A 72,089-nucleotide genomic window follows, 5' to 3' on the forward strand; every position below is an offset into this window, starting at 1 on the left:
CCTGTTAATAAGATGAACTGTTGTTAAGATGCAGTCACCCCAAAAACACAAAGGAAGTTTAGACTGAAACTGCAAAGCCCTTGCAACATTTAGGATGTGTTGATGCTTCCTCTCAGCAATACCATTTTGCTGAGGAGTATCAACACATGATAGTTGGTGCAAAATACCATTAGAATGAAAAAAAATCTTTTAAGAAAAATTATGTGTCGTTGTCACTTCTAATGGTTTTAATCTTGCAATCAAATTGAGTAGAAATCATAGTTGCAAATTTAGGAAATAGAGTTTGAGTTTCAGATTTATGTTTAAGCAAATAGACCCATGTGCATCTGGTAAAATCATCCACAATAGTCAGGAAAAAATTGTAACCATCAATAGTAGAAGTAGAAAAAGGACCCCATAAGTCACAATATATCAATTCAAAAGGTTTAGTGGTTACATGAATGCTAGAGGGAAAAGAGAGCCTTTTCTATTTTGCAAAATGGCAAACATCACAGCAAGAAGCCTTATTAGAAACATCAATATTTACAAATGACTTCAACAATTGAAGTTTGGCTAAAGAAGGGTGACCTAATCTAGAATGCCATAAATCTGAAGAAATATGACTGACAATGGTGGCAAGAGCAGCTGAATTTGAAGGAGGAACAGTAGCTTGAAGCAGGTATAAACCATTGCTTTCCTTACCCAGACCAATCATGCTCCATTGAGCAAGGTCTTGGATGAAACACCAATCACCAAGAAAAATAAGGCAACAATGTTTGATCTGAGTAAGTTTGCTAACAGAAATAAGATTGAAACTGAAGGAAGGGACACATAAAACATTTGTGAGTGTAAGTGTAGAAGAAATTTGCACAGTGCCTATGTGTGTTACAACAGCCTTTTCCCCATTTGGCAAATAGACACAAGAATGAACTATAGAAGTGATTGTGGTCAATTGAGAAACTGAGTGCACCATGTGATCAGTGACCCCAGTGTCAATGATCCAAGAATTAGACTTAAAACATTGCCTATCAATGACTTGAGCAGAAAAAATAGCATGAGTGAAATTAGGAGGTATCCAAAAGGGATTACCTGAGAAATTGGAAGAAGATGATGAAGTAGAAGTAGCTGTGGAAGATGGAAGAGCAGGTGCCATCACTGATGCAACCTGTGATGCAGTTTGAGCACTAAGTCCATTTGGAGTACCAAAACCTGAACCTGATGCATTGTGAGCTTTTAGAAAATTGAGAAGTTGTTCACATTGAACCTGTGAGATTGGACATTAAGGTTGAGTGGTTTGTTGGCAAGTCTAAAAACTAAAACCACTAGGGAAACCTCCAAAACCTAACTGTGAAACACCAAAAGGAGTCTGCAAGCCAATGTTGGGCTGAGTAACATCACCATACTGAGCATTAGAATGACCATCAAAACCAAAACCTCCTGTGATTTGATTAGCCATAGCCTTAGTCCCACCTTTTGGCTTATACCCTGGGGGATATCCATGAAGCTTGTAGCATTTGTCAGCAATATGACCAGTGAAACCACAGTAAGTACAGACTGGTCTTTCCTTCTTAGAGTTACCTCCTTTTCCTCCATTGTTTCGAACATGACCTTGATTGCCTTGAAAAGGTCTAGTGCCATTCACATACATAGCAACAGGATCCAATTACTGAACTTGTTGAACCACATTGACAGTGTTGCCTATGCTTCTCCTTTTCTCTTCTTGCAAAATCAATGAACATACCTTGCTAAGAGAAGGAAAAGGCTCAATTAGCAAGATTTGCCCAATCAGAGTGCCATAACTGTCGTTCAACCCCATTAAAAACCTAAAAACATGCTCTTTATGCTGTGCATTTAGCTGAGAAGACTTAGAACCACAAACACAAGGACAATTACAGAATGTGAAAGGCTGATTATTCACAAATTCATCCCATAAAGTCTTGAATTTCGTAAAATAGGAACTCACTGACATTGATCCTTGAACCAAATTTGAAATTTCATTTTGAAGCTCAAACAGCCTTGGAGTGTTGTCCTGAGATAACCTGTTCTTGAGATCAATCCACAAATCTTTTGTAGAATTGATGTAAATCACACTAGCCTTAAGATCAGGACTGAGTGAATTAGTCAGCCATGAAAGGATCGTAGTATTACACCTGTTCCAAGAATTGAACAAAGGTGAAGTTGGAGCCGGTTCTGAAATTGAACCATTGACAAATCCAAATTTATTTCTCGAACTCAAAGCAAGAAACACTGATCTCGCCCAAGTCATGTAATTCTCAGGACCAGTGAGAGGCTGGGATATGAGAATTAAACCAGGATTTTCATTTGCTGGTAGGAAAAAGGGATTATTGGCAGAGTCATCTGCCATAGCTGCACTTGCAGTTGGTGCAGATGAAGAAGATGGTGCACTTGACGAATCTGAAGCCACGAGCAACCAAGAAAATGAAGAAAACCAAAGAAAATCAGAAGAAAATTTCTGTTTGGCAAGAAAGAAAATGAGGGAAAATATGCTCTGATACCATGCAAAATGACAGAGAGTTGAAAGAATCTGGAACTTTCTTTTAACTGAACTAATCTTATAAAACTGAATAATGAAACTGTACAAGTCAAAATAGAGACTAAATACAAAAATAGAGTAAGGCCCAAAATATCCCAAACTACACGGGATTAGTTACAGAACATATGCCAACTAGTTAACTCACATGTGAACACATTCTAGTGTGAACACATTCTAGTTCACGTGTGAACACATTCTAGTTCACGTATACATTACTGAACACTACAATTCTACAACTACCACACTACACTACTTATCTCAGACTTCATTTCTTCTCCTCTTTCTTCTTTTTCTTCGTTCCTTTTCTTCCTTTCTGATCTGATTCACAACTTTCTTCAACATATGATTTTAGTTTACATACCAAAGGTAGTACTCTTTCATATGTTTCATGATTTTTTTTGAAGTTGTGATAAAGGCATTATAAATTTTGTAAATGACATTACTAATTTTTATTATTGTAATTTGTGTTGTAGGTAAGAAACATTAGTAGTAGTTTGGTGCAACAATCATTAGGTGTGAAACAAAAATCATTATTTTGTAACAAATGTAAATTTTATTGTTAAATTTCACAACATTGATATTTGTACTTATAGAGTATTGGTGAAACTTGGTGGTGTAATCACATTATTTGAATAAATGACAATTTATTTTCATGTGTACTCTTTAATATTTGGAGCATTGTGCATTTGCAATTTAAATATATGCTAGTATTTTGCAACCAAATTACTAAAATAAATGCTAATTTGTTAAAAATCAATTATTGGGAAAAATGCTTTTATAATTTTTTTTAAAAAAAAATTAGAAACTTTTAGTAGCATTTTGAAAAATGCTGCAATACATACTTTATTGTAGTGTTTGTCAAAAACCATTGCAAATTTGTTATTTGTTGCAACATTTCATAAACATTGCAAAGAAAACGCTACAAAGCAAAAACTTTACTGCAGCCCTTTCGAAAAGCATTGCAATGTGGAAATTGTTATGCATCTCTTGCAGTGGTTGGAAAAGTGCTATAAAAAAACACTGCAAAACATTTTGTAGCGTTTTGTGGCCACTATAATAGAATCAATTTTGTGTAGGTCGGTAACAACTACTTTTCTCCTTACATGCAAATTTTGTTTTGTTTTAAGCTGCTTCTCACATGTCCCATTACCAATTGCCCAATCAAACATCATTGGGAAAGTTTCTTCTGGAATATTTTTGAGATAATTAGAGGAGAAATTGAATTGACCTTGTTCCACAACAAAAGCATAGCCATAGGGATTGAAGCCCTATACATCTGTGTGATTTTTAAAGCTGTATAGTTCCACCCACGTATATTTTAATCCATCGGGAATCGCTATCTCGCAACACTTAATGCTAGAGTATGACCCATTGACTACATTGTTAGAGCATTAGCATTGAAGAATGCTAATGCTATATCTAAGGTCTTTTTGGCATTTCATAGCTCAAAAACCTTTGCATCAAAAAATAGTATACCTCACTATTGCAAAATTTTTTGCAATAGTGCTACAGTACAATTCTAAACTTAGAATTGTACTGTAGCACTATGGTAAAAAAAATATATATATATATATATTTTTTATTCCACCCCTTTTCCGTTGGAATCAGATCCTTAGCTGAAAAAAAGTGATGATGTGAAAGAAATAATAAAGAAAGATTAAAAAATAATATTTTAATGAAAAAGTAAAATAATAGAGTTTTTGGATGTAGGGTGTATTGTAAAATGGTATGGTATAATTGATAAAGTAGATTTTTGGGATGGTAAAATAGGATAGAGTAGCATTCCTCAATGCTGATGCTCTAAGACTTCTTCAATCAACCATGCACCCACTAAAGTACACTCCGTTTAGGAACCCAAGGTTTGCAAAAGTGTCATAGCCAACAGTAAACTTATTTTTGGTCTTGGAAATGGTGTTCATGGTTGCATAAAACACCATTTTGTTGCCTTTCACATATTTACTAGTTTGATTGTAATAGTCTCAAGTTACAAGATGCAAGACACGCCTCTTACAATCCTTAATGGATATGTTTTTAACAATAACATTATTTGATATTGCTACTTTATTGTTGTTACAAGTGATGAGAAATGTCTCATCTAGGTAACAGCCTTTCATTCAAGCCAAATGAATATGGAATTTCTAAATCGCCACACTTGTTAGGGCAGCCAAGCTTGACTATAGATGCTTTGGTCACTACTGGTACTATTGTTATTAGCCTTATCATCAGTGGTATCAAAACGAGCATCCCAAGTAAACCCATGTCAGCAAATTTGTTTCTTATCATCAAATATAGATTTTTGTTCTTTTTTATGTTTGGATGTTTGAACTTTTTGGCAATCCTAAACAGTACCTTTTGTAGGCATGGGAAAATTATCTACAAAAAAAAAGTGGATTTTTGCAGTGTTTGGCTTGCAGCTTTTTTTGTGACAAACACTTCAATAGATAGTGATACTATAACGTTTTCATAAAACACTACTAAAAGAAGAATAATGCAACAGTAGATGGGGTGAACGCTGCTAATTTATTTAGATTTTGAAGCGATTTTATATACACTCCTATTAAAATGCTACAACAAGGAAATTTTTTAGGCGTAAGAATTCTAAACCCTTCAAAACTCCCACCAAAATATTCCAAACCCTCCAAAACCATAAAACACTCCTACGTTCATAATTAAAATAATAATAATAAAAGACACCCACCAAAAAATATTCCCAAAATCTCACAATTAGGATTTTTTTTTTTTTAAAGGAAATGCCACCAAAAAACACTCTCACAGTCCCACGTTTAGATTTTTTTTTATTTTTTATTTTAAAGCCTAATCCCTAATTTCACTTTCTCCAGTATTCAACCCCAATCATATCTCCCACCAAAGATTTTCTCACACTCTGACATATCCCTAAGAAGTAGGGACGGACCCAGTAGGGGGCACAAGGGGGCCCGGGCCCCCCTTGGCCCAAAAAATAATAAAAAAATTTAGTTATATATAATACTTTAAGCCCAGCCAACCCTTACCAAGCCCCCCCCAACCCAACCTTAACCGGCACCCCTAAGCCCAATCCAAATTTGTTTTTTTAAACCCATTAACACTTTAACCTTAGAAACCAATTCAGATAAAAATTTAAAAAAAAAAAAAAAAAAAAAGTGAGAGAGAGAGAGAGAGAGAGAAAGTCGAGAGAGACAAAGAGTCAGAGATCGAGAGAGAGTGATTGGAGTGGAGAGATTGAGAGAGATTACTGAGTACTGACTGGAGTCAGCGGTCAGCCACAGCACCGCACAGACCGTCAGCCTCGCACGACGTCACCACAGGCCACCATCATGCCGTCTAGCCTCAGTTGCCATAGACCCACGTCACTGCCACTGCCCTTAGCGCCTCCGGCAGCTTGATCTGCCCAACCCACCATTGTCTCCAGTAGCTGCAACCTCTAGCCTCCATCCCAAAATTTCAGTTTGCCCTTTCAAGTAATTTTTCTCTCTTTAAACTTCAAAACCTAACATAACATTGATATAATGTTTGTGTTGTGAATCTGTGATTGACTAATTGTGTGGTTTTTTTTTTTTTTTTTTTTTTTTTTGCAACTAATGAGTGGGAGAGTCTAAGTTGAGAAAGTGAGATATGAGTTGTGATTTATATATAGTTTTTGCTAAAGTATTTGACTATGAGTTGTAATTTATAAAGTGATAATATATAAAGCATTTGATTGTTTGACACTTTGACTGTTTGTTGGTAATGGGGCAATATTGGGAATAGGCAACAGAGATAAAAGACATATAATGCATTATAAATTAGTAGTGGGGGTATTGGTGTGTTTGGGGCAATGGGTGACAAAGATAAAAAAGCAAAGACAAAGAAACAAAATGAAATAAATAATATAATATAATATATATGTGACACAAATTTTATCAAAATAAAATTGTCAATGTTTGATTAGTCCTTTTTCTGAGAGAATAAATATAATTTTTATTTTATTTGTAGATCATGAGAAAATCAACTACAATATTTGATTTTTTTTTTTCAAAAGAAAAGATTTAAATTCAACATATATGGATGTAGTTGTGAATTTTTTTGATTTTTTTTTTTTTTCGCTTATCTCCGGCCCCCCCTAACTTTAAATCCTGGGTCCATCCCTACTAAGAAGAGAGATTGCATCTACCCTAACCTCTCTCTCTCTCTCTCTCTCTCTCTCTCCTATTAGCTAATTATGAATTTTATTTTATTTAAAATAATTATTTGTATTTTCTTAAATACGATTCATATAAGAGAGACAATAACAAGTAGTGCTATGATGATCTATCACCCTTTGTTTCCCTATTTATTGTGGAATTAATTTTTTTGAATGATTTCTTTTTATGAGTAGTTGAGGAATTTTGTTTTTGCTTTTGGAAGTGATTTTGTGGGAGATTTGGGTTTGTTGATTTCATTTTGTAGTTTATGCTTTGTAAATTGGTATTCAAATTTTTTTTTTTTTTAATTATGTACTATTTAAAGTAAATAGCTAGTAGTGGCCTTTTGGTCATTGAGATTTAGAACTAAAAGTGATTGGTTTGAAGTAGGTATGTTTAAAGTTTAGTGTTTATGATTATGTTAGTGTGACATATGGTTTGTTTAGAAGCAAATTTAGTGTATATGAGATCTTAATTGAGTAAAGTTATAGTTTTTTCTTTTATATGCTTCATAATTTATGCTGGGTTTGTTGTGACATAGCAATTATAAATTTTGTAAATAACATTATTAATTTTTGTTATTGTAATTTGTGTTGTAGTAAAAAGCATAAATAGCAGTTTAATGCAATAATCATTTGGCGTGAGACAAAAATCATTATTTTGTAATTAACAATTGATAAATTGAATAAAGTGTAAATTTTATTGTTGAATTTTTCAACATTGATATTTGTACTTGTAAAGTTGTAATTTACAACTATGTGTTTTGTTGGCTTTAATTCTGTGCCAAATTTGATTATAATTTTATTCAATCTTTTATACCCTGTATTTATTGTGGGATTTAATTGTAAGGGTTGTGTGATAGAGAGAGAGAGTGTGAAGACTCAAGCAATTGATGACATAAGAATTTTCGCGGGTAGCTCGCGACTAAGCATCCCGCGAAATGATGCATGTGCCCTGCACATGACTAGAATGCGAAGAGTCAGGACAGATGGAGACAACTGTGTTTCGCGAGTAGCTTGCGGGTAAGGCCTTCCCGCGAGACACTCACGAAACATTCTGTTTTGCTAGACTGTCATTTCTAATACACACTTTCTGTGCCTACACTTTCTGTGCCTACACTATTTATACCCACATTACCCACAGATGTTAAGGAGTGCTTCAGAGAGAAAACCCTAGCCACAAACCTTGAGAGTTAGAGATTGTTATACCCACATATCTCTACATATTTGCTTGTGGATTTTCCTCAACTCCTACCTCTCCATTTCCATACCATTGAGAGGTTGATAGCCCAAACACTTACCACACCCTTTCAGAGTGTCAAGTGAGGTTTTGGTGCTGCTGGGAAGCATTGGAAGAAGCCAAGGATGGCAGATGCAACATGGAGCTTGTTGCAGAATCCGGAGAGCTAGACAAAACACGGTTCCGAGAAGCTTTGTTGGAGTAGGAGCTTGGAGGGCTTAGGTACATCGAGTAGATTAGGCTTGGAGGGTCTCTTGCTAACCCATGTATCCCAACTGATTGTCTAGTGGATTGATTACCACTTGGAGGGCGGCGGAGAGGTTTTTCGCCGAGTTCTTCGATTTCCTCTTCGATAACACATCGGCGTGTTATCCTGTGTTTGCATTCTTCTTCCCTACTCTTTTAGCTTTCATATTACTGCTGTGTTATATTGAGTATGGCTTAGAGTAGTTTATTTGTTCATCCACTCGCTTTTACTCTATTCCGCACTTAGTATAAGTTAAAGTAAAATCTATCGAGCCGTAATTTTTAACTTGGGGTCTAAACAGCTCTTGTGTTTTCACACATTTTAGAGCATTCAGTACTTATAATGTATTGGTGAAACTCTGTGGAGTAATCATGTTATTTGAATAGATAACATCCTTTTTTTACATGTGTACTCTTTAATATTTGGAGCATTTTGAATTTGCAATTTAAATATGAGATAGTACTTGAAATCAAGATACTAAAATAAATGTTAATTTTAAAAAAATCGATTATATATAATTAAAAAAAAAATTGAAACTTTTATTAGTGTATTGAAAAACGTTGCAATACATACTTTATTGCAATGTTTGTCAAACCGTTGCAAAACAAAAAACTTTATTGCATCACTTTCAAAAGTGTTGCAATAGGGAAATTACTGCACAAATCTTGCAACAGTAAAAAAAAATTTTGCAAAACATTTTGCAGTGTTTTTTTTTTTTTTTTTTTTTGGGCTTTTAGAAATTTCTTGTATGTTCTAGTCATTTCAATAAAAAATGTTGTGTGAAAATAGTTTTCCATGTTTTTTTTTTTTTACAGTGCCCACAAATAAGCAACTTACCATACTAAGTTACCAAAATATCACATGTAACAATTTAATCATCACATTAGACAATACCAATGTCACATGTGATGGTACTTTTGTCACATTCAATAGTTTTTTTTTTTTTTTTTCCCCTCACATTTGATAGTTCCATAGTCACATTAGGTAGTATCAACATTACATCTGACCGTCATTTTGTCATATTCAGTGGTTCTCTTATTTTTTATTCACATTTGAAGGTTTCATCGTCACATTAAGCAATATCAATATTAACATCACATTTAATCGTACTTTTGTCACATTTGGTGGTTCCCTATTATTTACTCACATTTGATTATTTCATCGTCACATTATGTAGTACCAACATCACATATGACTGTACTTTTGTCACATTCAGTAGTTCCATTATTTTTTTACTTACATTTGACAATTTCATGGTCACATTGAGCGATACCAATATCATATATGATTGCACTTTTGTCACATTTGGTAGTTCCTTTATTTTTTTACTCATATTTGATAGTTTCATCTTCATATTGGACAATACCAACATCACATATGACCATACTTTTGTCACATTTCGTGATTCCTTTATTTTTTACTTACATCAAATGGTTCTATCGTCACATTGGGTAGTATAAACATTACATATGACTGTACTTTTATTACACTTGGTGATTCCCTTATTTTTTACTCATGTCGGATAGTTCCAAGTTCCAACATCACATTAGACAGTACCAACATCACATATGACCATACTATTATCACATTCGATGGTTCTCTTTTTTTTTTTCTTTTTTTTTTTAACTTACATTGGATAGTGTCAATGTCCGATTAGGTAGAAGTAACATCACATATGACCGTATTATTATCACATTTAGCGATTCCCTTAATTTCAAATTGGTTAGTACCAATGTCACATTTGGCGGCTCCTATATTTTTTTTAGTCTCATTGGATGATAGCTACAGAACATTGGGCAATACCGTCCAATGCGACTAGAAACTGACGTAGCTAACAATACGGTAAAAACATTTGTTGGGGAGCAACTTAGAATGCCACATGACCTAAATAAATTTATTTTAAAAAAACTAATTTGATCTTTCTCACTGGTAAGCTTCTTTCCATTCTCTCTCTCTCTCAGGTTTGTTCTTTGTTCTTGTTCTTTTCTACTTTTATATCTTAATTTATGATTTGTGTTAGCTTCTTAATTTTAGATTTTGAATAAGTTTGATTGTATTCTTAATGTTAAATTTCATAATATTGTTTATGGGTTTTAAGTTGTGTTATATTCTTCTAAAAAAAAGAGTTGTCTATCTTTGCCTCCAATTAGAACTAATGCATTTTTACATACCATAGGAACCTAACAATGGAGTTGCATTCACATGGAGACCACTAATAAAGACTTTGATCCACAAATGAACAAGACCTTGGGGCCTTTTCTAATCAAGGATTCTCCGTCTAAGACATTGCATTTTGCCAAGAATGGATTCACTATTCACCAACAAGAAAAATAACACTCTTAAGCAATGAAAAATGTAGTAGAGACAAGTAGTAGTTTTAAGAGATGATTGTAGCCATCATCAGATATGCTCAATTGCTCACATTGAGAGCTAATCATAGAGTTTACTCCATGTAGATTTGAGATTCATGGTGTGGATTTTTTTTTTTTTTTTTTTAATTCTACTCTAGAACAAATTGAGTGTCATGTTATAAATGGATTTTTATCTTATAATAATAAATCTCTTTTGTATTCTATCATAACGTTTTTTGTATTTCTAATCTCTGGATAGTGGAAAAATGTTATTTCAATATTGTGCATGTGCATTTCGCGCAAGTTAGAGGCTAGTTTTTAATAAAGTTTGCCCTTTCCCTGAGAGTCAAATCAACTCCACCACATTTGCTCTTGTCTTGGTTGAGAAAAAAAAAAAAAATTGATAATAGTGCTTTTTAATATAAATTTTTTTTGCATGGAACTATGTTCTTGTTCTTGTTTTTCAAATTGTTGTGGGATATGTTGTTTATCAAATTTGATATAGAGTTCCTCAAGATAAGAATAGAACCCTTTGTTTTGCTCCTCTCCTTTCAATTGCCTTGGAACTTGTAAGGAAAAGTTGAATAAACTAAGCCTGAAGTTACTTAACAGTTACAAAACAGATTTTCCCACGTTAAAGCTTGTTATTAATTGTTAATATACAGCATGCTATACGTTTTTACTAGTTCAAACTTCAAACTTTAATAACAAAAGGAACAATATTTTCGCCTTTGATAGTTGGACTTTGGAATTACTCTTGATTTTAAATGCAGAGGATTTCCAAGCATTAGGAAAGAAATTCCTTTGGATATTAATTAAAGTATAATGTTGGAGTGTTTTAGGGAGTGATTTCTGGCAACTGTTTGCATGGAACATCAAAACCATTCCAACTCATGAAAGCATTGAAATAAGTTATAACGTCATGTAACAATACACCAACTACCACTTTTTTTAACTAGTAGCAATCTAAGCCACTAATTCTCCATTTCTTATGTTTCTACTTCCATTTATAGTATACACAAATGATCTCTTAGCTGTTATTTTCTTATAGATGGTGAAAGAAAATGTATATAATATGATCATAGAAACCGTAGCACAAGTAGCAAAATTTGCTAGATTTCTATATTAATTGTGAATCGGTGGTGTCTGATGTGGTGGTTCATAGTCTGTCACTTCTACAGCTTGTACTTTGTTACCATTGAAAACGATATCTTCTTTGACTTTAGATCCTATTATTGATAATGCTCGCCTTCTTGATCCCTACATAGGCAACAGTAACATGTTACACTCATTGTAATATAATCTACCGAGTAAGGTTTTTCTTACCCACCCGGTCATGCACGTCAATTCCTAGTTCTTTTATATCTTTTCATTACCTGACTTTTTGTCATATAATCCAAATTCATCACTTACTAAAAGATAAAAAGTAATGTGATTTAATAAATATCAACTATCACATTGGTTTTCAAAAGTTTTGGTAAACTTAAAATATTGTTGTGAATCATGTTTATTATAACTCAATACATTGCTAAGTGTTCTTTATAGGAAGAAAACCTGGGTTCAAATTGTAAGAAGAAGAAAACAATGTTTTCACTTATCATATAAGGGGCTTTAAAACTTATCTAATAGCTTCTCAACAAAGGTAACATTGATTTTGCAGACACTATATATAGCATCACATACAAGCTGTTTTGCTCCACTTCTCACAATGGCTTCGGTGCACTTCCTAATATATTGAGTTTTGGGGCCAGACATATATCACATAGACATGAAAATTCATAAATTTATGCATAGAGACCATTTGCACTTGTCGCCCTCACAATGGACATGATGAAAAAAATGGGATCAATAGGTTCCCTTTTGCCATATTTAAACCCAAACTTACCCTCTATATAACTATAAAAGCATTGGACAATTTACCTTATTAATACGTGTTTCCCTTAGCAAGCCCATGTGACAAGATGACTTAGAATTCTCACATCCTGCATATTCCATTCCTATCAATAATAATGCTGATAATAATATAATGAAGATGAAGATAGAGCATAATGAATTATAGATTCATATATAACCTTGGTGTACAAAACTGAAGAATAAGGAATTTTGTTTGATAAGTAGTAAATACACATAGTCCTTACATTCTAAGGCTCTATCTATGTGGTTGTGACGGCTTAAGGATTTAAGGTATGATAGAAAATGAAAGAAAGCCGCTAAGCAATTCAAAAGAGGAAGTTAATGAGTGATTAATAGTAAAGCAAGAGTGAACGACTTCAGTTATGGGAGGGAGGGCGAGTTCTAGGCCGAGAATAGTCCGAGTTAAAGCCGGGATGTTCATCGTGGTTCTTGTGGGGCATGCGCCTAGAAACTGAAACAAAAGGCTTGATTGGGACTAGACCTGGAATTTGTGTAGTTGCACCACCTTGAGACTTGTCATCAATGTTGTTTCCATCTGTTCCTCCTTGAATTGTTTCCATGTTATGCTTAACCTTCTCTTCTACCTTCAACATACCCCAAAAGATAAACAAAACTATTAGCAATTAAGACTGATGCAAGGGATATTACCAATTTTACATCATAACTCTTATAAACCAATCTGTCATCAATCTTTAAAAAACAATTTAAACAATCATTTACCATGTTGTTGAAATGTCATCAATCACATTCACTTACACGCAAGTTTAAATCTGATAATAAAAATTTTCCATAAAGAAAATACCAAAATTTAAACTTCCAGAAAATTACATAAAGAAATTAGTGAGAAAAAAAAAATGGGGAGCATAGAAGTACAAGACCAACCTTTTCAGAAACAATGAATTGTAAGCTGGAAGCTTTATCAATTACTCCAAGGCCACGAGCATTGCAATATTCATGCATGGAAAGGAACAAGAGGAGGATAAAAAAAGAAGATATGATAGACATGATCGAGGAGAGCTCTTTCAACAGTTATAAAGTTGAAAAGAGAAGTGATTACTGTATATGTTTATGTTGTGTATATACAAGGGAGTAGTGCAGTAAGTGCAGAATGTTGCTACCAAAAGAAACAATTATTTAAGACAAGGTTTTGTAAGAGACAGAAGAGGCTGTCCAAGAGAACAAACTGGTATTTATAAGACTTATGAAGAAGAAAACTGTAGGGAATGCATGGTGGTGGCCTCACTTGTGCCCTTTAATCACTTCTAAGTGACTTAGAATCCCCAAAACATAGGCGTTTTACCCGAACAAAGGAGAGAGAGGGTGCAACTTTGAACTCAAGAATGAAATATATATATAGAAGGGAAATTCAAGCTTTACAACTTTCAAAGTTATTTTTTAATCGATGTTATGAATGCTATAAATTTTACCATTTAAATTGATGTGTCAATATGTATATACACAATAAATAATTATGAAATTTTTTGATTATGTTTTTGATGTGGTAGTGGTACAAATCACATTCGGACCTAGATGAGTTTTTATAGTAAAATGGATACTAGTTTTCACATTTTCATAGAAAGTTTAAGAGTCCGTTTAGAAACCACTTATTATTGAAAACTAAAAACATTGTAGCAAAATAATTTTTAAATGTGTGAACAGTACCGTGGGACCTAATTTTAAAGAAAAATTTGTTGAAATCCGTACTTGCGAATCCCATGAACAGTGCATGGGACCCACAAAAAAAACACAAACGGAGCATTTTTTTCCTTTTTAGTGCAATCCAAACCCATCCTAAGACTTAATTCCTTTGGTTGCGGAGGAGATTTTGGACCACTCCTTCAATTAACTTCGCATGAACCAGGAATAGCAGCTAGCATAGTAATTTGTGCAAGAAAGATAAACTAAAAGAATTAGGTATTTTAATTAATCCTAGGAAGCTAGGGTTAAACTAAGCAAGCTGAATAGTAAATGTAAACTATAAGTTTAATATTTAAGATGGTGCCACAGACAAAAATGCAATACAAAGTAGTACAAGACAAATTAATATGGTTAAAACAAAAACTCACCTCAGTTAACAAAAAAATTATGGCTTTGTAAAATAAAAAAATTAAAAAAAAAAAAAAGAATAAAACTCATCTTTTTTACTCTCTCTGAGAGTTTGCCAAATCATTTTCTTACCTTAAGATTTGAATCAGAGCATTCCTAAAAATATATATATAGCAGTTTGAATTTCTGAGTTTTGTGATGTATTTGTATACTTGAGAAGACTTTTTCTTTTCTTTTCAAAACAATATATAACATGTTTGAACTCACAATATACACAACATGATAGCTTTACATTACTACCAAGATAGAGAAGATGAGTATAAATTCTTCTTTAAGAATATGGAATGTATTCTTAGGCTCATATTATATCCCAAAGATATAAGGAGAATGAATAATTATTAATCATTTGGGATAGAAAAGAAAACCCTTAAAAAAAATAGCATCATGTTTGTAAATAAACAATTTTTTTTTTTTTTTTAATTTCACCGGCTCGCCGCTAATTATGGCAACTAGGGTATTGACCATTTACATGGTAACATATTCATACGTAAACAAAATTTGATAAGAATTTCTCGTTTTCAAAATATTAAGATTTAAATAAATAATAATAATAAATGTACAGAAATTATAAAACATCCTTATTGATAGGGTAAAACTCATGAAATATACTACTATAAAAAAAAAAAAAATTTAAAAAGGTATAAAATTGTTAATGATGAGGAAAAATATGCCCTTAAAAAGTGAATGGGAGTCAAAGAAAAACAAAAGGTAGGAATAGGATGAGCAAGCTAGAGAGTCCAAGTCCAACCCAGTTAATTTGTTTCCATCGAAAATCTCCAAATATTTGTCGTTCTACTTGTAGCTACTTCATGCTTGTGATTTGTGGGTTGTGGCTCCGTGTTTGTTGCTCTTTCGCACCTTTTCACCTCGACAAAATTCTCACCATTCCATTTTTTTAATCCTCTACTAGAAGACCCCAACTATAGATTAATAAATTTAATAAATAACTTTTAGTTCGTATTGTTTTTTATACCACAGTTCTTACTGTCACATGTTCTTTACACTTTTTCTTCACGTTAGACATTGTGATCCGAGCAAGAGATAAACAATAAGCTCAAAAAGATGAATCCTTAATATTGCTCCCCCTTGTACTTGGTATTACGGAAACTTTAACCCTAGTTTATCACATATTAAAAATAAAAAATAAAAATTGTTTAATCCAAGAACAATCCAGAAAAGTGATATATTAATCTCTGAGCAAGGCTAAGGAAACAATTTTTTCGCAACTTGTTGAGTTGATTGTAAGTTATAATCGAATCAACATTAATTCGATACGGGTCTATTAATACACCACTTTTATTATGCGTGAATCACAACATGTCATGTGAGTGATTCCGAAAAATACTATGTACATAGACTTGTATTTAAACTTGGGAAGACCTTGTGTCCTGTTCATAAGTTGTACTAGACACATTATGATGCGGACATGTGTCCAATTTTGGACACATCTCCGTATCCCAAATGCACTAGACACACAAGCCGTTTCCTTTAAACTTTTCAGCTTTTTCTCCTCTTGGTTAGTTTTTTTTTTTTTTTAATGTTTTTTAAGAAAATGATTGGCTATAATTGAGGTGATAGTTATGAATTATGATCTCAAACAATATACAGCAAATCAAATTAGGTCTAAATCATGGCTTAAGATTAGGGCCATCCTGCCATGCATGGGGGCCCAGCCAAAATGTGACAAATTAAATGGTTAGAAAGTATAGATATACAAAAACTTTCACAATTATTGTCTTGACGATTTATGATTGATACATAATAAAAGTAATGTTTATTATGGAATCATGTGAAAATGATATTAGTTCAATCACAATAAAAAAATGTTATCTACATACTTGTTTTCCTATCATGGTATTAAATGGTAGGCCATTATTGTAAAAAGTAGAAGAAAATAATGTATATGTATAATGCTTATATGTATGTATGTATGTATAAGTATGTGTTATATTTATATATATACCAAGCGAGGACACAAGTGGTAAATTGTGGAGGAGCACTTACAGTTGCCTCTAAGCCTCTTGAGTCTTGACTGTAAAAGAAAATGGTTTCACTCTGTGGGTTTCAGTTAGTTCAACTGGTAAAGTCTTTGATAGTTGAATAAGAAATCTGCAGTTCAATTCCTGCCTATACTAAAAAACGATTGGTATCTTGGTCTATAACTATCATAAAAAACGGACGCCATAGGTTGAAACTCTCTAAAAAAAATAGTTTCACTCTGATTCACATGTGTCGGCAATTATTGTAGACTTGAAGTAAGAAAAAATAAAATAAAAACAATTTTAAAGGAGCATTAACTAATCGGGATTTGAGAAACAGTTAGAAAAGAGAAAAATCATGTTGAGCTTTGACTAAATTTGGACATTGAGAATTTTGTAACTTTGAGCATGTTAGGTTAAAAGGATGCAGACATATATTTATATGTTACTTCTAGCTCTGGTTTGAAACAAGACACAACCCCTAATTTCACACTTAGAAGTTAGAACAAGAATGAAGTAGTACCGAGATTAAAGAATTAATGTTTGTTGATATGGTCGGCAAGGCAAAGACCTTGGACTTTGAGCTTGAAATACTCAAACGTACGTGTGTTTCTTAAAAGCACAGCATTCTTGGTCTGCTCAGTGCCCTTGTCTTCATAGTTGGACTTGCATTTTTTTGGCACATTCAGTTTGGAACCTTACATTGGTATGAATAATTAATCCAATTGTATTATAATGTTTATATGTAAAAGTTTTGAATAAAAAATAACAGACAGCCTACAGTGTGTTATCGTGTTCCTTATCATATTGCGTGATTGGAAGTTAGAAGTTGGAACATGAAAAGGGAAAGGAGAGAAAATGCTAATCTATTGACTGACACATTCTATTTCCAAAAGACATTCGAAATCTATCGGATTTATACTCAAATTATAGGTAACAACAATTATTATCATATCTTAAATTATCTACATTTATTATTTTTTGATCCATTAACCTATCAAACTGTCTAATAAGTTTGAGATCTATATATTTTTTTAAATAAATTCGGATTTAAAATAATTAATTTCAATCCAAAGATGTATTTTTTCGTTATTAAGTAAGTACACCGAAGTGGAGAGAATTGGACAAAAATAAATTGAAGTGGATTGAATGAACTAAACAGAATTGGACTGAAATGAAGAGAAATGAACCAAATTTGACTAAAGTAGACTAAATTGGACCCAAGTGAAGAAAATTGGACAAAAATAGACCAAAGTGACTAGACTATACTAGATGGACTAAAATGCAACACTAATGAGGCTCAGTGGAAGCGTAGCAATAATAAATGTTACACCTCAACTTTTAGATTTTATATAAATATAGATGTGTAAGTAGAAGTCTCCACATGGAAATAAAAAATAAAAATTTGAAAAAGAAATATAATATAATTTGGTTACAAATCCATAAGAGTAAGCTTTTTACTTAAATGATTATCAAAAAAAGCTTTTGATTTAAGTAATATGCTTTATCTTATATTTTAGTGTTAATTAGAAGGCTATATGCTTTAAGGCTATATGCTTTAAAGTCCAAAAAAGTTCAAAAATCATGCACTTGGATACCCATTTGGCAAGAGATTTCTAGTATCGTTGTTTAAATGTTGTGGAAATACATGTAGATTAAAAAGTATTGTGAAAATACGTATTGTGGTTTTAAACACTAAAAGCTGTTATTTAAACAACAGTACCAAACACCTCCTCCTATATTTCAAGAAAATAGAAGGATTCAATTTTGATTCCTTTAAAATTCCCTCTCATTACATTAGTAGTAGTAGAAGTAGTTGGATTTTTTTTTTTTTTCTCTAATAACCCATAAATCCTTTTCTTTATTATTATTTTTTTTTCCCACTAGAGGTTCATTGGACAAATGAGTTATACAATGAGAGGTAGCTCTCTCCTTTCTCATAGATCTCTCCTCTTGTTAGTTGTTATAAACATGATATAGTCCTAAAAGCTCTACTTATAGCAACGTCTAACAGACCCTTTATCAACTAGGCCGACACTGAAACAAATATAAACAGAAATCCAATATCACTGGCCCAAACATGCCAGCGGACATAATACATATACATAGTGACCTCCATACACACAACAATTACAATTTTTGGAAAATATTCTTGTGGAGTGGGAGCATATGTGCCTAGGGAGCAAATATCTAGCCCAAACAGCAAATTCATCACCCAATTTCAACAGATCCTGAATGCAAGTTTGATCAACCAATCTAGGATCAATAAACCTATGCGCAAATTTTCACTTTTTTTTCATCACAGTTACTAATGTGGCCTGTTATTATTGGTACATAATAAAAGTAGAGTAAGAGGTGAGCCATTGGGAAAGTGGTGGTGCTCCAATCACAAAATGTCACTTAAGAGGTTGTTAAAAATGCCCTCTGTAATATTACTCATCTAGAATAGGTCCATGATGCAAAATCTCAAATAGTTCAGCTTCCAACATGGCTTAGATGGAAATTTATTTCATAAGGTGAAAAACCAGCCTAAAAATGGTGACAAGCTCTCCATTTTATGAGTTATCTTCCCTTTACTAACGCCTAATCGATCAAAGCAGCAAAATATTTTACTTTGAAATTTACTATGGCATCTAGGAGAGAATATAGCCACTAAATCACAGTAGAAAATTTAGTAAAAGTGGCAACTTCTGAGAAGAACAAGGCAACACAATGCAGGACCATCCACATATTTGTTGTGTATAGCGATTTAATTTTTCTGAGAGGAGAAAAAAAGAACTATATTTGCACCTTTTTTCTTCCTACACAAATAAAACTTTTTGAGTGAGTTGCCTTTATATACAGAGAAAGAAGCTTATGTATACTATTAAAAAGGGAGGAAAAGAGAAATTCAAAAAAAAAAAAAAAAAAAAATTCAGGCAATTTGGCAACCACAAGTCGTGCGTGCCAACAAAGCCTTAAGAGGTGTATGACTGACCAGGAACCTCATTTGAGAACTCAGAGTATGTTACAACAAAAGAAAACATATTACATACTCACATTTGAAGAAGATTATTAACGGTAACAGAGACAGAATTTGTTCGCTGCAAGTCCTGCAAAATTTGGTACATTGGATCTCAAACAGATTAGACAAATTTTGGAAAGCAAAAATATAACAAAGAAAGAAAAGGGAAAGAATGTAGGACTTCAATACAACAACAACAACAAAAATTTCAAATCTACATGACCAATTTTTAAAGAAAATTATATAAATAAATGGTCCTACTATACCTCACAAATTATAAATTTTTATATATACATGTATATATTATACCTCAGGTGATATGACTGACTCAGACAACCAACTTCAGGGAGCATAGAGAAATAGTGTGTGCGTGTGTGTCCAAATTATACCTGCAAAATTATGTCATCAGGCATGTGTGGCAAAACCTCCCGTACTGTCTCAGCCATGGCAAGAATGTTCGCTATGTTATCATTTGCAGGGCGTGAGGCAGTCCTCATATGTAAACCACCAGTGCCTCCAGTGTATCTGCCACCACCAGCATGAGGGATGGGTCCACCAGTTGCGGCAGCCTGAGAGGGATTCATAGGCCAAAGGCTCCAAGCAGAATCTTCAAGGGTTGTCTGTGCATAGGTTTCTCCTACAGAAGCGAGATGCCTCATCACCATCTGAACTCTCCCTAATCCAACTGATCTGATTGCAGTAGAGGGTCCAGCCCCATCAACACCCTGGCTTGGCCAAGCATTTAACCAACTTGATTCCAGTCCTGCAGTCCTATGGAGCAAAAGGAGAGAATATTTCCCAAAAAAAGAAATTTTTTTTGTTAATTTACTGCACCAACAATTATTCATATATATTGCTTGAAGAAGGCTGCACTACTGACAAAACAAAAGAGAACAAGATTCCCATAATCTAAGTGGACTCCAAAGCCAATTTGTATGCTTTTTCGGTTAGAGGTAGCAAGGTTCTTATTTCAAGGCAGGCAAGAGAAACTACAATGACATAAAGTTAGGAAACAAACCTCCAAGGACCACCTTCTATAGGGTTCTGTGTCTGATTGGGGAATACTCCAGTAGGTAGAGTATGTTCAGAATTGTTTTGCCGATCAAGTCCAGCACCTATTTGACGGGCAAGCTGCTCATCAGTCAAAACCTCCCCAGTACGAGGAGTAACTTCATTTTCAGGTCTGCCAATAAAAAGTGGTTTTCGACAAGTGGGACATGAATAAGTCTCACTCAAACCTTGATCCAACCTGGCATTAGTGAGTAAGTTTCAGCATGACTCACATGCTTGAATATACAAAACCAAAAGGTGTAAAATCAGAAAAAGCATGAATCATACCAAGATCTCAAGCATGCAAGATGAAAAAGATGTTTGCAGTGCAGCCTTTTAGCCTTGGCCATAGGTTCCTGTAATTAGCCGAGTTCAACATTGAAGCATGAATAATAACTAAAAGGTAAACAATAAAAGACCAAATCATACCCGACAGATGGCACATTCATCATCATAAGCTTGTAGCTCTTCAGTAGTTGCGTCAGGAAGAGCAGCATGAAGAGCACCTAAAGCTTTTCTCAATTTGATGAATCCTTTTATACGCTTGAACATAGCACCTAGCAAGGCCTGATCAGAAATTCTAAATTGATTATAGATTGAACATGACATTGAATGTCAGATAACCAAATAATATTAACATTCAAATCAGAGAGTAGAATGAAATATTTACACAAATATTTACACGTATATTTAGAAAAAGGACGGCATCCACGAGATGGAATGCCATGCCATGAAGCCACCAAATATGCACATAATGACCAAGTGCCATTAACAATGTTGCCATGTCTAGGGAAAACCCCACATTCCGAATAAGAATGCCCTTCCATTCCCACAATGAACCTGCAGTCACACTCCTTAATCAGAAAACATTACATCCACTACAGGTCATCTTAAAAATTGCTATCTATATTCCATGTGAGAGGATTGTGTGTTTCCATTCACAACATATTCCACTCATTAATGTGCATAATTCTCATTATACACCTCACTGTCTAAAAACGAGGTGATGCATGAATCAAAAACTCCCATTATTACCCCCTCAATCTTAAAAAAGTGTTAAATTCACATTTACCAATCAGCACAAATTTAAGGTTTTTAAATATATATATATATATATATATATATATTACCCACTACTTATATTGTTTGGTTCATCAGTCCATCCCCAACACACCCCCCCCCCCCAAAAAATAATAAATAAATAAATAAATAAAATAATAATAATAATAATAATTACCCACTAATTTAGGTATGGGTTTTTCAATATAATCTTCTCTCATTACATTGTTTGCTTCTGTTTTTTCAATCAAACATGAAATGCGTGAGCATTTTAAAAAATAAATAACCATACACAAACTTAGAGTGAACAAGAGGAAGAAGCACAAAAACAGAAAAAACTAAAAGAAAATTTTATTATATATATATATATATATTTATCAATAAATGATATGTTTAAGTCTATTTTTGAACCTCATGATCCAGATGGTGCATTCCAAGAATAGAAAAAGAATGAAAAGAAAAATAACAAAATGACTACAATCAAAACGTTAGTTTAGCAAGACAACCATATAAATGAACAAGAACAACAAAATACAAACATGCCAGATGTAGTGTTCATATAAATTTCCTATACTTTTTAATAAAAGTTCTTAAGAACTACCTGCTGCTGATGTATCTAAAAATTTGAACCTTTGACAATTGGCACTGTTCCCTGCTGAATGGAGCCATATATCAAGCAACTGAAATCCGTGAACTAAAATGGCCTACAAAGCATATTTCATGAATGAAACAACCTAGTCAACCTGAGTTCTGATATATCACAGGATCCAACTAATCCAAAACTTGCCAAGACGTATTCTAATAGCATTACCTGCAGCGTCTCAAAAGCAATGCTGAGAGGCTCAAAGAATAACAACAGAAACATCGATGAACCCAGCATTCTATATATTACCAGACACAGCCTGATCCTGATAGCAACCAAAGAAAATATATATAAGAAAAAGACAACATAAAGGGAAGGAGAGAATAGAAAAATGCAAGAGGGAAAGAATGAGAGATAAGGTCTTCATAAATATTAACTGTAATTCATCCATGGTCTCCATTTTGTTTCACAACAAAGGCCTATACATTGGCAATGCAAAACCCTATTAATATACAAAGACCATCTATAACAAAACCTAAGGCATATGGTAAGATCTTAGCAAAACTGAAATAAAATAAAAGGTATATGGTAACAAATCAAGACCCATAGATAGACCTGCAGAGAAAACTTACTAAAAATGCATGATTACAGCAATCAACATGACTCCTAACTAAAACATCATACGGCCAACATTAAGTAGCCTGCTGGTCAAACACCTATCTAGAACTTTCTTGGAAACTCATTGAATACTATAATTCCTACGAGTCTGCACCTAGCTAGCAACCTCTAAGAAATCCCTTATAAAATTGCCTTGCAGATGTCACTATTAGATGGAATTGCAAACTAAGACATATACAGCTAGCCACAGCTAAAATTACCAATTTCCAACATTTAACCTTTTAAAAGTTTTGCTAGACCAGAATCTGACAAATAGCATAAATGAAACTTGAAGAAATTGTAAATATATGCCGAACCCAAGCACTTGTCTACTTATTACTCCCATCTAACATCTCAAACTTTTAAAACCTTCCAAACAGTCCTCTAACAAGGCACACAAGAAATGACCAAAAAATATGACAAGGAAAACTGCCAACTAAAAACATGTAATAAGGTTTGTTTCTCAAAAAAAAAAAAAACATGTAATAAGGGAAAATTTATACAAAAGAACTATGTAAAATAGAAAATAAGGGCTTGCTTCATCACTCTACCAAAAAAGATTTTTTTTTTTTCTTTTTTTAAAAAGCAAAAATCATAGTCTTTCTTTGATGTATAAATAATGATAACTTCCCAATTATAAAGTCCTAACTGTGTTGCCTTTTAAGATAGTCTCTGTAAAAGGTTGACACATATCCAACAAATTCTGACACATTCTGTAATAAAGATAATAATAATAGACACGTACAATTCATTTCCTAAAACACATTTATCAGTAAAAGGTGAAAAATTTATTGAAACTAGACCTAAAAAGGGTGTGCTTTTGGATAGATAAATTTTGAGAAAGGGAGGCATGGGCTGTCGAACCACAGAAACCCCACCCTACAAAGACTACCATCCAACCAATTTCAGCGCACGTGTGCATGTGTGTGTGTGTGTGTGTGTGAGAGAGAGAGAGAGAGAGAGGAGAAATTAAGCAATACCAAAAAAAGTCAACAGAGAGGACCAACAATAAGACTGAATATACACGAAAATATGTCCAAGGTGTAGCAGAAGGAGATGCGTTCAAACGTTCAAGTCGATCTCTAGCCAAAGCTTGAAACATCTGGACAATAACCAGAAGAACAGTCAACCAGATAAACCACCATGCATTTAAATAGTCTCTTTCATCTTAAATCCAAAATCAGCATAACCATCATAAAATATTACCTTTAAAGAACATAGAACAGCCAACCAGACTGACCACAAGCCTGCATGAAATATTGTTGGTGGAATAACCAGTGGTAGAAACGTCCCCTGTTTGATATTCAGCAACAGACATCACACAATTACTGAACCATAGACATCAGGGAGAAAAAAAAACAATTCAATTGGTAAGAAACACATCTAACTCATGGGACTTGAACTCATGACCTTAACCACCACCCCATCCTCCTGGAGAATTGATGGCACAAAGGACATTGCCATAAATAAATATAGCAAATCAATCAAGATAATATCAAGGAGTCAATACATAGATATATACATTTATACATACATATATAAATATGTTAAGTAGCCTTTAAATTTGACCTAGGTCCCAACACATTATTTATTGCATTGCTAAACATTAAACATCAGTGCATGAAGTCATACTTCTCTCCATAAGTACTTTATTATCCATATACATCAATTAACTACATCATTCTGGAAACTACTACTCTATGGAGAGTATTATGCTTTTCAAGAAATCTTTTTACTTATAAAAAAACCACTACTGCATGAAAGGTAAAATTCAGAAAATGCATGAAACAATAACTTAGCATCATGGCTTGAAGGAACACCCAACAGATCACATATCCAACTACAATAGTCTCTCAAACTTTTTTGATAAGTAATTTACAAAGGTCTTTTAAACCCAAACCCTAAATCCAAAACCAAACAGATCAGGCCTACCTTCCTCAGCTTACAGCCCCTTTTTAATCTCACCAATCAGAAAAGCTATTCCTCTTCAGTTATAGGTATTATGAGTAAACACATCAATTTGCCTCAGGGTTTAACAAAATGAGAAGAGCTCCCTTGCATCTAGTGAGGAAATGCATCACGTTGTTATCATTTCTGTCCCTTTTTTCCCTTTATCATTCTCTTTTTTTTACCATGGCTGAAGGTAGTGACATGGACTTGCTGGTGATGAAGACAACAACTAAGTGGTAGGGTCGAAATTGATTTTATCAATTATTTTGGAGTTGATGTGCATTTGGTTCATGCTACAACCACTTTAGTCAATTATGAAGCCATCTATGCTGTCACTAGAGCCAAATGTAGCTAGATGCATTACCACCCATCTCTGCCAAACAGCCACTATACCATCAAAACTCCCTTCATCAAAGCCCAACCAAACCAAAAGTTGCCACAGTCACTACCCAAGATAAACAACAGGATCAAACCCTTTCAGGCCTAACACCACTACCAGATGTAGAAATAATTAATTAATTAAAACATGCACACATACAACAACATTAGAGTAGATTCTCAATAAAATTAAAACATATTAAATACTCAAAGAAAAACAAGAAGAAAAAAACTAAGAATTACATATAAACTTCAATGTCATGATGTGACTTTTTCTTAACACTTCCGCTGTAATAAATTTTTATGTATTATGGTGTGATATTTTACACAAATCTTCAGATAGGCTCCACCACACATATCCCCATACATAATCCTATAAAGATTCATGGGGAAATTTGGATCCCAAAAACAAGTTCCAGAAAAAGTGATATCTCACATATTTAAATAGGTACATGCTACTAGTAGGAATGATCAGAATATTTTTTTTTTTTAATTGCAAATAAAAAAAATTTACCTTATAAATAACATAATTGACAAGACGTTCCAACAATTTCCGAGTCTCAGGAGGATACAACTCCACAAAGAATATGGTCTGCAAGTGAAAAGGATAACATAATTACAAAGACAGTGTTATTGGTCATAAATTCATCATTACTTTGATGATGAGTTCGTAAACATCATTTTATAGGTATCATGTCCAATGTTAAACTTGTTGCTAATATGCCACTCTTTAGTCAACTCAAAAGAAAAGCCCATACATCTTACAAATAAATAAATAATTCCACTCAATCATCAACTTATTTTCATTGAGTTGACTTGATAATTAATCATATAAACTTTCAAAAATATTCTCAATCTTACCCGTATAACTATGGAACTCAATCATTTTAGGAGGTCCTATTCTTAAATTGAAGTTCCATACAATGTTTTGATAACTAATAGTCTGAATCGTATGGATGAATTTTAGTGTTTAACTTTCTGAAATGGAAAGCTTAGTTGTAATCCAATTTCAAAAAAAATTTAGTTCATATAACTAGCTCTAAGCTAGAACTTAATACATTTCAGCATGAGTGCTTAGATGCTTATATGTCAGAGTGGTTGTATAACTATACTGACCCTTGTTCCAAGGTTAGTGAGAATCTAGTGTATAGTTCTTTTAATTAATACATTCCAGAAGCCTCTTTCTTCATTACAGCAACCAGTAGTTTACTAGCTTGAACCTCAGTCTACAACCATTCACCATTGACAAACCATAAGTCCTAGGTTATCTGATATAAGAACCATTAAAGACCCCTCACCCACTTCTGTGATGAAAAGTAGCATGAAATTAAGGGAGATAAATGATACACATGAAAAAGAATGTAAGAATTTGAATCTCTACACAAGTGAACGTTCCAGAAGACAAGTATTCAATCTATCTATGACTTTGATACCCTAAAAGAATCAGTTCTAACAACAAAATAGCAAAACTATTCATAATATCAATATGTTTTTTTTTTCTCCAATGCCATTTATAAGTACTGGCAGAGCCAACACCAATTAGTTGTTAACAATTGCATAATCCAGCTAGCAGAGGATAAGCTGATGGCATTATTGTTTAATACAATTCATCAAACTCAATTATCTTTGCCAGAGCAGCTCACAAAAATCTCCGCCAAAGAAAAAAAATCTACAAATTTTCCTGAAACCTAGAGAAGGTTTTCATCTAAACCAATACATGCAGTGTAAATACAAATTGGCCCGTTTTACAGAAAAGATGGACATAACTCAGTGATTTTACAGACTATTAGTCTATTACACCTACTGCAGCCACTTATGTTGTATTTTAATGTCTTAGCATCATTCTCATTGCTCAATCACTGTGGCATTATAGCAAAGTAAAATTCATATTCTCAAAAAAAAATCTACCTGCTTTATATAAATAACATATCCTATGGCAGCAACGGTAAATGCGATCTATACATTGCCTAACTCAGCATACAGTCCACTATGCAAATAGTTCATTGGCCAACACAAAGACATAATTGCTTAAAAGTCCCTCAGCAAGATAGCAAACTTACCTTTAGACATAGAACTAGTAAAACAAATACATTGAGCACAAAATTTGTCAGCAGTCCAATGGTAGCATAAGAACCCGAGAGCAGCTCGATGACACGGCTTGCATTCTCCGAATGAATATAATTCTCAGCTATTAGTCCATCCGATTTAAGATTATCTAAAGACAACTCAGTCCAGAATTGAAGAAAGACAAAGCTGAGCACCGTAGACGCCGCTGACACGGCTATGTAGCGCACACCCATTACAAGTAACTCTATATTCAGCCTTTTCACCACAACCCAACTCCAAAATTTTCATCCGAATGGCATTAGCATAACTCTCCCCATTCTATAATCACAATTTGGCAGTGAAGTAAACCAGTCAGGCACACACTTTAAGTTAGATTGAAAACCCACCAAAAATTCACTACCATGCCAAACACTCCAAGATCAAATCCCAAAACCTGTCCCCAAATCCAAAAATTAAAAATTAAAAACAAATAACCAAGTAACCAGGTGATACTTCATCCAAATAGAAAACTGTCTAAAAGGCTATGAATTTCTCATTTCTTCGATACCCAGAAACCAAAACACATAAAGATCAAAACTTTTACATTTCTTTCATTTTTCTTTCCCAGCTAGAATAAATTAAATGTGCAATAAAACAATTATAAATTCAAATCCCCGATACATAAACCTTGAACCCCGATTAAAAATTTTCGAATTTTAAATGCAAAAACATGAACTTTTGAGAAACCCCAGAAAGAATTCAGCTAAAATTATTAACCCCATCAATTGAAGAGCATAGAAAAAGTCAAACTTTATCTCTGAATCTCTGAAATTTTTTGATATAATTGTGGAGTAATTAAACGAAAATTTGAGAATGAATAAGCAAATGAACGGACCTGATTCGATCTATGATCATATTGCTTTTTCGTCGGTGGGGGTTTCTGCAAATTTCACAAGCATCGCTTTTTCGTGCGAGAGAGAGTTTTTTCCTCTCTTTTTTTTTTTTTGGGTAAACGAAGAGAGAGAGAGAGTTATTGCTGTTAGTTTTTTTTTTGAGAGAGTTATTGCTGTTAGTTTAGAGTACTCTGTATAAAGGCCAAAACGACAGCCTTAAAATAAAAATTGGGAGATTTATTTGTAAGAAAATTTATGCTTTGCTTTTGGTAAGCGTGTGAATCATACTATAAATATATATATATATATATATATTTTGATAATAAATAAATAAATATATATATATATATATATAAATTCCTTGACTTTACTTATTTTTTTAAGGTAATGCACTAATGCTGTTGTTTTATCCCTGCCTTGTTGATCTTGTTTGGAATCAGTAATATTTCAAGGAAAATGTAACATTAATACTAATATTATTACTAAAAAAGTTTACACAAAATATGATAATAAATATAATTGATGATTTATGTAATAAAGTTAGGGCCTGTTTGGATATCGCTTATTGCTGAAAACTGAAAACTGAAAATACTGTTGCAAAATAATTTTTAAATGTATGAATAGTACTATAAGACCCAATTTTAAAGTTATTTTTGCTGAAAAAGAAAATATTTACGAGTCCCGTAAACAACACACGAGAACTACAAGAAAACAACGTAAACGTGCAACGCAAGCTCGAAAATGCTATCCAAACTCCATCTTAATGTAAATAATTGTTTTCTTTTCCTTGCGTCATAAGTTTTCTTAAATTACAGTCATGTTATTTACATCTCTCTTTTTTTTTTGGTTAGGGAATACTGAGAAAATTTTTATTTTTATTACATCTCCCTATTAATTTGCTGTTTTGGTCAAGTGTCCCATTCAATGCTTTTAGGTAGTGGGGTGGATTGAGAAAGTGGATGTGTAAATGACAAAACAATATTCTCTTTTTTACTTGGACGGTTGTAATAATAATAGTTCTAAATTTACGGAATCTAAAGGACAGTGTCCTTTTCAATATAACGACATTGTTTTGAAGACAAATATGGAGATGGCATGCATATGACTATATGAGAAATGGGTATACGGGGATATTGTTTTTAAGGACTAGGAAGGTTGATTTTTTTTATTATTATTATTATTATAGCTAAGGAAGGAATTTTATACTCTTTTTAAGTTATGAGTTGTTTCTCGATTTTCAAAACTTATAGTTATAATATAACTTCCCATTATATATTTGTCATTAACGGATTAAACAGCCAAAAACAACGTAAGTTTGCAACAATAACTGAAGACGGTTAGAAATGCGGAATACATGACGGGCCCACCTGGACGGACATGACGGCCCTGATTGACGGGCCCACCTGACGGGCCTGACGGGTTGGGACTGTTGGGCCTGTGCAAGGGCTATCCCACGCGCTTTGAAAGCCCATCGCTGACTGGCCCAATAAGGGCCCATGATCCGGAAACGGAAATCCTTGCTCACCACGCTTGGAAGAATTGGGACTAGAGTCCCACATTGAAAAGATGTGAAAACCAAAAAGGAAAAGTCAACCCTCTATCACTATAAAAGGTCTAATACCCACAGTAATCGAGGTACGCTTTAACTGACCCTCTCTAACGCTCTAAGTAAAACAAGAACAATTCTAACTTGACCGTCGGAGAACCTTTGGCCGGCACCACACCGGTGCTCTTTGAAGGACGTCCGTCGATTGTTTTTGTCGTGCAGGTTCGATTCGAGACGCGAGTACGGTGTGAACCATTGGTGACAATTTTCGACGTCATCAGTTGGCGCCGTCTGTGGGGATCGACCGGGTACGGTAACATTTCCTAGATAAAGGAGTTACATGGTACTCACGCGCTCGATGGCAACCACAAATGACGTCCAAGAAGAAGCCCCTACGACTGCCCTTGAGAGACAGGTCAAGACGCTCGCCGCAGCTGTGGAGCGCCTCACCAAACAAAACCACGACCTGACAGAGCAGCTGAACCAAAAGAGTGCAGCGGTGAATAGCCAGGGAGAAGATCAAGAAGGGAACAGTGAGGAAAGGAGAAATAATGACGGACCACAGGAGAGTAACGCCCCGAGCAAACAAGTGCGACGGGACGCTAGCATCCCCTCAGTGACGGACGCAGCTCCACAACCCATCATCGCGGAGATGCAGGCGATGAAGGAACAGATGGAAGTCCTGATGAACGCTCTCAAGGGGCGAGTGTCCAGCGATCTTGACGACCTTGTCAACCGGACTGACTCGCCATTTACGGCGTCCGTCAACTCCTTCCCCCTGCCGAGTAAGTTCCGCATGCCGAGCATGGACAGTTATGACGGAATCAAGGATCCCCTCGATCACCTAGAGACCTTCAAGACCCTGATGCACCTTCAGGGAGTGGCGGACGCAATTATGTGTAGGGCATTCCCTACAACACTGAAGGGCGCGGCAAGGATTTGGTTTAGCCGGCTGACACCATACTCCATCGGCACCTTCAGGGAGCTGAGCGCTCAGTTCACTACGCACTTCATCGGAGGACATCGGTATAAGAAGTCCACAGCTTGTTTAATGAATATCAAGCAGAGAGAGGAGGAGACGTTACGGGCCTACATATCACGCTTCAATAAAGAAGCGCTCACGATCGACGAAGCCGACGACAAGATATTGGTGGCAGCGTTCACGAACGGGCTGAAGGGGGGTAAGTTTTTGTTCTCCCTATACAAAAACGACCCAAAGACCATGTCAGAGGTGCTTTACAGGGCCACCAAGTACATGAACGCTGAAGACGCATTGTTAGCCCGAGAAGACAGACCCAAGAAAAGGGACAGACAAGAGGACCCCCGACAGGACCAGGGGCGGAAGAGAGGACGGATGGGAGATCGAAGGGAGGAGAGACGCCCAAAACCAATGGGCGGAAGGTTCACAAGTTTCACTCCGTTGACCGCCCCGATAGACCAAGTCCTAATGCAGATTAAGGACGAAGGATCCCTGACGTTTCCGGGAAAGCTGAAGAGTGATCCCAACAAAAGGTCCAGAGACAAATATTGCCGCTTCCACCGTGACCATGGTCACGACACGGCCGACTGCTATGATTTGAAGCAACAAATCGAAACCCTTATCCGACAAGGGAAATTGAAGAAGTTCGTCAGTAAGGAGAGAACGGATCAACCCCCACAAGAACAACACCCCCGCCGAGAGAACGAGCGACCAAGGCCCCCATTGGGGGACATAAGGATGATAATTGGAGGAACAGGTGCGGCCGGATCGTCGAAAAAGGCTCGCAAAACATATCTTCGGATGGTACAGAATGTCCAATTAGCAGGCACAGTGCCAAAGATGGCAAGAAGGGAAGGCCCTATTATCGGGTTCTCGGAAGAGGATGCAAGGCGCCTACACCATCCACACGACGATGCCCTTGTCGTCACCTTGCGGGCAGGCGACTACAACATCCACCGAGTGTTGGTCGACAACGGCAGTTCGGCCGACATCTTGTATTATCCGGCGTTCCAACAAATGAGGATTGATAGGGAGCTGCTGATACCAACAAACGCCCCGCTCGTTGGTTTCGGAGGGAGTAGAATATTCCCTTTGGGCGCAGTCACGTTATCGGTGACGGTAGGAGATTACCCACAACAAATCACCAAGGACGTAACATTCTTGGTGGTCGACTGTTCGTCAGCCTACAATGCTATTATTGGGCGACCCACGCTCAACTCGTGGAAGGCGGCAACATCAACTTACCACCTGATGATCAAGTTCCCAACAGAGTATGGGGTAGGAGAGCTACGCGGAAGTCAAATTGCCGCACGAGAATGCTACGTAGCTATGATGGAGGTGGAAGACCAGATCCAGGCCTTGAACATAGAAGAACACCGAACGACGACAGAACCTACAGAGAAGCTAGAGGAGATAACTCTCGACGGTTCCAATCCAGACCGAACCACCAGGATCGGAACGCTTGCAAAACCCGCAATCCGTCAAGAGCTCGTGGCTTTCTTGAGAAGCAATAAGGATGTGTTCGCCTGGAGCCATGACGATATGCCAGGAATCGATCCCTCGGTCATTGTACATAAGTTGAACGTGTTGCCCTCGTTTCCACCCGTCCGACAAAAGAAGAGAGTATTCGCCCCGGAACGAGACCAAGCAATAGCGGAAGAGGTCCGCAAACTCCAAGATGCAAGCTTCATCAGGGAAGTCTACTACCCCGATTGGCTGGCGAATGTGGTAATGGTGAAGAAAACGAGTGGCAAATGGCGGATGTGCGTGGACTTCACCGATCTTAACAAAGCATGCCCCAAAGATAGCTATCCCCTTCCAAGGGTCGACATCCTAGTGGACTCGACGGCTCAACACCAATTGCTAAGCTTCATGGATGCTTTCTCGGGTTATAACCAGATCCGCATGCACGAGGACGACCAGGAGAAGACTTCGTTTGTAACCAGTCAAGGTCTCTTCTGTTACAAAGTAATGCCATTCGGTCTGAAGAATGCAGGGGCAACATACCAGAGACTAATGAACAAGATGTTCGCACAGCAAATCGGGAGGAATGTCCAAGTTTATGTCGACGACATGCTGGTGAAGAGCCGGAAGGAGGAAGACCACTTGGAAGATCTCAAGGAAACATTCGGCACACTTCGATCCCACAACATGAAGCTCAATCCAGGAAAGTGCGCGTTTGGTGTAACGGCAGGAAAATTCCTAGGATTCATGGTATCTCAAAGGGGGATTGAAGCTAACCCGGACAAAATCCGAGCCATAATGGAGATGGCCCCCCCGAGAAACGTGAAGGAAGTACAGAGCCTTAACGGCAAGGTAGCGGCATTGAATAGATTCGTGTCGAGAGCGACGGACAAATGTTTACCATTCTTCCGAACATTGAAAAAGTCATTCGAGTGGACGGACGAGTGTCAACGAGCATTCGAGGAGTTAAAAACCTATCTATCTTCACCACCTCTACTGAGCCCTTCGCAACCAGGTGAAGAGCTCTTCCTCTATTTGGCCGTCTCCACTGTGGCCGTCAGCGCGGCCTTAATCAGAGAGGAGGACAGGGCACAGAAGCCCGTGTACTACGCCAGCCGGGCGCTCCGCGGTGCCGAGGAAAGATACCAACCTATGGAGAAACTCGCTTTTGCGTTGGTCACGGCGGCTCGCAAGCTCAAGCCCTACTTTCAAGCCCATACCGTGAACGTAATGACCGACAAGCCCTTGCGAAGGGCACTAAGTAATCCTGAGACCGCAGGTCGACTGACGCTGTGGGCAATAGAATTGAGTGAGTTTGACATCAAATACCGTCCACGTGTGGCCATTAAAGGACAAGCTGTAGCCGACTTCATAGCAGAGTTTACGCATGACGCGGACAAGGGGGCAGAAGAACCCCCCCAGTGGAACATCTACACCGACGGATCATCCAATAAGCGAGTTGGAGGAGCCGGCATAGTATTGCTGTCACCTGAAGGAGACGAGATTGAATCTATGGTCCGTCTCGACTTCCCCATTACCAACAATGAATCAGAATACGAAGCGGTAGCAGCAGGACTCGACCTAGCCAAAGCCGCCGGAGCTGAAAGTGTGGTCGTGCATTGCGACTCCCAAGTCGTGACCAATCAAGTAAACGGAGATTATGAATGCAAAGGGGAAAGGTTGAAGAGATATCTTGATCAAGTGAGGGCTAGAGTCGACGGGCTAAAAGCAATATTCGTCCAGATCCCCAGGGGAGACAATGAGCCCGCTGATCGGCTAGCCAAAGCCGCTTCAGCAGAACATATGATAACACCGGGTAATGTGCTTTCCTTTGTTCAAACCTTTCCGCTAATAGACCTCGACAACATGCAGGAGATACGCTCCGAAAGAAACTGGACTACGCAGATAACTTCATACCTAAAGGACGGGGTATTGCCTGAAGAGAAGGAGGCAGCGAGAAAGTTAAAAGTCCGAGCGGCAAGGTTCGTCTTGATAAAAGACATTCTTTACAAGAGAGGTTTCTCCCGTCCTTACCTGAGATGTCTCGGGGTTGAAGAGGCAGACTACGTGATGAGGGAAGTACACGAAGGAATATGCGGGAATCATTCTGGATCGCGGTCGTTGGTGCACAAACTGTTACGAGCTGGGTATTACTGGCCGACCATGCAAAAGGATGCTGAGTCCTACGTTAAAAGATGCGACAAATGCCAGAGGTTCAGCAATTTTATCGGACAGCCAGCTGAAGAGCTAACCCCCATAACGGCTCCATGGCCGTTCGCTCAGTGGGGACTGGACATCATGGGACCTTTCCCAACGGCGATAAGGCAGCTAAAGTTCTTGGTAGTGGGCATTGACTACTTCACGAAATGGGTAGAAGCGGAAGCCTTGGCCACCATTACAGAAAAGAACATTAGAAGTTTTGTCTGGCGGAACATTGTATGCAGGTTTGGTATTCCTAGAGTCCTTGTCTCAGATAACGGGAGGCAGTTCGATAACGGCCCCTTCCGTGATTTCTGCTCACAGCTAGGAATAAAAAACCACTACTCGTCCCCCGCCCATCCTCAGGCTAACGGTCAGGTTGAGGTCACAAACCGATCCCTGCTAAAGATTATCAAGACTCGGCTCGAGGGGGCAAAGGGCATATGGCCAGAAGAACTGCCAAGCATACTGTGGGCATATAGGACAACGGCGAGGACTCCGACAGGAGAGACACCGTTTCGACTGACATACGGGAGCGAGGCAGTCATCCCAGCGGAAGTTGGGCTCACAAGTTACAGGGTTCACAACCACGACGAGGGAAGGAATGACAAATCCATGAGGCTACAGCTGGACCTTATAGATGAAGTCAGGTCGGCAGCAGAACAGAGGATCGCTAGATACCAGGATCGCATGTCCAGACATTTCAATTCCCGGGTCCGACGAAGAAGCTTCCAAGCAGGAGACCTCGTACTCAGGAGGGTCATGGGTACAACTAGAGACCCTACACAGGGAAAACTAGGCCCCAACTGGGAAGGACCCTACAGAGTTACGTCCTGGAAAAGGAAAGGAACATACCACCTGGAGACAATAGACGGAGAAAAGCTACCACATCCGTGGAATGCCGAGCACTTGAGGAAATACTACCAGTGATAGCGACACGACAACCAGTTTTTCTTTTAAGACTTTTTGGCACTATTAACTTTTCTTTCAACTGTTTAACTATATTTTTGCTACAATATTGTCGTGCCTTTTTTAAGCCCAAGGGGGCAGGCACTTTTCCTTTACGCATTTCTATAGTCAGATGCAATTTTGATCTTCTACTTGAATGTATGTCATTGCAATTGTCCACAAAGTTAACGGAAACAAAATGAAGTCCACAAGACGGACGGATCGTCCTACGTGGACGATCACCCTAAGTCCGCAAGGTGGACGGATCATCCTACAGGAATGATAACCTTAAGTCCATAAGATGGACGGATATTCCTACAGGGACGATCACCCTACAAGATGGACGGATCGTCCTACAAGGACGATCACCCTAAGTCCACAAGGTGGACGGATCATCCAACAGGGATGATAACCTTAAGTCCACAAGATGGACGGATAAACTATGAAGTCCACAAGATGGACGGATCGTCCTACAAGGACGATCACCCTAAGTCCGCAAGGTGGACGGATCATCCTACAGGAATGATAACCTTAAGTCCATAAGATGGACGGATATTCCTACAGGGACGATCACCCTAAGTCCACAATGTGGACGGATCATCCAACAGGGATGATAACCTTAAGTCCACAAGATGGACGGATAAACTATGAAGTCCACAAGATGGACGGATCGTCCTACAAGGACGATCACCCTAAGTCCACAAGGTGGACGGATCATCCAACAGGGATGATAACCTTAAGTCCACAAGATGGACGGATAAACTATGAAGTCCACAAGATGGACGGATCGTCCTACAAGGACGATCACCCTAAGTCCACAAGATGGACGGATCATCCAACAGGAATGATAACCTTAAGTCCACAAGATGGACGGATAAACTATGAAGTCCACAAGATGGACGGATCGTCCTACAAGGACGATCACCCTAAGTCCGCAAGGTGGACGGATCATCCTACAGGAATGATAACCTTAAGTCCACAAGATGGACGGATATTCCTACAGGGACGATCACCCTAAGTCCACAAGATGGACGGATCGTCCTACAGGGACGATAGCCCTAAGTCCACAATATGGACGGACAAAATATAAGTCCACAAGATGGACGGACCGTCCTGCAAGGACGATCGCTTTATGTCCACAAGATGGACAGATCATCCTGCATGGACGACCACTTCAAGTCCACATTAAGTCCACAAGATGGACGGGTCATCCTACAAGGACGATCACCACAAGGTGGACGGACTATACTAAATGAGGATAACTTAGTCCACAAAATGACCCCTTAAAGTTCACAGGTTGGACGGATCGTCCGCAACGTGGACGGAAATAAGATGAAGCAAATAAGACGGACTAATTATCTTAGATAACAAAGTAGTACCAACAAGGTGGACGGAGTATTCCACAGGTTTTGCAAAGAATAAGTTTCTAAGATCAAAAAACGTACTTAAACGCGAGCGGATGTAAACAGGTCAAGCAACGACAAAATTCAAAACATATAAAATAAAGTGCACGGATTCATTTAACAAAAGGGGCCATTAAACGGCAATGTTTACACATCATCAACAACGGATGAGAATTGTTCCAAAAAGAAAAATAATAAAATAAAATAAAAATAAAAATCCTTCTACTGAGCCTTGTCCGCATTATCGACGGGCTGTGGAACCGTCTCCGTGTCAGGCTCAACTTGGTCAACTTTTGCTGGGGCAGATGCCCCGTCAACAACTGCGTCGTCGACATCAAAGAGGTCGTCTGTATCCTCGGAGGCAACAGGCACGACGGATGACTGGACCGGGTCTTCAACTTTGAACTTGGAAGGATCCACGTCTGGATAAGCTTGCCTGACTTGACGGAGGGCATCCATGAAGCCCTGATGGAAAGAGTCGCCCAGCTCAGTGATTAGGGCGTCGGAGTCACGGTATTCACGGACCGCCGCGTCCTTAGCTTGACGGACTTCGTTTTTCAGCTCGGCTATCTCTTTGTCCTTGCTCTCTAGAGCCTTCTTTGCCTCCTCCGTCATCTGTTCAAGGCTCTTCCTTGCCTTCTCCGACAGCTCAAGCTTTTTCTCTATTTTGGGTCTCCAGTTTCGCATTTGGAGGAGTTCTTCCTCCGTCTTCTCCGCCTTGGCCCGTACACGATCCAAGGCCGTCTCTTGGCTGAGGCACCGTCCCATCAGCCCCTTCATCATGACCATTGCCTGAAAAATAACAACACAGTTGTAAAACAAACTTTCGACAGATGATTTAAGTTGTATTTGGGTAGTAGACGGACTATCTTACCTGTGTAATGGCAAACAGGCCCGACTCCCCCATGGCCTCCGTCGAGTGGTTGCCTAAGTCTTCGTAATCCTCCGCCGAGATGATGGAGGAAATCTGTTCTAAGGCATGCTTAGAATCCTCTCGAAGAAGGACGGGCGGCTTCTCGTCAACCTTCGACGGGCCTTTCATCAAACCCTTGCCAACCCCGTGTTTGGTTGGAGTGACCGTCTTCGGAGGCTCCGCCATGAGTCCCACGACGGGTTCTAAAGACACTTTGGCCTTCTTGGCCTGACGGTCCGCTTTGGGCTGAGTCTTCCGCTTAGCAGACGGATTGCTCGGGCCCGTCGCAGGAGGAGTGTCGTCAGCAGTCTTCTTTGCAGCCTTTGACCGAATCAAGGCTCTTCTCTTAGCATCGTCCATCTCTGAAACGTGGACGGGGGAGTTAATTAACAAAAAATAAGATGCACAAATTCTTTAACTAAAGGGTGACGAACTTACGTCTCCTTATCTGTGTTTCGTACTTGACGGCAGCCGCTGTAGGTTCCGGTCCGTCGCAATACCAGTGAATGGTATTTAGTGTTACCAGCTTCGCCCAAGTCCTTTCCTCCGGCTTGGTCCTTTAAAGGATTTTCTCAATGAAAGCAAACTCCTCAAGGTCAATTTGGGGCCGTCGTCTAACTGCAAAAGAAGAAAGAGGACGGTTAGATTATATTCAAAAAAAAAAAAAAAAAAAAAAAAAAAAAAAAAAAGAAGGAAACTTAGTAATGTTAGAGTTTGGAGGATAGTCCATACTAGACGGATCCAATATGCCCCAAGTAGTGTCGACGGGCATGAAATCTGTCTCTCCAGGACGACCCATCCAACCGTCGCCTTCTAGGAAGAAGAACCGACTCTTCCAATCCCTATTTGAGTCCGGCGTATCATAGATGACTTTCAGCAACGGACTCCTAGGGACGAAGCTATAAATCCCCCTGGATTTGTCAATCTCGTCCGGACGGTAGTAGTGGAAAAACTCCCTAACCGTCAGCCTCCTTTCTCCGTTGGACATGGCACCGTACAGTACCTCCATCGCTATAAAAACTCTCCAAGCGTTAGGGGAAATCTGGTTCACAGATAACCCCAGCTGACGGAGGAGCAAACGGTGAAGCGAACTCAATGGAAATCTAAGTCCGGCCTTCAACATTTGCTCATACACCCCGACTCCCTCTACCCCGTCATAGTAACACCTCTCTGATTTGTAGGGTAGACGGATCGTAACATTCTCTGGAATTTGGTAATTATCTCTAAAAGTCTTAAAGTGCTTTTCCTTGATAACGGACGTGAAGAAATTCACCGTCCACTCTGGTAGCATGACGAACTTCCTAAGCCCATCAGCACCAATGACGGATCTGACAACTTGATCCTCACCAACACCAGGTCCCTCGTCTGGATCAACCACCTCCAGATCCTCATATGTTGAGGACGAGGAAGATGTGGACGGACTACTATCATCTGGACTACCTTGTTCTCGTTGACTGGACGGATATACTTCCTCGTAATCCACCCCGTCACGAATAACTGACTGATTACTCGACGCACTAGACATTTCCTACACGAAATGACAAGAGCCTAAGACTCTGACGGTCTATGTGTCTATAACGGATGTGGATTGTAAGGAAAATTAAAACAAGTATGAGTTTTAAGAAGAGCACTTACCAGTTTTGCCAACAAAGTGACGAAGGACGGCGTTGACGACTAAGGTAAATGAACGGATCAGCAAATTACGACGGGTGCGCTCTGACAAGGGTGACGGGTGAGCTCTGACAGCTTGATTTCTACTGAAACTGATGAAATGAGAGGAATCTCTCCATTATTTATAAGAGAGATGCACGGAAGTCGAAGCGTCGCTTCGATCCGAGACAAGGTCCAATCAGCTTGCAACACGTGTCATCGGCATTAATTACCTTCGTACAGCCTGTTTGTAATTGGTGTAATCGACGGACTCCTCGTTTGAACCGTCATCCTATCTTGTGTTGATCCGTCACACCCGTTATGACAACTTTAAACTCCCCGTCACATGAGTCTCCTTCCGTTGTAAAAATACCCGTCATACCATCACTTTCGGATCGTCACCCCATTGATCCTATGTCCTAAAAACTGACGGACCATTGGGGTGAAGGGGGCAACTGAAGACGGTTAGAAATGCGGAATACATGACGGGCCCACCTGGACGGACATGACGGCCCTGATTGACGGGCCCACCTAACGGGCTTGACGGGTTGGGACTGTTGGGCCTGTGCAAGGGCTATCCCACGCGCTTTGAAGGCCCATCGCTGATTGGCCCAATAAGGGCCCATGATCCGGAAACGGAAATCCTTGCTCACCACGCTTGGAAGAATTGGGACTAGAGTCCCACATTGAAAAGATGTGAAAACCAAAAAGGAAAAGTCAACCCTCTATCACTATAAAAGGTCTAATACCCACAGTAATCGAGGTACGCTTTAACTGACCCTCTCTAACGCTCTAAGTAAAACAAGAACAATTCTAACTTGACCGTCGGAGAACCTTTGGCCGGCACCACACCGGTGCTCTTTGAAGGACGTCCGTCGATTGTTTTTGTCGTGCAGGTTCGATTCGAGACGCGAGTACGGTGTGACCCATTGGTGACAATTTTCGACGTCATCAATAACAAAATTGAACTTTTTTTTGGGTCCAAAACAATGGTTTTAGTAGTAATATTCAAAATACTAATTTTAAAAGAGACCATAAACTTTACATAATATAAATAGTATTTCAGCTAATTTGTAAATATATAGTATATCAAAGTTCTTTTGAATATACATTATTGTAAGTTTCTTTAAGACCTTCTCTCATTTTTCCATGTGTGTGTTAAAAATATTTAGTATTCTTAAATTAAAAAAAAAAAAAATATATATATATATATATATATAGTATATCAATAGGTTCAAATTAGTCTAATATATAATTTTTTTTATCAAATAAAGAACTTTAATTCAAATTTTGAAAGCAAGCCAATATATATTCATCATTGTCTATAAAATAAGTATAGAAAGTAGAAAGTTGTTCCTCAAAGTTTATAAAAGCAAGTTCAAGCTCATAATAAGGCTCTCACAAAGTAGAGATATATAGGGGGTGTTTGGTAGAGTAGTTTGAGAAAAGTTATTTGTAGTTTTTTGAAATATGTGTAGATGAAAATGTGTGTAAAAATATATATAATGTTGTTTAAAATGTAAAAATGTGAGTTTGAGATGCAAGACCAAACAGGCCCTATCCCACAAAATACAATAAAATTTCAATTTACAGCTGGGAAAAGATTTTATTATTTAAGTTAACTGAAATCCATTATTTTTTTATAATATAAAAATATGTATATAGTTGTGTCATTCACCAAAAAAAAAAAATTATACATGAATTACCTATTTAGTTAATAAAAGAATAAAGTACATCCGAGGGCCATTGATGTACAAAGCTAGATGGGCTCGGCCCATGGGCCCTATACCATAACATACCAGTCAAGAATCAAGATCACCACACTGTAGCACCCATTATGCTCAGCTCATGTTTCCGGAGTCTTTCATGCTTCTTTCTTCTTCAGCCCCCAAAAACAAAAATCCCAAAAATTTTTTTTTTTTAATCAAAATCGAAAAAACCCAAATTTTGTTTTGTTGATTTTGGAAGATGGGAATCATAAAGAGTAGCTTTTCGTTCATAGTAGGGACGGTGTGTGGAATATACATAGCTCAAAACTACGCCGTTCCGAACATAAGGAAGCTCACCCACGATGCCCTCTACAAGGCCAAGCTCGTCGAAGAGAAGTACCGAAAGCCCAAAACCAAGGCCGACTACGACGACGACGATGGCTAGGATCCGACCCGACCTGACCCCGTCTTGCCAAAATCCAACCAGGTCTTCAAGATAAACTCTTGTACTTTGAATTCTAGAGGAATACAGTGAATTTTTTTATTTTTTATTTTTTGAATTCAGATATTGATTGTGAAACTTGTGTAAAGTCAGTGTTTTTTATTCATCAATAATAGTTTGGAATCACTTATCAAACAAAAAGAGAAAAAAGATTGTGTTTTTACTTTTTTTTTAATAGAATATTGTAAATAGGCTGAACTGGACCGAACCGGACCGAACAATAGGTTTATATGATTTTTAATGTTTTGGATTTCAGTTGGATATTTCAGGGACAAATTTGATAGAATTGTTTGCTAGATTATTGTTTGATTGGTCTCGGGGGCGCGGGGTTTTACTAATTGTAACTCCGTTCTTGAATTTTGAGATTCATTTTCGTGTACATGAAGTAGTATAGTTCAGTAAAATTATTATTTACTTGTTGAAATAAAGGAATGGAGGGGTTCTGATGGGCTAACTATGTGGGGGAGAAAGCAATATGACATATTTTACAGAAAGGATGAGTTATTGTCTTGAAGAAATCATTGAAACTGCTGACATAGAAGTGTATATATGGTAGATGTAGGACAACACACTATGACGAAAAGAATTTGTACAAGTTAGTTGATTAAGGGAGTTTACTAAATGGGGGAGGAGCTGGACAGCAGCTTGGAAAAAGATTCTCACCTGTGAGAATGAGAATCTCGTCAAGATGGGCTTTTCAATGGTGAGTAGGTTTTGTACGTGCCGTTGTAGTGGGGAGACTGTGGATCACCTCTTGATTCACCTTAGCATGTCTTTTGAGTTATGGAGTTTTATTTTTAGGATATTTGGGGTTCAATGGGTTTTACTAGAGAAGGTTCTTGATTTATTATGCGGGTGGCAATGTTGTGGACCTAATTCGGATATCTGGAATCTTATCCCTTTATGTTTGATGTGGACTATATGGAGGGAATGAAATTGGCGTATTTTTGAAGATGTGGAGTGCATGTCTTCTCAAATACATGTATCCTTCATTAGTTCTCTTTACAAGTGGTCTTTTGTATCCGGTCTTACTGATATTAACTCTATTCACTCCTTCATAGAGTCAACTCATATGTAGATATTATCCCATTGTAATTCTTTATGCTACTTCGTGTTTATTTTCACGACGTAGTCTCTTTTCAATAATATTATTTTTACCTATCAAAAAAAAAAAAAAAAGTTTTGAGGAGCTGGTTCTAGCAATGTCATTATGTATTTGGTAGACCTTGTATGTCTATTTGTAATAGTTGTTTTTCATTTGGATTACCCATGTAGACAGTCGCTATGTTTGGGAGTTTAGAAAAGAATTAATGGTTAAATCATAAATGAATGGAAAATAGAAGGAATATTGTGTATTTTATATAGTGTATTTAGTATTTATAAAAGAATAAATGGAAATGAAAGAATTTTATAATTTTACCAATATACTGTTCACCTTTTATATGTCTATGTGCAAAAGTAATGGAGAATCGGTAGACCATCTTTTCCTAAATTGTCCTATTGTTTATAAGCTGTGGTCTATGGTGTTCACCTTGTTTGGTGTCTACTGGGCAATGCCAAAGACTCTGGCTGAGCTCCTTCCATGTTGGCAAGGAAATTTTGGTCATCATCGTAATGGTGTTATTTGGATGATTGTCCCTCATTGTTTGATGTGGTGCATTTGGAGGGAGAAAAACAACCAGTGTTTTGAAGGTTCTGAAAGGACTATAATTGATTTAAAACTTTTCTTCTTTAAAACTCTATCAGATTGAATGTCTATCACCGAAAGTCATTCTATTTTTTCAGTCTATGATTTGATGGATGCTTGTAATTTATGTATTTGATTATTTTGGTCCCCTGCTGTATACTTCCTGTATACTTGGGTGACTCATTATTATGTCTTTGAAAAAAATTTTCTTTACTTATCAAAAAAAAAAAAAAAAAAAAGTCTTTTCTCAAACTAGGGATAACATTGATATTTCACCTCCATTTCATTAAAAGGAATGGGTGTTTCTCCCACTTTTGGGAGGAATTCTATGGAGGGGATGGAATGGAATGTGTATTCCCTTATAACCATTATATTTCTTCCCATTAAGATCCATTTCATTCCATTCCTTTTTCACTTCCCAAATGGGTTTTTTAATGTTGATAATCTAGTGGTGGAGGGAGAGGTTGTGGGTTCAACACTCACTAGTTGCCTATGTAACTTACCAAATATAAAAAGAGAAAGAGAAGGGAGGGGGTGTTCCTTGTTCAATAATCAATGTTTGGCAATCTCAACTTAGGTCTCTAATATCCAACCATGTAGAATCGTTGAAAGAACACCATCGAGTTATAGTTTGAAGTAGTTTATACTCTACTGGTGCCACAACACACGTTTCTTATAGCACTAACAGGAACAGAGGAGGACTGGTGGAGAGTATTCGATGTTTTTGAAATTAGAAAGTACAAACTTAGATAATATTTATTTACCGATGCCTATAATAGAGTCAAAGCTCATATTCGACCCTAGATGTGCTCCCATCAAAGGTCTTCATGGTGCTCTTCCCTTATCACCTAAAATTGTGGCTAGGCGCACATGGCCTATTATCAAGCTTAAACATAGGAGTTTCATGTTGCTTTCTTCAATTCAACAATCCCTTTTGTGAGATTTTCATGGTTGATGTCCTTACAGCTAGAATAGGGGCTATGGGTCTGTCTATGTTGTATCTTTTGCAATATGGATTTGGATGTTGATCAGCTGCTTTTGTGCATATATGGTTATTATTTTGATAAGCACATATCTGGCAATATAATGGGCATTTCATTTGCACTTAGCCTTTTGAGGCATGGAATACTAAGGGCCATGAATTGTGGAGTGAGGTCTTCTTATTAATTTTGGGTGTTCCAAAAGAAGGCAATTGAGCATTTTATTGAATTTGCATTTAAGCTCTTTGTTGCATTGATTGTATAGTTTATTGTGAGTGATTGTGTGTGAGTTTGTTGGGTCACTTGCCTCCACTTATGGAATTTCTTATATATCACTTCTATATATTGGCATGTTTTATGACTTTATATATTTCTAGCTAAGCCAAACTCAACATAGGCCTTTGTCTCAACTGTTCTGTAGTGACAGCTGAAAGCCCTTTTAACCATTTAGCTTTGTTGAGGAACCTATCCTTCTGGTAAATAATATGCTATAATGTCTTTTGCTTCTTCATTGATAATTTAAGGAGCCTATGTGTGATCTCTTCAATATCCTGTTATTGTTTGGTGTTGTATGTGCAAAATTGCAAATCTGCAGAGGGAAAGGGTGTTGTTGGGGGGGGGGGGGGGGGGGGTGGGGTTGTGTGAATGTAAATCATTTGCTTCTTCATTGCCCTAGTGCTTATGAGTTACAGAGCATGATTTTTGTGTTGTTCGGTTTATGTGGGTTATGCCAGATGGGGAGGAGGATCTCCTCAATAGTTGGAACCGAAGGCTGGGTGGAATTAGAAGTCACACAATTTGGTGCCCAATTCCCCATTGTCTTATGTGGTACCTATAGTGCAAAGAGAAATGCTTTGACATTCGAGAGATGGGAGAAATCAGTGCACGGACTTAAAAGCTTCTTCTTCTCAAATCTTTATTTGAGTGGATGAATGAATCCTCTATATGTCTTTGATACTATGTTTGAGATGCTTGATGCTTGTTCTTGTAAACTGCATATACATCCTATGTAAGTGGTCTATTTTTTGAATTTAATAAAAGTTTTCATTAAACAAAAAAATTGTGGATTGCTAGCAAGCTGCCCTGCTACTGTTTACCGTATTTGGATTCAAAGAAACAAAATTGTTCACGGTGGTCTATTGTTCATAGCTTCAGATCATGGGAAGCTAAAACTTGAGTAGCTGATTTAAAGGAGATTACTCCCTTAAATATAGCTTGGAGTTACTCCTTTGTCTGCACTGTATAACAAGGCCTTTTTGTGGGGTCTGTTTATTGTTTTTTAGTGGCTAATGTGTAGTTTCTTTTCACGGCTTAAGCCTTTGGGCTTTGGGCTTGGGGTCCTGCAACGAGATTGTGGTGTTCTAATAAAATTTCCTGCTTGCTTATATACCCTGGGTGTGTTTGGATAGAACTTATTTTGCTGAAACTGAAAACTGAAAACTGAAAACACTATAGCAAAATAATTTTTAAATGTGTGAATAGTACTGTGGGACCCATTTTTAATGAAAAAATTGATAAAAAATGAAATTTGTGGGTCCGTGAACAGTGCACATGTGCACTGTTCACTGCAGAAAGTCAGCATTTGCGATTACTGTTTAATGAACAGTAACCGCAATACTCCAAAAAAGCGTGAAAACCAAAAAAAAAAAAAAAAAAAAAAGAACAAAACGCAGAGTAGAAACGTGGACGTGAATAAGTTGAATGCAAACACACACCCTATTCTACTTCAATGTCCAAGTCCATGGAGCTAAATTTTGGACTGCAAAACTATTCACACTAGTTACAACTGAATTATTTCAACGAAACATTCCAATATGTAATAAATAACCAGCAACACCCCTTTTTTTATTTTGGGCATCTCCTTATAAAATGATGTGGGGCCTGATCTACATTGAAATCAGAAAGTAAATGATTGCATTGTCAAAAAAAGTTTATATCTATTTAGAGTAGTGTTACCCTCACAAACTATTTTATAACATTTTTACTAGTTTTTATTTGGACAAATGATTGACATCATTTTTTTACTTACTTTGACGGCATATTAATAAATTGTAAAAAAATCTGTAATTCTAACATTTTCCATCTATAAATATTTTATTAAATTACTAATACGTGTAAGGTCAAAAATATTTCACAATCTATTTCACAACCATTCCAATTGTTCTGCCACCTCAGCTCACTTAGCCACCTTACACACACATGAGGAGACAAAAAAATGAATTCTTAAAATCCAAAAATGAAAAAAGAACAGTGAATTGGGTTAAAAACTATTTTAAACTTTAAAGGGAATGAATCTGCGTTTTCTATGGGTAGAAGTTGAAATTAAATATTACTATCCACTATGTGGTTTTAAATTTAATTGTCAATAATGTTGGCTACCTTCATTTTTATTTATTTTTTATTTTTACAAGATATAAATTCTACTCTAACCTAATCTAAAGTGTATATGTGTGTGAAGCTCATTCCTAGAGACTTGAACCCCAGCCCTTGCCCCCCACATATTACAAGCACTTATACTTGTAGAGAGACCATCGCACCAAGGGTGTGCGGTGGTGTCCGCTACCTTGTTAATGCAAACAAAAATTGGCAAAAATATGTATGAATTGGACCAGTAAACTATATTTGAAAACGTTGAACATTAAAAAAACAAAGAAATGCTATCTATCTGAATGCATGAACGTGATCACAAGTAATCACATTACACATATAATTGAATGAAAATGCTAATCCCTAAATTCAGATATATTAATTAATTTTGAGAGATTCGGTGTAGGAACTGAGAATCTTATATGACCCACGGAGAGAAGAGAAAAATTTCTAGCAAGAATTTATTTAGAAAGAGAGAAGGATTCTAGTGGTCCCCATAATAATAGTGTGAATGTGTGATGATCTCGTGGAGCTATTATATATATATATATCTAGAAAGAGAAATATATATTAGTCAATAACTAAAGGAATCACAAGATGAAGATGTTAAACCTTTTTTTTTTTTTTAACCTAGTGATTAGAGTTAGAGATATTGTAATTTAATAAGGTCACTAAACAAAAATTAATCTTTTAATTTGTGGTTCCAATGCAATTGGTATCTTATTGGTTAATACTTATATGAGTCATTATATGTAGTGGTGACCACTCGTTTTAAGTATCTAATTTGTGACTGATAAAAAAACTGATATCGACTTTTTTAAAAGTACTTTAATAAGTTATAAAGTAATCATTTTTACACTATTTGTTGTACTATCCCCATAATTGCCTCATGAATAATGTTAATTTTTCACAATTTCTTATATTAGCAAGTTGTGATTATTGTAATTGTAATGTTTCATTCACATCAGCCGATCAGTAACACCATTTTGATTATTTGTTAATCCCAATAAGCTGCATCAACAGTTATGAAAATTTTTTGTTGCCTTTAAACCGTGCAAGTCATGACAAACCAATACTAACACTAGCCTGGTCATGGATAAGCAAAAACATTCACCTAACCTAAATATTTGTCATCATAATTCTCAAGTGTTGGCCACATTCTTCTTTCTATTTTTTATTATATATATTCTCAAACACCCAACTTAATCCACTTTCAAACTTACGTATGAGACTCCCTAAGAGCAAAATTTCCAAAATTTTAATTGATTTGAAATGCATTCATAATGTTACTACTGAAAATATGGATTCCTTTACTTCCTTTGTCAACTAAAAAAATAAATGACAGGAGGAAATGTGCCTAATGCTAATCCAATTAGCTTAAACATACGTGGAAACACAAATTATCAAATGTGCTAGAGGAGAAAGAGAAAGAAAAAATAGTCTTTAATTTCTGACAACACATTGTTCTTTGTTCTTCAAGCCCGCGTGAGTTTTAAATAGTGATCAATTGGGATTGGTAATAGCACAGAAAACTATATACTATATAGTCCCTCACCACACAAAGTCACAAAATAATAGAAACGTGAACAACAGACATACTCGTTCTCGTAGCAAGAGTTTTATTTTTATAGAGTTTGGTTTATTTAATATTTATACCTCTTGAAATCTGCTTTTGGTGTCATGTGTCTAAAAGTGGGACTTTAAAAACTATACATAAACAAATAAACTAACAAGCTCAACCAAAAAAAAAAGGGTTAATCCAAACTCACCTATAATGTAGTTGTGTAATGGCTAATGTAACATTTTCACTTAAGAAACCCATGATGGAAAAACTAGTAGCTATTCTATTTGAATAGAGAATACCATGTGCTTTCTTTTGGATAAGGAAGATTTTTCTACTTTTTTTTTCTTATTCTTTTCACCAAAACAATCTGCACAATGGATTATTCATGATAGGTAATTGAGTGCCTCTTACCAAACGGTTCTGTAGGTCAAAAGTAGAAAGTTTGGTGGGGTCATTTTGAGGAGAAAATATATGGTGTTTCCGATGCATGTATTTTCCCTCTCATATGAGAGTGGACTTCACAACCCTCTCATATGAGAGTAGACTTCACACTTGTGATGTCCACCCTCATGTGAGAAGGAGGATACATACACCGAAAACACCATATACCACCTCCAACATGTATCTTCCCTCTCATATGAGAGTGGACTTCATACTTGTGAAGTCAGTGTGAAGTCCACTCTCATATGAGAGAGAGGATACATACACCAAAAACACCATATACCACTTCTATTTTGTGGTGCTATATTCTATATTCTTTGGTTCCCACTTCATCGGCAACTTTCTTTGTCCTCCCTCCATAGGTATAAACTACAAAGCATTGAATTTTTTTAATTGAGAAAAAAACAAGAATGGATTATGGTCTTTGCACATGTTACACGAGTCAGTGCCAATGCTGGGCTCACAAACCTCCTAATGCTTTTTGGTCTCCTGATCTTGAAGCATGTAACCTTATGCGTGGACCATTTTTTACTTTCAGGGGCTAAAGTTGTTGCACCTTTTTTAGACTGATAAGTGAGGTGGGAATTCTTTTCAGACCTTTGTTTAGTGTGAAAGGAAGTGCATCATCATTTTAGGCACTTCTTTTTTTGTCTCAACTCTCAAGTCACAACACTGGTGTTAACTTTTTTACTCTCTCTGAATCTGTACAATATTCGTGTTTGTACTGGATACCAAGGATTTTGATGACAAACAACTGAAATTCACATTCTTGATTACAATTCAACTTTTGAGCTCAATTCACTAAAGCAACAAAGCCAATTAGCCTACCCTGTTCTATACTGTAGCATCTTCCCTGAAAATTGAGATGAATTTAACTCCCCAAGTGACTGAAACCAAGTAAAGAAGCCATGCACAGGCACTATTGAACATAAGTTGTTCAAAAGATGCAGCTCTAAACAAATGGTACAGATTGTAATTGGTTATCCTTCTGGATGATGCTATATATATATATATATGATTTATTTGATAGAGATACAAATAATGTACAATGGATGCCTCAACCCTCTCCACATTTTGGACCCCCCACCAAACCAAATGATGGAGAAGGTTAAAAAATACCCTCTACTTTCTTTAACCACCACACAAGGATCTTCATTTCAATATAGTGACCAGACTCACCAGAGGCTGTGAACTGGAGCTTATGTGTAAGTCACACATGTACAACACAAGTAGTAGCACTATTAGCCCTCCAAAAACTCACACTTCAAGTGCTTGTGCTGGAGATCTTGATGCAGACCCCCCTTGTGACCTTGATTCCTCTATCTTTGCAGCCACCTCGGCCACAACTAGTCTAGTTAGAAGCAGCCCTGCAATTAGAGCTGCTGCCATCAACATTGTGAAAACTGCACTCCAGCTTGTAGAGGAAATATAACCTGTTATTAAAGGCCCTATAGCAGCCCCAACAGAGCCCGTTCCATCTATAATTGCTGTTACAGTTGCCAGTGCCCGTGAGTTCCCTTCTAGTGAACTGTGGGTTCCCAAGTCAGCTGAAACTGCTGTTGTTATAAGAGCATATGGCCCATTAACAAACATGCCGGTGATGAACATGAGAATGATATTTACAGTCAAGGAAACGTGTCCGTAGCTTCGATAGAAGAAGAGAGCAGGAATAGCACAGTACATGAAACTTGCAGCTGTTATGGCCCTGGCACCTAAGCGATCAGAAATGTGACCAGCTAGGATTCCTCCAAGCACACCACCAACATCAAACAATGTAGACAAGTTTCCAGCCGTGGTGCTAGATAAATACTTTCCATCAATAGCTGCAAAATGAAAAAACAAAAATGAGAATTGATCAAGGTGTTACTTTGGATGCCAATAACAAATTTTGTGAAGAAGTTATTGAGCATGGTTGAGATTCAAAACTAGGAGAGCCAAGCGTTTAAGCTAATTCATAGAGAACTCATTTAGTCCAATAACTTGTCAAGAAGTTGTTGAGTATAGTTGAGATTTTAAACTATGAGAATCGTGTGTTCAAGCTAATTCATAGAAGACTCATTTAGTCCAGTAACTCATAATATCCTTTCTCATCTCTTTTTTACCATCTTATAGTTGCAACTAAAAATGTTTGCAAATTTAAACAAATCATAGGAACAAAAAAGCAAAAAAGCTAATATACCTGTGTGGGTAATGTAGAATGGAAGCCAGTAAAGAAATGTATAAGCAACCAATTTGGCAAAGAAAAGGCAAAGAGCAAAAGGAGCCACTCCTGGAATTTTCCATGCTGTGATGAACCCCACAGCTTTCTCCTTAACCACTGTCTCTGAATTTAACAAAGGCTCTGTTACTCCCTCGCCAATTTTCTTAGGAGAATGCAATTCATCATTTTCTTTATCAGCTCCAACAGACTCAGGATTAACAGGCAATATAAGAAAAACCACCAAACCAATGAATACAATCATGAGACCAGGCACAACGAAGGACCAACCCCATCCATAGCTCAATAGAGCAGACGCAATCAAAGAACCTGTGATGTTTCCAATGGAAGTGTGAGCATTCCATATACCCATAATTAGCCCTCTCTTGCTCTTCCCAAACCAGTTACCAACCACTGCAACCACTGAAGGCCATCCAGTTGATTGGAACAAACCAGCAACCATTTGAACTACCAAAAAGTACCAAAAAGAATGAATGTTTCCAAAATATCCAACACCAAAGAGTGAAGTAAACAAACCGGTTCCCACCATTCCCACAGTTAAGAAGATCCTTAAATCCAATCTATCACCCAATTGACCTGAGAAGTACATTCCCAGAGCATAAACCCCAAGGAAAGCAACGTCGAGTTCTCCAAGCAATGCTGTCCCATCTGGTCCATTAAATGGAGCCCAGCCATCCCCAGCTTTCCATGAAAGTTTAGCTGGTTCCTCAGAGTAAGATGTCCTCCATGGGGTGAACTTCAATATCACATCTGATGATTCTGGATCAAGGGTACTCTTAACAATGCTTGTGGTTTTTCTAGTGGCATGGTAACTTGCATATGCTAAAAATGTTACAATCAAAACAATTGCTTGGTGGGTTTTGTAGGAAAGTTTGGTTCCCTTGATGTACTCCAAGAATCTGATTCCAGGGGGCTTGCTATAGTTGCTCTCAGATGTTGGTTCTGACAGTGAACCCATTTATCTATTCTCAATCTGAAGGGGATAAAGAGGAAGAAGTTTAACTTCCTATTATAGGTTCCACAATCCGCAAGCTGAAAATAAGATAATTAAAAAAAAGGAGACATGAGACTGAATTTAAAGAAGAAACTGAGAGCTATTTGCCTATTTCTGCACCAAATCTATCACAAAATTCAGCTGAGGTAATCAACTACTGTCATATATAATACAATAAAAAACAGATTGACAATAAGTACTTCAAATTCCTATACAATGAGTTGGGGACATGTTCAATCTGACTTCTATTTCACTTGTTCTGACCTATTCAATTTACAATTTTCAAACTTTCTTTAAAAAGCACCATTTTTTTTTATCCAGCAATATTTTAAAACCAGCTTCCTAACTTGCTTGGAGATAAGTCCCAAACATTTTCCCAAAAGTTTGATTCTGAACTTAATGGTTCAATAAGCTGATGGAAAGCCAATGGCAAAAGGTGCTTCTGAACTACAAGCTAAAAACCATCTTTCAGGTTGAATCCTCTATTTTACTTTAATTTCAGTTCTTTCATACATATAAAATCACAAACTAGATTGAAAAGGAAAAGAAATCCATACTTCGAAACAAATCCTTAAACCAAACTCTTACAGACCCAAAAAAAAAAAAAAAAAAAAACACCTTTCAACAATCAGAGAAAAATTCACCATTTTTCAAACCAAAAGTGATCCTTAAACATTTACCCAATTTTTAAATTTAACTACTCAAATCTAAATCTTTGACAAAATCATCCTCCTCATCGTCAACAAAAAACAGTTTCTTTTTTATAACTAACAATCAAAGAGTCACCAAAAAAAAAAAAAAATTCCAAGTCAAATGTATGTTTGAAAAAAAATACCATTTTATCAAATTCCTTCCTTGAAGGATCATTCCTAGACAAAACCCATTTCTCAACACCCAAAACAATACTATAAAATTAACTAAGAAAAATTGACAGAAAACTTGCCCAGATATCAAAACAAATATGAGAAATTTATATTACTCTGTAAAACTAACCTTTGAGTTTAGCTTTAGCTTAGCTAACTGGGATTCCTTGCTTTCACTTTCTCTCTCTAAAATACACAAAAAAAAACACACACTCTCTCTCTCTCAGTATGTCTTTGGTTTTGGTTTTGGTTTTGGTTCTGGTTTTGCTTTAACGAACAGAACACACTTTGTTTATAAAGGCTTTGTTTCGAACGCGGAAGTAGCAAACGTTGAGGATTCTTTATGTCAGTAATAATATTTTAGTAAATTACTATAATGCCCACTCTCTTGCTTTTGATGGTTTTCGCGTAAACTGCTATTTTGTATTACGATACTGCTATTGAATTTGTCTAAATGACAAAAACAACCCTCATTAGTATATTCTTTTTTGAAACCGACCCTCATTTAGTATATATTCTTGTTGTGGTGTTTTGGTTTTCTTTTTCCTCATTAAAAAAAAAAAAAAGATACTATAATGTAATTAATAATTATTGTAGTTAGAACTTGTATCTATTAATTTATTTTATTTATTGGGTAAAAATAAGGTTAAAAATTATACAACCTTTCATGAGCAATAGATCACATCTCACAAAGAATTTACTTTTGTGAGAGGCTAAAGCATTGTTTTTATAAAGTATTAAATAATTACCCTGCCTAACAAACAGACTCTATGACTATGAGTAATGAATTTTATACTTGGGTAAGTATAATTAAATGAGATATGTCATTACTTTCCAAAAAAAAATAAAAACATTAAAAGAAACAAGAGGTGGAAGAGTTAAAAGAAAATCACCTTGGTGAAAAAGATAATTAAAAAATAAGGAGAATAATTTCACACTTACTTATTTTATTATAAACACATAGGTTGCTTTCTAAAGTAGCCATTAGAATCCCTTTTACAGTGACTACTCCCGGTGGGACCATAGGAAGGATCATGTTGTACATAATTGAGATTCATTAAATTTTCTTTATTTAGCTCCATTTTTTTCCCACTTTTTCTCGGTTTCATTTGATGAAATTAATTGCATTTTAAAGCGTGAAAAATGAAAAAAGTAATATATTTGTAAAATGAAAATCTCTAGAACTACAACCAATTCGACGCTGATTTGTAAAATTACTTTTTCTTCTTCTTCTATTTTTCCTGCTAAGACTACCTTTATGGTTTCATCACTACATATTGTGCTCGTCTAGTATTAATTATTATTTTTAATAATTTATTTGACTATGACCAAAAAAAAAAAAAAAAAAAGACTTGACAATAGTATTGTGGGAGGATGGATTTGAAAAGGAAAGAAATTGCCTTTGGAACGAGGTAAAAATGGGGGTATTTTGTTAGTTGTTATAGCCTAAACGACAAATACATTATATAGAAATATCCAAGGTCAACCCAACGAGGACGATCGATGTTACTTGGATGGTTAAATACTCGACCATCTCAAAGACCTTCCTTTTCGAGATGGACTAGTATTCGGTGGATGATCTCGATGTGAGATGGCTGTTTGGAAATTCGCCTACTTGGTCATTATATATATGTTTTCGATCCATTCCGAGTTCGTCCAGGTAAAAATGTATATAGAAAAGTAAAACCTTAAAAGAATTTTGCATAGGCCAAAATACAACTTTTATATATTTATAGAAAAGTAAAACCTTATTGAAAGAAGCAAAATTTTATCGAGTTAACTTTGGGGGGAAGAAATATTGGGAGAGGAAGACAAGTTGATACAATTTTGCTTATTTCTTGTGACAAAAAAGCTCTTGCGACTACTAAGAATCTAAGATGACATATGATAGGTGCATAATACAAGTTTTATACATGATGAGTCAATGTGAAAATGATTTTGCACTTATTATAATTTGCTTTGGAGATGACATGTGATTGGTGTATAATAAAAGTTGTATACATGATGAGTTAATGTAAAGTCATTTTACATTTATTATAATTTGATGTCTTAACAAGTTGTTTACATTAATTATAATTTGATGTCTTAACAAGTTGTGAAAAAATCCACTCCATCTAAGTTGTTTCAACAAGTATGCCAACTGTTGGAGTATGGTTGTTGTTACAAACTTCTATAATGGAAAATGTTTTAGATTTTCCATTATGATGCAATGAAAAAGGTGTGGATTTAGTGGTGGAACTAGCAATTTTTGCTTGAAATGGTAAAATTTTAATATTTAACTTTACGGGGTCAAATTCATATTTTTATATACTCAAACTTTTAAACAATTTAATACATACATACATAAATAATGGGTAAGCTATCTTCTTGATTGCTAGCGAATTTAAAGGTTTTTGTTTTTTTTTTTTCAGGTTTTGAAAATCTAGTGAATCTGTTTTTAACACTTTTTAGAAAAATTTATTAACAAAAATCACAACATGCTCTCTCTTGAAAAACTGTGTATTAACTCCTTATTCTCACCGCAGTGCTACATCAGTGTATGTAACAAATGGTCAATGATTGTTTACCAAAAAAATGGTCAATGATTTCCTTTGATTTATATGGCTTCAGAATAGCGTATACAAGTGAGCTAGCTTTGAAAGGAAAGTAACGTCTAACTAGGAACATTGAATAGGTCCTAGCCTCTTTGAATGTTTGATACATCAGTCCAATCAGCGTTCGCATCCTCATCTAACAAGTTCTCACACATGTGAAGGTGTTGAAAATTGGAATCTCTATAATTGCTATTGGCAACTTTTATGATTCCAACATATATATGCTTATTCCCATCAAAAAAAAAAAAAAAAAAAACATATATATGCTTATGGATCCCAAAAATATGCTGTGACTTGCGAGTTGTACTAAAGCTTTAAATACCATACCATTCACATTTATCTAAATATATCTTTTCTTTTCTTTTCTTTTTCTTTTTTTTGTAAAAAATCAAAATTTTGAATATAGATGAATAATTTATTTTGAATAGAGAATAATATAAGTCTATTCCTAATATAATGATAACTTAAAACAAAATAATTTAGTAACTTTTTAAATGGTACACTAATATTGATTGGAATCCAAATATTTCATTCACTTAATCAATCCAAAACATTCTTTGATATGGTATATATAACTTTGAGTTTACAGTAACCATCCCATCCAAGGAAATGCAAGGAGTGCAACAGCTACTAACATATGATAATTTTTCAACATGGAATAATGGAATTTTAGGAAAACTCAAGCTCCAACTTCCCACAAGTTCTATTGGGTTACGTAGAAACTAGTTTATGTTTAGTACAAATTATGATCTGACTCAATATAAAAGTGTTAATATTTTTAATGGAAGATTTTCTTTGATCCATTTTTAGTCCATTGTGAATCCAATGTGTGAGATATAAATACTGTTGTTTTAGATTATGGTTGGTGTATTGTTTTATAGAGAAAAAATGTTACTGCTATGATAGGGAACATTTTCACCATCACAAAATTTAGATTTTGTGCATCATCATGCTACATCTTGTGTGTGTGTATATATATATATATATATATATATATATTTCTAAAAATAGTGAAATCACTATAACTCTGTACGCATAGGTAAATTGTCGAATTACGTAATTTCTTATATTGTGTGTGTTATTTTTCTACATGTTTTTCTTATCTGACAAATTTAGCAATTCATGTCTAATCCCAACATGTTTATAGCTCTGAAACCTCACCTCAAATTTGTTGTATATATATTTTGATTGGATCAATATATAGAAACTTCAAACTTATCCCTTACTCTACTCTTTGGTTCCAACATAATTGTATTATTGATGAGCTGATGAGGTCTAAAATTATTTTATGAACAAATGTTGACTTCAAAGTAAAGGACAAAAATAGATCATATTCAATTATGCTCCCCGTGAAAGACATCCATGCTTCCATCCATGGTCTACCTCTTTTCTTTTTCTTTGGGTTGGAATCCATGATCCCCTTAAAACTAATGTTAAATGAGAAAACACTCCTTGCCTTGTAAAATGTCTTGAAAGCAACTGAGTTGGATAATATTTGGTTGCAATGTTGCACCCATTTTCAATCACTATAAGTTGTTAAAGATGAATATTTAAAATAAAATAAAATAAAATAAAATAATTCCAACAATTTCACAATATGCTACATCCCTTTCAATCCCATATTCCGATTTGTCATTATCAGATATGGGTCTATAAAGCTATAGCTATGTCTAGGGGGAAGAAGATGATTCTTTTTAATAAACGAATAATGGTGATTGTTACTTCCATCTTATTATTAAAATATACTATGTATGTATGGATTTAATCACTAACCCTATGTTTGAAAGTTTATAAAATAATAATTGAATAGATTATAACGGAATATGATGTATATTTTCTCTAATGTGTTTAGGAGATTACGAGTACGTTTGGATTGCGCTGATTTTCAGCACGTCTGCGTTTTTCCCCCTTTTTTTTTTTAACCCCTTTTTGAGACTTGCGGTTACTGTTCATGCACTGTTCAATAAACAGTAGCCGCAAAGTTTGACTTTTCAAACTTTTTTCAGCCAATCAGTGCACATCGTGTACTGTTCACAGACTTACAAATTTCACTTTTCAGCAATTTTTTCATTAAAAATAGGTCCCACGGTACTATTCATACATTTAAAAATTATTTTGCTACAGTGTTTTTTAGTTTTCAATTTCACTTTTCAGCTGCATCCAAACGGACATATATAATTTACTTTTTATTTGTATTTTCTCAAAATAAGAATAAAAACCAATAGTATTGTATCTCAATTTCCTTGAATTTTATACAAAAACCGAATGGAATGGAAAAATATATATAAAAATAGAATGTAATATGATATTTTTAATGTGTTTGAGACTTGAGAGTTTATAAAACAAAGAATAAAAGAAAATAAATACATAATTTTACAATTATGCCTTTTAACTTTTATTTTTCTTTTCTCAATATACAGATGAATTCGATATTTACATTTATTCCATAAAAGGATGAGTGTTTTGGCTGTTTTCCAATTTTGAGAATAGTGCTTACAAGGAAATAAATAGAAGGAATATTAGACATTTCCTCATAATCATTCAATTTATTTCCGCTCAACTCTTTTTATTATTATTATTATTATTTTTTATTGAGAGAATTTTCGCTCAACTCTAAAACAAGGAGTACATGAAATAATTTTAAACATCATTTTCAGTCCATTAATTTCCTCTCTAAAAAATGGGTATAAATGAATGAGTGTTTCACTCACTTTTGGATGCAAAAGTTACGAGAAAATGAGCATTCTATAGTAATCATTCAATTCTTTTCTACTAAATTCCTGGATAGGAGAATAGATGAGATACACTTCAAATTCAAGATTGTTATAAAACATTTCTACAATATGACCATAAATAAGTCAATTCAATTGTTCATAATTTTTTTTTTAAAAAGTCAATTCAATTATAAAACTAAAGCATGACCATAAATAAATCAATTCAATTATATGATTTAACATGCAATATGAATTCAGATTACCATAAGTTTTAACATTGTTTTACCTTAATTGTCATATATCTAGTCATCTATATCATCCTTAGGTTCATAAAATTTTTTTGTCATAATCTTAAGGTATAAATTAGGGATATAAACTTTTGAATAACGCTACATTCACAAACTATTTTAAAACATTTTTACAAACTATTGATGTGACAAATTCTTATTAATTTTAATTTGAACCACCACTAATATTACATTTTTACTTACCAATAATTATTTGGAAATTGTTTAATTATCAGCAATTTATAAAAATATTATAAAATAATTTATGTTTGTAACATTACTCTAAATTTTTTAATTTTTTTTTACTGTTATCATAAATTTTATAAACATCAAATATAAGATATCAATTCAATAACTATACATGTCAATATACTTATCAAAGGGCGAGGGGGGAATGTGCATGTCTCTATTAACCTTTCAAATTGCATGTTGTGAAGGCAATCTAAGCTACATAGGTCATTTGCAAAGAAGAACAAAGTGATTGACTAGGTTTGACACTTTGACATAATTACCAGTACTATGATCTTGAATCTTGATAGTCCATTGGGGTCCCGCCAAATCTAACTTTTCAATAACTAAACATCCAATTAACTTCAAATCCAAACCCTTCCCTAAATCCCTATTCAAATCCAACGGTTCACAAATCATTTAGGCACGAGTTTCCTTTTGTGGAGGGCAAAAGGGCATTTTGGTTAAACTAACCAAAAACTCTCTAACCCCAATTCTTGTGGTAAAATCTGTTCTTGCAATATATCAGGGCCATAATTGTCATTTCCAAATGTCGGCTATATTTAATAATTTAAAAAACTCGGGCGGGGTTGGAAGAAAAAGTATATTCTCTTTTTTGGTGGAAAGAAAAAGTATATTCGAATATCCAAAAAGAATTATTCTTTCCATCAAAAACATAAAAAAGAATTATCCCAATATCCCATGCGTGCACCGTATATCCCCCCGACAAGCACGCCCGGGCCCACACGTGCCACGTAGGAATATGGATTTGATGACTTGGCAATATTAATGGAGGATGTTTAAAGGAGCTAATTATTCAATTAGGGATTGACGGAAAGTGTTAAGATTATAACTTTTGTCACGACTTGTTCACATGACAAATTGTAAATAGTATATTTATGGACTCACTGTTTTTATTTTATTATTCATGACTTGTCATTGATGTAAACAAGTTATAACAAAAGTTGTAATTCTGAAATTACACCGACGCGTAAAAATGCATTACTAGGCTATGTGCTAATTGCTAGTCCAAATCATAATAACATTCTTAAATTGTAGTATTTCACTCGAAAGCACAACGAAATTTCGTTTTCTGGCTTTTTCCTTTTTTTTGTTCTCTTTATAAATGGGGCCTAAAGTTCTTTGAATCATTGCATTAATTATTTTTTTTTTGTTGGGTTGTATTTATTTCTTGGCCACAATTGAAGGAGTAGTACAAATTGAATTGGTACAAATTTCCTTTGAACTTTTTATAATGAAGGGACGGTAACATTAATGGTGGTCGTAATCATGGAATCCAATTTGTTTTAATTTTTAAGTATTTATCTTGGTTGCTAAAAATAGGTGTGAGAAGAAAAAGAAAAATTGAAGTTTTGGATTCATATGTCAATGGACTTTTTTTTTTTTTGGAACAATAAAAGTAACTTGATACGAATTAAGAATGAGCATGTTCGTGCTCTTCTTAATATGATGTCATGGTATTCTAAATTTTTAAGGGGATATTTGTTATAAAAAATTGAAAAAATTGTCAAATTAATTAGTTGTTTTCTTTATTTTTTCATAAAAAATTTCATAAAATGGTTCACTAGCCTATATCCTCAAAACATATGTTAGTAAAACTGTAAAATCCAATTTCTAATCATAACTTATCATTTTAATAAGGTATGAAATAGTTTTGTGAAAATTTTTATGATTTTAACGTTACTCTCCAAAAATAAAATACCTTAAGAGTGATTATTGTTTATTGCTAAACATCTTAAAATTTTTACTTGCACTCCTCAGTGAGAAAAGAAAAATAAATCAATTCAAGTAAATGTGTTTTTAGCCATTAAATTTTTTTTTACTAATTATACTAACCTTCTAATGATGGAAGACAATAATAAAAGATAAAGCCTTTTGTAAACTAATCTATATATTACTCTCTAATACGAGACACACATCTTTTAATTATTAATTAAATAATCAAACAAAAAATTAAATAATCAAACATTAATTTATTGCTGATAAAAAGATTCGAGGCACTGTATTAAAGAGAAGTCATTTTCATTTTTTTTTTCACTAAACGAATTTTGTTGATAAAAGAACCAATATCTACAACAAAAGAGAAGTCATTTTCATCTCACGTAGTTGGAAGCCGGTGGAATGCCACATAAACCTTGAATTCAGACGTGTAAAGTGTAATAAATATGAAAAGACAAAATTGTGACGTGGTTTGAAAGGTTGAAGTGATTGTGTGGAACAAAATTAATTAGTTGCTTTCCACATGGTTTAGTCAGAAAAACAATTGGGTGTGACCGACTTAGAGCATCCCAGCCATAAATCTATAATTTTAACTATTTAGCATCAATAAAAATTACCTTATCTATTTTATCTATATATATATTACAACAGTGAATCTATTTTAGCTTTTAATATAATAAAATAATATAAATATCACAATAAAATAATATAACCATTACTGTAAAATAATATATCCACTACCCAAAAAACATACTCAGCACCAACCACCTCTACCATCAGTCACAGCCACAGCCAGAACCACCACCACCACCACCGGCCACAACCACCACTCTACTTTGGCAACCATAACACAACATAAAAAAAAATAATAATAAAATATATAAAAAAAAAAACCACAACCACAATCACAACCCCATCGCCACCAGTCACCACAACCAAAATCCACAAACCCACTGTCAAAATCATCTACCACCACTACCATAGCCAAAATCAACCACCACCACCACAACCACCAAACCCATATGAAAATACATTAAAAAAAAAAAAAACAAACAAACAAAAAAACTCAATCACAGCAAAGAGAATAAAGAGATGACGTGGATCAGCGGAGTGGGGAGGACTGGGCGACGTGGGTCTGGTCGGAGGATTGGGCGGAGGCGTGGGTTGAAGGCGTGGATCGGCAGCTTAGGGCTTGGGTCGACTTGGGCCGATGACGTTGAGGCTGGCGGAGGGGCACGGACTGGGTGATGGGGCTTAGGGAGATTGGCGATGGGGCTTGGCGTGGGTCGGCGGAACAGATCGGCGATGAGGGAGCTGGTCGGCAAGTTAAGGGATGAGGGAGATGAGGGAGCTGGCTGGCGAGTTAGAGAGAAAAAAAAATTGAGGAAGAAAGAAGAAAGAAGACAAGCCGGAGAGAGAGAGAGAAAAAAGGAAATGTTTATTTAATGAGAGAAGAGAGAGAAGTGAATCTATTTTAGCTTTTAACACAATAAAATAATATAAATATCACAATAAAATAATATAACCATTACTGTAAAATAATATATCCACTACCCAAAAAACATACTCAGCACCAACCACCTCTACCATCAGCCACAGCCACAGCCAGAACCACCACCACCACCACCGGCCACAACCACCACTCTACTTTGGCAACCATAACACAACATAAAAAAAATAAAATAAAATATAAAAAAAAAAAACCACAACCACAATCACAACCCCATCGCCACCAATCACCACAACCAAAATCCACAAACCCACTGTCAAAATCATCTACCACCACTACCATAACCAAAATCAACCACCACCACCACAGCCACCAAACCCATATGAAAATACATTAAAAAAAAAAAAAACAAACAAACAAACAAAAAAACTCAATCACAGCAAAGAGAATAAAAAGATGACATGGATCGGCGGAGTGGGGAGGACTAGGCGGCGTGGGTCTGGTCGGAGGATTGGGCGGAGGCGTGGGTTGAAGGCGTGGATCGGCAGCTTGGGTCGACTTGGGCCGGTGACGTTGAGGCTGGCGGTGGGGCACAGACTAGGCGATGGGGCTTGGGGAGATCGGCGATGGGGCTTGGCGTGGGTCGGCGGAATAGATTGGCGATGAGGGAGCTGGTCGGCAAGTTAAGGGATGAGGGAGATGAAGGAGCTGGCTGGCGAGCTAGAGAGAAAAAAAAATTGAGGAAGAAAGAAGAAAGAAGACAAGCCGGAGAGAGAGAGAGAAAAAAGAAAATGTTTATTTAATGAGAGAAGAGAGAGAAGTGTAATAAAAAAATTAAAAAAAAAAAAAAATTTACCTTTGAGCTACAGTGCACATCTAAAGATAGATGTGCACTAAGGAGCTAAATCTTTTAGATTTAGCTCCACTGCTGCATCATGGTTTTTTGTGATTGAGAGCTAAAAAATATCATTATACCTATATAACACCACTGCTGTGAATACTCTTATCAAGCATCAATGCCATACCAATGGGAAAGGGTATACGCATAATTATTTTTTAATTAATATATTATTTTAGAAAGAAATAATATCCAAGTAATGCATAATCTCATATTATTATTTTCATATCAGCATTATTAGTTCTCACTTTATCTTTTTTTTTTGGAGAGAAAACGATAGTAGACTTTATTTAATTAAATCACTTTGTACAATGGGGAAGAGAAAAGAGGGGCATTCTTCTAACCAAATAATGACCTCCTCATTCTTTTTTGCAGCACTAGCTAATGCTGATGCAGCACGATTACATCGCAAAGGTATAACTATGAAAAGAAATAAAAGAAAAATTATCTCTAATTAAACCGAAGTCTTCAATAATCCAGGTAGCTTCTAAACAGTTGAGGCTTAAAATCTTCATGGTGGGGGCAGTGGTGAAGGATTACCTTCACCTAAAGTATGCAATATACTAAGTCTTTCCTTACTTAACAATTGTTTCTTGTGAGTGTGTGAATCCAGAGAATCATACTGTGAAGATATTCTTTGATAAACTTGGAAGTTTAGGAGTAACTATACTTGCAGTTTTGTTATTTGAACTCCTACGAATGCATTTCCAATGCCTCAGAGAAGATTTTTTAGGATCCACCAAATTATCCTTATACACAATTGGCACATTAATCCAACTAGCATCATTTTTTTCGGAGTTGTGCTCTATCTCAATAGCATTAGTGTGAACCACAATTTCAGGACTTGTGTCATTAATCTCCGAAGTACACGGATGTTGAGAATCATAGCCATCCAATCCCGGAATAATTGCAAGATCATTATCCACAACTTCTGTAACCGTGATAGCAGTTGAAGAATTACCATTAGATGTCCCAAGTTCAGTAACCGTTGCAACAGTTAGAGAATTGCCCTGTAAAATTCTAGATTTTGAAATTGATTGTGGTGGATCTTTATCCCCGTGAATATGCTCGTCCATATTCCTCCTGGGTGGGCTAGGTGTTCTTTGTCCCCTTGCTTCCTTTTGCCGACAAAAACCTGCTCTTAGCCAATCACCATATGGACTTTCATTGCCCTCACCAAATTGTGGCATAGAACAAACCTTTGCTTCATGCCCCAAAAAACCACAATTGAAACAGAGACCAAGAAGACGTTCATATTGAAAAGCTACCCACACATTATCCCCCTCTGGACTAATAACAGGAGCCCCTCGTCAAATAGGTTTGTCTAATGGCATCTCAACTCATATTCGAAGAAAACAGGCTTGTTTAGATGAAATAGCTTTGCAATCTATGTCAACAACATGGCCAATACCATTACCAATATCCCTACCCGCCTCTACATTAATTAAATCAAAAGGTAATCCCCATACCTGAACCCATATAGGGATTTGTAGAAATTGGACTGAAAATGCCGTCATCCCTTTCTTCCAGCGTCTAAGAAGCAGTATGTGATTGTCATCACTTTATCTTTTAATATTAATTATTTTTTGACTTTTCATTTTGTTAGTAGAAAGAAATTATAAAACTTCATGTGGGGGCCGGTTAATCAATAATTATTAAAACCGTGTTAACTGGGCTTGTGGCCCATCCGAGAACGTTAAACCATCGGAGGAGGCCCATATAAGGTTATAAGGGGAAACAAATGAAAAGAGGAGTAGATATCACATGAGATGGGTCTAGTATTCGTTCGAGGACAAAATCCTTCTCGGCAATATGTGTCCGAGGACGACCTGAACGCCATATTGTTACAAACACACTTCAGAGCTACATTACCATTAAAGGTAGGACATGGGACCAAGGGTAAGAAAGAAAAGATAAACAAATATCTTTAACAACTGTTGCCTCCACATTAATTACCTCTCAACCAACTTTCTGGCCGCATTAATGTGGAGGTGATGCCTGAACAGTGATGAAGCAGCCTTACAACTACTGGTTGAAGGTTCCAGGAAGTGTTGGATGGAATAGGAAGGGATCCCCCGAATCCAACCTACACGTATGTGGTGAAGATGACACCAAGAGGGCAGTATATAACATGGAAGAATGCATTGAGAGAAGGGATGGGAACTTCTGAACAATTGATGCTTAGAGGAAAATCTTACGAAACAAGAACTTAGCTGGTTTCAAGGAGAAATTGATCGTAATATCTGTATTAATCCATCTAAAAACGTAAAGTTCAATCGTTTTTCTTTTGAAGTTAATCTAGTTCTTTTATATCCACGCTTTACAAATTTATTGTATGGGCCTTTAGCGTTCGAACTCAATACGAGTTTGGGATCGTTACAAATTGAGTCCCTACAATTTGCGCCGTCTGTGGGAAGAGCTTGATTTAAATCAAAAGAAATCCGGTTTAACGTTTATGATAGAGGAAGCAGGTCTACATCACTACGCAGCAGGACCACATCAGGTAAATGTCAACCCACACCAAGCAGAGTCAAGAGGTTCTCATCATGGTAATCCGCATCGGAGTCTCGAACGGAGAGAAGGCCGTGAGGGGAGTGTGCACACAACTCATACCACAAAAAATCACTCTCGTGGGAAGAGTCATGTTTCCCATGCAAAAAATGACAGGAACCTGCAACGTGAAATTGACGAGTTGAAAAGAGAGTTGCGCCACGCCCGGCGAGGCCGTTCCCCGCCTTGCTCCGAACCATCATCCGAGGAGACGGATGGAGCTCGTTATAGGCGGAGATCCAGAACTCCGCCTAGTGAGATTTTTTCCTATGAAGAGGAGCAGAGCCATCGACATAGGCACAGAAGCCCGCCTCGCAGGGGCTTGAGGAACAATGCCATGAACAAAGCGTTAAGCCAAGTATCCAAATCACCGTTCACGAGGAATATAGAAGATGCGATTCTTCCTCGGCGATTCCATCAACCTACATTCACCCTGTATGACGGTCAGACAGACCCAGTAGAACACGTTAGCCATTTTAGCCAAAAGATGGCTATCTACTCCAGAGATGAGACCTTGATGTGTAAGGTCTTCCCATCAAGTTTGGGTCCTGTAGCGATGAAATGGTTTAATGGTTTAAGGGCCAACTCTATTGAGTCCTTCAAAAAGCTTACCCGGGCTTTTGGCGCTCGCTTTATCACTTGCAGTAGGGTTCCTCGGCCTTTGGGGTCCTTGCTATCTATATGTCCATACGAGAGGGCGAGACTCTTAAAACTTATTCAGATAGATATTGGGAAATGTTTAATGAAATAGAGGGAGAGCATGATGATGTGGCTATAAGTACTTTCAAGGTTGGTCTTCCAGCCGAGCATGATTTAAGGAAATCCTTAACTGGTAAACCTGTTATCAGTGTACACCAATTGATGGATAGGATTGACAAGTATAGAAGAGTAGAAGAAGACCAACTTCAAGGAAAAGGAAAGGCGAAGGTAATCCCTCAAGAAAGGAGGGATTTCAGGTCGGATCGTTACAATAGTAACCGACCTCGAAAAGACTTCGTTGGGCAATCAAGTTCTGCTGACACCCAGGTGGTTAATGCAGTGTTTCGGGAGCCAGTGCAGCAGGTATTGGAGAAGATAAAGAATGAGCCTTTTTTTTAAATGGCCAAACAAGATGGTAGGAGAGCCTAAGAGACGTAACCTGAACCTTTATTGCCACTATCATCAGGATCATAGGCACACGACGGAGGATTGCAGGAATTTATGGGACCATTTAGAGCAGCTGGTTCGAGAGGGAAAGTTGAAGCGACTCTTGCATCATTCCAGTGGTAGGGTAGGCCAGGCAGGCTCAAAGATGCGTGGGGACGCTTCCTCAAGACTTCCCCTTGGCACAATAAACGTTATTTTCGTTACTCCAGGGAGGACTGGATCTTGCCCTTCCAAGGTACTGTCGGTGTTCCGACCTCCGGCCGAGGAGCATTGTCGAGCGTCAAAAAGAGCCAGGGTGGACATCCCCCTGATTTTAGGCTTTTCAGATGAGGACAAGGTTGAAACCATACAGCTCTATGATGACGCTCTAGTGGTCACGCTGAGAATTGGTGAGTACGATGTAAAAAGGGTGATGATTGATCAAGGTAGCGTTGTTGATATAATGTACCCAAATTTGTATAAAGGGCTAGGTTTGAATCCTGAGGACTTGGCAGCCTATAGTTCCCCTCTGGTGAGTTTTGAGGGAAGGATGGTCGTTCCAAAGGGATAGATCAGACTACCTGTACAAATCGGTATGGATGTGGTGGAGGTGGATTTTATTGTTGTAGATGTTTTCTCTCCATACACGGCTATTATGGGCAAACCTTGGCTTCATACCCTGGGAGCAGTCTCATCTACTCTACATCAGAAAGTGAAGTACCCATCTAGGGGCCAAGTATTAGAGATAGTAGGAAGCCATGTTGTAGCTCGGCAGTGCCTGGTAGCGGCTATATAACATCGGCCAGAGGCAGAGACCTCGGCTACCCCCGATAATGGATTATAGCAATTAAAACCCCCCGCATTACCCTTAGATGGACCAGCCGACGAGATAAAGTGAGAAGATTTGGAGAGGGTAATTGTTGCTGATGATTCGGAAAGATTTTTCCAGGTTGGGGCTAAACTGCATTTGCAAGAGAAGGAGCGATTACTGGAATTCCTCAGAGAAAATGTAGATGTGTTCGCATGGAGCCCATATGAAGCCCCAGGTGTAGATTCGAATTTCATTTGCCATCGACTCAATGTGAATCCTTCCGTTATTCTGAAAAGACAGCCACCTCGGCGACCATCAAAAGAGCACGCCGAAACTGTTAGAAATGAGGTGGCCAAGCTCAAGCAGGCTGAGGCTATCAAAGAAGTTTTTTACCCTCAATGGTTAGCCAATACGGTGGTGGTAAAGAAGAAGACAAGGAAGTGGTGAGTGTGCGTGGACTTCACGGACCTCAATAAGGCTTGTCCCAAGGATCCTTTTCCCATGCCGAAGATAGACCAGTTGGTGGATACAACCATTGGTCATCCATGGATGAGTTTTTTGGATGCCTTTCAAGGATACCACCAAATACCGCTAGCATTGTATGATCAAGAGAAGACAGCTTTTGTCACCCCTATTGGAAACTATCATTATAAAGTGATGCCCTTTGGTTTGAAAAATGCAGGATCTACCTATCAACGGATGATGACTAAAATGTTCGAACCACAGCTGGGCAGAAACATTGAAGTCTATATCGATGATATGGTAGTGAAGAGTAAAGTGGTATCCGAGCATGTGGAAGATCTTATGAACATCTTTGGAATACTGAGAAAGCATAAGCTACGTCTGAATGCTGCAAAGTGTTCCTTTGGTGTAGGCTCCGGGAGGTTCTTGGGATACATGGTGACTCGTAGAGGAATTGAAGTGAACTTAGATCAGATTAAGGCCATCAACGATTTACAAGCACTTCGGAATCCAAAAGAGGTGCAGAAACTGACTAGAATGACTGCTGTTTTGAATCGATTCATCTCCAGGTCGGCCGAGAGGTGTCGTCCCTTTTTCCTTCTACTGCATAAGTGGAAAGGATTTGAATGGACCGAGGAGTGTACTGTGGCATTTCAGCAGTTGAAGGAGTACCTATCCAGGCCGTCTATTATGTCTAACCCTGAGGTGGATGAGGTCCTGTTTGCTTATTTGACAGTTTCCCCTCATGCAGTTAGTTTTGTCTTAATACGAGAGGATAGCGGCGTTCAAAGACCAGTTTATTACATAAGTAAGTCCCTTTCATGAAGCCGAGGTGAGATACTTATCATTGGAAAAGGCCATCTTGGCGGTGGTCCATGTAACACGCAAACTTCCACATTACTTTCAGGCCCATATTGTGGTTGTTTTAACCCAGCTACCTCTCAAGTCCATACTTAGAAGTGCAGATTATACTGGGAGAATTGCTAAGTGGGGCACAATCCTAGGTGCTTTTGACATCAAGTATATGCCCCGCATCTCTGTGAAAGGCCAAGTCCTTGCTGATTTGGTAGCTGAGTTCGCCGAGTGTCCAGAAGAAGCTAATATAAAGCAAAGTGACATGGATGAAAAATCGGTTGGTTTAATCTCCACACAAGGCGGCTCCTCCTGGAGAGTATATGTGGACGGAGCAGCAAACCAACGGGGGGCAGGATTGGGGCTAGTTTTGATATCCCCTGAGGAGATCATCATTGAGAAATCCTTGAGGTTGAGATTCTCGGCTACTAACAACGAAGCAAAATACAAAGCTTTGTTGATTAGAATGAGTATGGTCCAGAAAATGGGTGAAAAGGTAGCAGAACTATTCTCGAATTCAAGATTGGTAGTCAGCCAAGTGAAAGGAGAACTGGAAGCTCGAGATCCAAGAATGTAGGGATATCTGAGTCAAGTTAGGCGTATGCAAACGAAATTTGAATCTTTTGACTTGTCGCATATCCCCCGAGGTGAAAATACTCACGCCGATTCCCTGGCAACCCTTGCCACCTCTTCAACACGGAGTTTTCCTCGGGTGATAATCATCGAAGATTTGTATACCCCCACCCTACCAGAAAAGGACGTACGTCAGGTTCATCGAGTCAATCTAGCGTCGAGCTGGATGGATCCCATATTGAAATTCCTTGAAAGTGACATCTTGCCCGAAGAGAAAATAGAAGCTGAGAAAATACAGAGGAAAGCTCCTTGGTTTTGGTTATCCGAGGACAAAAAGTTATACAAACGGTCCTTTTCTGGGCCGTACCTACTTTGTATACATCCCTAGATGTCAGAGTCACTCTTAGAGGAGCTACATGAAGGCATTTGTGGAAGTCATACAGGGGGAAGGTCCCTATCACACCGGGCCATTACTTAAGGATATTGGTGGCCAAATATGCAGAAGAAAGCGCAGGAGTATGTTAGAAAATGTGACCAGCGTCAAAGGTTCGCTCCAAACATCCACTAGCCTGGAAGAATTCTTAACCCTCTGTCCAGCCCTTGGCCTTTTGCTCAATGAGGGCTAGATATTGTCGGCCATTTTCCTAAAGTCTTAGGAAACAAAAAGTATTTGCTGGTTGGCACGGATTATTTTACTAAATAGGTCGAAGCTGAATCTTTGGCTAACATCAGAGACGTAGATGTTAAGAGGTTTATCTGGAAGAATATTGTTACGCGATTTGGAACTCTGCGCACTCTTGTCTCGGATAATGGCCTTCAATTTGATAGTAAGCCCTTCAGGCAATACTGTTCAGACTTAGGTATAAAGAATAGATATTCCACTCCGACCTATCCTCAAGGGAATGGGCAAGCTGAAGCTGTTAACAAAGTAATAGTCAATGGACTTAAGAAGAGACTCGATGATGCAAAAGGAAAATGGGTGGAGGAATTACCACATGTTCTTTGGACCTATCGAACAATGCCTTGATGATCAATAGGAGAGACTCCTTTTTCCATGACCTATGGAGCCGAGGCTGTCATCCCTCTGGAAACTGGATTCCCAACGTTAAGGACTAGTACATTTTCCTCAGACAGTAACGATGGGATGTTGGGAAAAAGTTTAGACTTGATAGAAGAGCGAAGGGAGAATGCAATGGTCCAATTGGCTTACTACCAGCATAAACTCAAGCAGGGCTATGATACTAATGTAAAACTGAGACCGTTAGCGGTAGGAGATCTGGTGCTGAGGAAAGTTCTGGGAACCACCAAGAATCCAGCTTAGGGAAAATTGGGGCCTAATTGGGAAGGGCCTTATTGGATTACTTCGGTAGCCGAAATAGGAGTCTATTATCTGGAAGACCTAGATGAAAAAGCTGTACTCCATCCTTAGAATGTAAATAATCTCAAGAGGTATTATTATTAATAAAAGTAGTGTAGTTTGGGTTTCCTTTAATTTATGCTAATCATGCATCTTGTGTTTCCACATCTAATGACATCTATTGAAGTATTAAACAGAAATTAAGTTATGTTAGGTCCTCAGACCACAAGTTTAGTGGAAATTAATATCCTATGGCATTCTATGAAGTATTAAACAGAAACTAAGTTATGTCAGGTCCCCGGACCACAAGCTTAGTGGAAATTAATACCCTATGGCATTCTATTGAAGTATTGAACAGAAACTAAGTTATGTCAGGTCCTCGGACCACAAGCTTAGTGGAAATTAATACCCTATGGCATTTTATGAAGTATTAAACAGAAACTAAGTTATGTCAGGTCCTCGGATCACAAGTTTAGTGGAAATTAATACCCTATGACATTTTATGAAGTATTAAACAGAAACTAAGTTATGTCAGGTCCTCAAACCACAAATTTAGTGGAAATTAATACCCTATGGCATTCTATGAAGTATTAAACAGAAACTAAGTTATGTCAGGTCCTCGGACCACAAGCTTAGTGGAAATTAATACCCTATGGCATTTTATGAAGTATTAAACAGAAACTAAGTTATGTCAGGTCCTCGGACTACAAGCTTAGTGGAAATTAATACCCTATGACATCTATTGAAGTATTAAATAGAAACTAAGTTATGTTAGGTCCTCGGACCACAAACTTAGTGAAAATTAATACCCTGTGAAATCTATTGGGTTACTAAGTGGGTTCCTTAGAAACTAATACAACCTCTTGCTATTAAAATGTTAGGGCCACTTGGGCTTATGCATTCCAGAATAATAAATTCTCAAATATCGTCCTAAGATCACAGGATTTTTAATTATCTGTTGAACATATAAACCCCAATAAACCTATGAACATCATCTAATGTATAACTGAAGTACTGTAGACCCAACTTTATCCAACTTTTGAGCATTCCCTTAAGTTTCAATTTATTAGAAAGAATACATATGTATCCAAAATGTTTTCCTGAGACCTCATAGTATTAATGTTTATCACCCATTTTTAATCGCCAACTGTTAATGTTTATAAGTTATTTTTTCTCTTGCAAACGAAAGATAGTCAAAATGAATCCATTCAAGTTAAGATAACACAGTGAACAGGTACAAAAATAAGATAAAACGGCAACAACCATAAGCAAATAGACATAAATATTCTTACAAAAGTCCTAATCAAATTGTAAAATAAATCCTATTTTTTTTAACTTAATTTGGAGTTTGGGAGCTTGGTTGGCTGATTTATCTGCCTCCTAAGTAGTGACTCCCTCTTTGTCCTTAGCAGCTCCCCCAGTTGGCATGACTGTGGAAGCCAAATCCTGTTGAAAGCCTTGAGAGGCTACCTTTGCCTCAGTAGCTACTACAGTCTTGTCCAAGAAGGCCTCTGGAGGGGCATTAGTTTCTTTAGCTGGTTCTGGTTGGCCAGGAGGAGGAAGATTTTGAGGCAAAACCTCCTGATTTGGATTAGTGATTGAGGGAGTGTCTTCAGTTTGACTGGATGGAGGAGCCGAGGTGCGGATTGCTGTAGGGTAGAACACATTCTCTACCTTCCTTAACTCGGATGAAGTCTCAACCCCAGCTCGGTTAAGGGCCTCATTCCAAGTTTGGGCACAGTAAATGTGGCACACCATTGGCACCTCCGCCCTTAGGGTCTCCTCCGTCTCAGCCACCCCGATTTCCTAGCCTTTCTGTTCGGCCTCATTCGTTGCCTGTTCGGCCTCAGCCTTTGCCCTCTCAGCTTCCTC

General features: G+C 36.8%; 5 protein-coding genes across 11 annotated transcripts; 1 reads left to right on the plus strand and 4 right to left on the minus strand.

Moving 5' to 3' along the window:
* Positions 1-11,452: 11,452 nt before the first annotated feature.
* LOC126700017 (uncharacterized) lies at positions 11,453-14,431 on the minus strand. Of its 3 annotated transcripts, none has more exons than XR_007646970.1 (4): positions 13,327-14,431; positions 12,669-13,028; positions 12,451-12,512; positions 11,453-11,790 (listed from the first exon to the last, which is right to left on the minus strand). XR_007646970.1 is itself a non-coding variant. In XM_050397999.1 (4 exons), exons 1-4 carry the CDS (start codon positions 13,447-13,449, stop codon positions 11,656-11,658), a joined length of 399 nt encoding a protein of 132 aa, XP_050253956.1. In that variant the 5' UTR covers positions 13,450-14,426; the 3' UTR covers positions 11,453-11,655. The 3 variants fall into 3 exon arrangements, 2 of the variants coding, with proteins under 2 accessions (XP_050253956.1, XP_050253955.1); XM_050397999.1 differs by having other exon boundaries at positions 12,950-13,028; positions 13,327-14,426; XM_050397998.1 differs by having other exon boundaries at positions 12,926-13,028; positions 13,327-14,419.
* A 4,811-nt stretch (positions 14,432-19,242) lies between these two features.
* LOC126699289 (E3 ubiquitin protein ligase RIN2) lies at positions 19,243-28,317 on the minus strand. 3 transcript variants are annotated; one of them, XM_050397020.1, is made up of 13 exons: positions 28,152-28,317; positions 27,271-27,710; positions 25,725-25,802; positions 24,089-24,175; positions 23,863-23,984; positions 22,454-22,550; positions 22,244-22,346; positions 21,266-21,423; positions 21,013-21,150; positions 20,872-20,939; positions 20,552-20,782; positions 19,923-20,304; positions 19,243-19,621 (listed from the first exon to the last, which is right to left on the minus strand). In XM_050397020.1, exons 2-13 carry the CDS (start codon positions 27,508-27,510, stop codon positions 19,565-19,567), a joined length of 1,761 nt encoding a protein of 586 aa, XP_050252977.1. In that variant the 5' UTR covers positions 27,511-27,710; positions 28,152-28,317; the 3' UTR covers positions 19,243-19,564. The 3 variants fall into 3 exon arrangements, with proteins under 3 accessions (XP_050252977.1, XP_050252975.1, XP_050252976.1); XM_050397018.1 differs by having other exon boundaries at positions 21,254-21,423; XM_050397019.1 differs by having other exon boundaries at positions 21,254-21,423; positions 27,271-27,595; positions 28,152-28,314.
* Positions 28,318-36,910: 8,593 nt separating this feature from the next.
* LOC126700825 (uncharacterized) lies at positions 36,911-38,256 on the minus strand. Its single transcript, XM_050399010.1, has 3 exons — positions 38,040-38,256; positions 37,563-37,963; positions 36,911-37,480 (listed from the first exon to the last, which is right to left on the minus strand). Exons 2-3 carry the CDS (start codon positions 37,959-37,961, stop codon positions 36,911-36,913), a joined length of 969 nt encoding a protein of 322 aa, XP_050254967.1. The 5' UTR covers positions 37,962-37,963; positions 38,040-38,256.
* A 2,813-nt stretch (positions 38,257-41,069) lies between these two features.
* LOC126699629 (uncharacterized) lies at positions 41,070-45,263 on the plus strand. 2 transcript variants are annotated; one of them, XM_050397569.1, is made up of 2 exons: positions 41,070-41,447; positions 44,864-45,263. In XM_050397569.1, the coding sequence occupies exon 1, from the start codon at positions 41,220-41,222 to the stop codon at positions 41,403-41,405; it is 186 nt and encodes a 61-aa protein (XP_050253526.1). In that variant the 5' UTR covers positions 41,070-41,219; the 3' UTR covers positions 41,406-41,447; positions 44,864-45,263. The 2 variants fall into 2 exon arrangements, with proteins under 2 accessions (XP_050253526.1, XP_050253527.1); XM_050397570.1 differs by lacking the exon at positions 44,864-45,263 and adding an exon at positions 42,025-42,817.
* A 3,918-nt stretch (positions 45,264-49,181) lies between these two features.
* On the minus strand, positions 49,182-52,855 carry LOC126699295 (putative glycerol-3-phosphate transporter 1). 2 transcript variants are annotated; one of them, XM_050397022.1, is made up of 3 exons: positions 52,707-52,855; positions 50,681-51,751; positions 49,182-50,324 (listed from the first exon to the last, which is right to left on the minus strand). In XM_050397022.1, the coding sequence occupies exons 2-3, from the start codon at positions 51,675-51,677 to the stop codon at positions 49,759-49,761; spliced, it is 1,563 nt and encodes a 520-aa protein (XP_050252979.1). In that variant the 5' UTR covers positions 51,678-51,751; positions 52,707-52,855; the 3' UTR covers positions 49,182-49,758. The 2 variants fall into 2 exon arrangements, with proteins under 2 accessions (XP_050252979.1, XP_050252980.1); XM_050397023.1 differs by having other exon boundaries at positions 50,681-51,692; positions 52,707-52,854.
* Positions 52,856-72,089: the final 19,234 nt, after the last annotated feature.

The sequence above is a fragment of the Quercus robur genome, chromosome 9 (genome assembly GCF_932294415.1).
Source record: "Quercus robur chromosome 9, dhQueRobu3.1, whole genome shotgun sequence".
Classification (NCBI taxonomy): Eukaryota; Viridiplantae; Streptophyta; class Magnoliopsida; order Fagales; family Fagaceae; genus Quercus; species Quercus robur.

Excerpts from the sequence above, each read along its gene's own strand:
- LOC126699629 (XM_050397569.1), top strand. The coding sequence starts at position 41,220 with ATGGGAATCATAAAGAGTAGCTTTTCGTTCATAGTAGGGACGGTGTGT.
- LOC126700017 (XM_050397998.1), bottom strand. The coding sequence starts at position 13,449 with ATGTCTATCATATCTTCTTTTTTTATCCTCCTCTTGTTCCTTTCCATG. Across the intron at positions 13,029-13,326 it reads AATTCATTGTTTCTGAAAAG|GTAGAAGAGAAGGTTAAGCA; the intron begins GTTGGTCTTGTA and ends GGTATGTTGAAG. Across the intron at positions 11,791-12,450 it reads GGGAAACACGTATTAATAAG|GGATCAAGAAGGCGAGCATT; the intron begins GTAAATTGTCCA and ends TTGCCTATGTAG.
- LOC126699295 (XM_050397022.1), bottom strand. The coding sequence starts at position 51,677 with ATGGGTTCACTGTCAGAACCAACATCTGAGAGCAACTATAGCAAGCCC. Across the intron at positions 50,325-50,680 it reads ATTCTACATTACCCACACAG|CTATTGATGGAAAGTATTTA; the intron begins GTATATTAGCTT and ends TTCATTTTGCAG.
- LOC126700825 (XM_050399010.1), bottom strand. The coding sequence starts at position 37,961 with ATGGACGATGCTAAGAGAAGAGCCTTGATTCGGTCAAAGGCTGCAAAG. Across the intron at positions 37,481-37,562 it reads GCCTGTTTGCCATTACACAG|GCAATGGTCATGATGAAGGG; the intron begins GTAAGATAGTCC and ends GTTATTTTTCAG.
- LOC126699289 (XM_050397018.1), bottom strand. The coding sequence starts at position 27,510 with ATGGGTGTGCGCTACATAGCCGTGTCAGCGGCGTCTACGGTGCTCAGC. Across the intron at positions 21,424-22,243 it reads TTTAGATACATCAGCAGCAG|GTTCATTGTGGGAATGGAAG; the intron begins GTAGTTCTTAAG and ends GTGTGACTGCAG. Across the intron at positions 20,940-21,012 it reads ATGAATGTGCCATCTGTCGG|GAACCTATGGCCAAGGCTAA; the intron begins GTATGATTTGGT and ends GGCTAATTACAG.